Below are 72,089 nucleotides of genomic sequence, written 5' to 3'. Positions count from 1 at the left end.
CTTTGTTACTAGTGACCTTTAGCGGGTAAGTGCCCACTACACCTAGGAACTTTACACCATTCCAGTGTACCTGCACCCCCTGGTGGTTAGCGTTACATTATGCTACACCATTCCAGAGCACCTGCGCCCCCTGGTGGTGAGATTTACACCCTTCTCCCATCGGCTGCCCCTTGATGTGATCATGGGAAGCCGATAGGATGTTATGACAATGAGGGGTCATGTATTACAAAATCATCTTCATACATGTCAATGTAACATCTCATGCTACAAAGAATATCTCCGAATTATTGGCAGCTATGGCATTAAAGGAGAGAAACTCATTGTGTGGCTTACCCTTCAAGTAAAAGATCTGAAGGTAGAAGGCAGTTCACATAAAAACAGTGGCTTTGGTAGGTTATTCTGGCATTGTGAAAAGAAATTCAAGAAGACACTATCCCAAAACACAAGTTTTTGATTTGATTTCAGTAAATGTGACCTCATAATGCTATAAAATCAACTAATGTCCATTTTCTGTCATAAATATGTTATTATCCTGATGTGATATTTGGAGGATCGGGTATCAGAAGGTCGCAGCATATGGCTGATCGCAGATCCACTTTAGTGCCCACTCGTCATTTACAATGAATTAGGGTGTATCTAATTCCATCTGGTACTGAAGGGGTTAAGGCTCATATCTATCCTGCAGGGATCTAACAGGTAGTTGTAACCTCAGCTGCAGCCACTTCCTTCTGTTATAAATATTCGCTCCTCCCTCCTCCCTATGTTAGCTACAGCTCATATCTATGCTGTCTACTTTAAAGGTGCCAGTCTCTGGCGGATCTGAGGTGTTGCTTGGGTTACAGCTCAGAAGTTCTTGCTGGAGAAGCTGTGGAGTGTTATTTGTTGTGTCTTTCCCCACCTTCCTAGTGTGTCTTATTGCAGTGGTGAGACTAGCGTCTCGCTGCACTTCACTAGTTAGGGTGAGTTCAGGGCCTGCAAGGGCCTACACATGTAATGGCGCATGGGGGAAGGACCCGTCTGGGGACATAAAGGCGTGCAGGGATTAGCCTCAGGTGAGTGGTAGCGTCAGGGCCTTCTATTGTATTGCTACCATATGTTCCCTTTGTGTTGCGCCAGTCGCAGGGAGGCCTCTTGTATCTGTTGTGACACCTGCAGTTGTATCGTGACATTTTCATGTCTTTACAACTCTGTTGTGCATAATAATTTGGAACAGCGCAATCTAAGCTTTTTCAGTTTTGAAAAATATATATATATTATTATCATTGGGAGGTTTTTCCAGTGAATTTGATTTCTAATCTAAGGGTTGATGACATGAACATGATACTGATTCACCTGCATCAACCATTTAGGAAAATCAAAGAAAATAGCATTTGCATTATAATTTGCATTTACATAATAATTTGTAATGCAGCATAGCTGAATTTGGCAATCATAGGCATTGTAACAATACTGCTGGCTCATTGCCACAAATTTCACAAACTTCAAGTTGGGAATCATACAGGAAGAGGGGCAAGGAGCGCTGGACATTTCACACAAAAATACCTGGCAGCTGAATCATGGATGACGATGTAGTTAATGATGATGATGATTCTGTGAAGTCTCAGCTACCCATTATATTACACCAATAGCAGAATCTAACAGGTCATCGGATGACCTTAGAGTACCATGGCAACGATCAGCACCTGCAATTACAATCGTGGGAGGCCAATCTTGTCAAAGGGGGTCTTTTAACACCCTTTTAATTACTTAGATACTGCTGTCTCGATTGACAGCAGTATTTAAGGGGTTAATCAGTCCCAACTGATTTGGGATCACCTTGTCGCAGTGGGATGGCTTTACCCTTTTTTGATCAAAAATAGTGTTTACTAAGTACCCTATGTTCATTTATATGCCATATGCTGTTATTGAGTTACAGCAGAGTACTGTATATGTTCATATTATTTTCTTCTTTGGTTTTTCGGTTCCAAATGTTGTTGGCGCTGCTGCTCGTTGGTTGTAGCTGTCATGCACAGTTGTCACCCGTGGTGGGCGCTATATGTTGCGGGCGGGGAGGTACGCCACTAGCGCTCTCGCTAACACTCGGGTCCGGCACCGCTGCGGCTGCTGCTGCTCAGTGGCTCGAGCGGTGGGCCGGATCCGGGGACTTGAGCGGCGCTCCTCGCCCGTGAGTGAAAGGGGTGGTTAGTTTGGGGGATTTAGTCCGTGACGTTACCTACGGGTTGTGGTGAAGATAGGCACCACCGCTGCTGGTGATGGGGATCCCGGGAGCGATGGTAGGGAGCAGCTGGGAGGTTGTTTTCCCCCTCCGTGGGTAGGGGTCGGTGGTCCCGGGGCCCGGTGGTGTGACGGGGAGGCAGGGTTGGTGAGCTGCAGGGTTGCAGGGACAGCGCGGCGCGGTGCCGGATGGCACGGGTGTACTCACTCAGTAAGAGATGCACAAAGTCCTTGGTAAACCAAACGGCTGGATGGACAGGTCCCGCAGCCGGCTGAAGTGTCTCTCTCCGGACAGGTGATGGCGGCTGTCTTTCCCTGCACCTTTGTGTACTTGTTTGACTACGATGGATCCCCAACGGTAGTCTGCTCCCCGGTGTATGGATGCCGGAGGAGCCCGTTTGCCCGCAGGCGCTGGCCCTTGGGTCTCTAGCCTTAGGCGGTAGCTGTATACCCTCACAGTGTGGGCGGTTGCCTTCTAACGGGTTTTTGGCTGTTAGGAAACCCCTGGGGTTCCTGTCACACTCGGATTTGACTGTTGACGGTGACTCCAAGCCTAGTCGGGGTCCGATGGCCCTGCCTGTGTGTGCTGGCTTCACTTTGTTCCCCGGTCGGTACCGGCGGGCCAACGCCCGACCCCGGTCCTACGGTTCCGCGTCGATTCCCCACTCCTGCAGACGGCCACCACCATCTGCCAACCTTGTTGTCAGTGCCTGGGCCCCAAACCCAGACACTCTTCACTTTACTCCTCTCACTTCAACCTCCTCAACTGTTCTGTCTCTTTTCCCGCCTCCAGGCCTGTGAACTCCTCGGTGGTTGGAGCCAACCGCTTGGCTCCGCCCCACCTGGTGTGGACATCAAACCCTGGAGGGAGGCAACAAGGATTTTATGTTTGGCTAATGTTACTGTCTAGTGGGGGTGGGGGTGTTTGTGTGTTACCTGTGATGACCTGGCTAGTCCAGGGCGCCACACTATACACTTATTACTTATTACACTTAGACCACTACGTAACCAGCTCTGTCCTCATCTATTGTACCATCACCCAGTCCCTGTAGACTGTGAGCCCTCGTGGGCAGGGTCCTCTCTCCTCCTATACCAGTCTGTTTTGTACTGTTGATGATTGTTGTACGTATACCCTCTTTCACTTGTAAAGCGCCATGGAATAAATGGCGCTATTATAAATAATAATAATAATAATATTCCCAATTGTCAGTTTTAAACAGCGATGAGGGCATAAGGCCTCTTAATGACCACCAATATAATGTGTACTGGTGGTCGCTATAGGGCTAAAGAGAAAATTTTGGGGATGGCTTAGAAACTATTGCTCCTTCATTTAGCAAAGTGCAAAACCCTTTATACCCACCAAAAAAGGGATATTTGTTGCATACAACCATATGAATATGGCACGGCTTCCTCCATTTGCTCTACCTGTCTATAAACAACAGCAATGTCTGTATCTGCCCCCCAAAAGAGATCCTTTTTAGGCCATTTGTACAATTTAGGTGGCCTAAAAAGTCTGATACGCAGTAATTTGTGAAATACGCTGTTGGTTACATATGGTTTCCGTCCCTTTTCCCCTAGCTAGATAGGTAGAAGAAATTTAGACAAAGGCTGTGTTTGCACTAAAGAGCTCAAATCATGTTCATTTGACCTTAAGGGGAACGCACAGTGTTCTACACATATTTCCCAGATAATTAGAGGCTTTTATGGAAGAGATGGAATAAAAGGGTTAATCCATGCGGCCAAAAGAAAATCACTGAAGATCAATGGTGATTAAGACATCTGATTTTATTGTTCGACACGTTTCAGAGCCGTATGAATCCTTCTTCATGAACAATAATCAGTAGTATCATATACATACTTGATTTTGTTCCTGATGAAGGAGTCATACAGCTCCGAAACTTGTCAAACAATAAAATCATAAAATCAGATGTCTTAATCACCATTGATCTTTAGTGATCTTCTTCTGGCAATGCGGATTAACCTTTTATTCGATCTCCTCCAATGCTATCTTCCTGGGTTCTGCAGCAGCCTTCTTTAATACGTGGTTATAGTAGTTAGTGGTTGTGTCTATAACACAACCGCACCAGGTTAGTGCACCTAATTAAATTCTTTCTGGTACCACTGGATAAGACACCATTTGTGCTACCCTTTCTTTGTCATTTCAGTTTCACTACAATTTATGCAATTTGTACAAATTAAATTTAGTAGGAAAATCTGGTTAAGTTGGCTTATTTGAATTTCAAAAGTTTGCTATAATCTAGTGGAGGCCAAAGATGCTAAAATCTTAGAAAAAAAATGTCTTCTTCCATTATTTATAGCTTCTGTACTAAACCTTAGGGTATGATCACATGAGCGTATGAATTGGACGAGTGCAATGTGAGAAAATCTCGCATTGCACGCTGACCAATGTTATTCAATGAGGGAGAGCAGATGGTCAGCTTTTTTTTCACCCTGAGTCTGGATGAGAGAAAAGTATAGCATGCTGCAATTGTCAGTGAGAGCTGTGTCACATACATGTCTATGGATGCGACTGAAACATTGGACTGCACTGAGATGACATCCAAGCGCAGGGCGATAATCGCATCAGCTGACAATGAATCAATGGAGGAGATAGGGAGATTAATCCCTTCATCTCCTCCGCAGCGCCCGCCCTCTCCACCACAGCTGTGATTGGATTACAGGAGGACACATCTCACGCTGGCAGCAGAGAAGGAGCGAGGGTCATTAGCATATCGCATTGGATGCACTTGCATTGGATGCTATACCATCATGTGAATCCAGCCTTAGGGCGGCTTTGCACACTATGACATCGCAGGTGCGATGTCGGTGGGGTCAAATCGAAAGTGACGCACATCCGGCGTCACTTGCGATATCGTAGTGTGTAAATCCTAGATGATATGATGAACGAGCGCAAAAGCGTCGTTATCGTATCATCGGTGCAGGCTCTGACATTTCCATAATGCCGGTGCCGCGATAGGTACGATGTAGTTCCTCGTTCCTGCGGCAGCACACATCGCTGTGTGTGAAGCCGCAGGAACGAGGAACATCTCCTTTCCTGCCGTCAGCGGCTATGTGGAAGTAAGGAGGTGTGCGGGATGTTTACATCCTGCTCATCTCCGCCTCTCCGCCGCCATTGGCCGCCTGCCGTGTGACGTCCCTGTGACGCCGCATGACCCGCCCCCTTAGGAAGGAGGCGGGTCGCCGGCCAGAGCGACGGTCGCAGGGCAGGTGAGTGTATGTGAAGCTGGCGTAGCGATAATTATCGCTACGCCAGCTATCACAAGATATCGTACCTGCGACAGGGGCGGGGACTATCGCGTGTGACATCGCAGCATCGGCTTGCGATTTCGCAACGTGCAAAGCCCGCCTTAGCTCACATATCAGTTAGAAGCCTTTTAATACATTTTCAAACCAAGTTGGCCATGAAATTTTTAGGACCTTATTATTTGTTTATTTTACTTGCTTATATAGCACCATCATATTCACAGCGCTTTGCAGACATAATTGTCACTCTCCCCATTGGAGCTCACAATCTAAATTCCCTATTAACCCCTTCATGACTGGCTGATTTTGCGCTTTCCATTTTTTTCTTTGCCACCCTTCATTTAAGAGATGTAACTTTTTTTTATTTTTCAGTCAATTTTGCCATATCAGGGCTTGTTTTTTGCAGGATGAGTTGTACTTTTAAATTAAATAATGAGTTTTACCATCTAGTGTACTAGGAAATAGCAAAAAATTCCAAATGCGGAAAAATAGCAAAAACAAAGTGCGATTGCACGATTATTTTTGAGATATTTTATTCACTGTGTTCACTATATGGTAAAATTGATGTGTGATTGTAGTGCCTCAGGTCGGTGTGAGTTCATAAACACCAAACATGTATAGGTTTACTTTTATCTAAGGGGTTAAAAAAAATCAGAAATGTTTCCAAAAAAAGTGGAGTAGATTTTGCGCCATTAGCGTTGTCATTTTTCAGGATCTGGGGCTCAATGATGGCTTATTTTTTGTGTCTCGAGCTGATGTTTTTATCGGTACCATGTTTGCGTAGATGCTATGTTTTGATCGCCTGTTATGGCATTTTGCGCAAAATTTGTGGTGACCACAAAAATATAATTTTAGTGTGTGATTTTTTGCTGCTACGCCGTTTACCGATCAGATTAATTGTTTTCATATTTTGATTGATCGGGCATTTCTAAACGCGGCGATACCAAATATGTGTATAGTTTTAATTTTTTTTAACACTTTAATTTTCAATGGGGCGCAAGGGGGGTGATTTGAACTTTTAGGGTTCTTTTTTTTTTTTTTAATATTCCCCCTAGGGGGCAGTAAGGATCAGCTGTCTGATCGCTCATTCCTTTCTCACGATCAGAGCACCATCGCTCAGACCAGGAGAAATGATCATTGTAATAAGCAGTAATCGGCTGCTGGTTACAGGACCTTAGTTATGTGAGCTACATGACCCTGTGTTACCATGACAACTACTGGATCCACGTGATCACGTCATGTGACTTCTGGTGTCGGGCTGTAAGTAACGTTTTAGCGCTATCGCGATTATAATGGCGCTGTCACATATTGACAGCGCTATTTAAGGGGTTAAAAGGAACGGGCGGAACGCGATTCTACTCGTGCCTGGCAGGCACACATGTCAGCCGTACAAATCAGCTGACATGTGTGCTGATCACCGCAGGCTGCTTGTGTTATGACTGCTAGGACGCAATATTACTTGTAATAGCCAAGTTTTGCTTTTCTCTGATCTCCGCTCTCTGACTCTGGTGCAATCGTCGGCTCTGCTGACATTTATATGATCAAACAACTTTTTTTTTTCCTGAGGTTTCCTTTAAACTGAACTTTTGCAGCTTTTTTTAAGCTTAAAAAAACTACCAAATATCAAAGTGTGACTAAAGACAGAAACCTAAAAAAACATTATTAGCGTTAAAAGCGTCCTGTGTTATCCGGATATTCCAGATGATTTTTTGTGAACGTAAACACAGTCCAGACAAAATAACAGAGCATTATACTACTCAGCACATCTAATATCATCAATGTACAGCCATCAATCATTAGGCTTGAAAAGTCTAGTAATTAATTTGCGCTTGATTTTTAGGCTTTAGCATTGCGGGCTGTCTATCTTCCATGGGAAGCTGTAGATAACATGCACATGCTACTTACAAATACTTCTTGGCACACTGAGTGGTTTCAGCCTTATCTGAACATGATAACCTTTAAAATCATTGGACTTACACTATTTTTTTTTTGCATTGAGATTGCAAGTAATGGCTGTACAATATCTCATTGTAATTGTTTGGCTCAAGGTTGTTACATTTTATCAATATTTTTTATTTATTATTTGTTTATAACAAACATTGATGATATTGTTAATTTCTAAAGTCCTAATTTGTGTACTGTAACAATTTGGGATTGTATTAAACACAGACTCCTCGTATTGTTATGGCTTGAGGCTTTTATGTATTTTTTTTTTAAAGCAGTTTTTCAGGAATACGGAGAGTAAATAAAGAAATATGTCATTATGAATATGTAGAGGTGGTCCGGCTGACATGTTTCCCCTGAAGACATGGATCACATGACTGTAGTGTGGTGTTGTCATGTGCCTGCTATGTGGCCTGTAGTGCTAACCGCCAGCCACAAGAGGCCACTGTTTTCCTTTTCATAAGTTGTATAATGTTGTGCACTCTGCAGTGAGGAAGCTGAGATCTGTCCAGTAAGACTGTGCCGTCACCAGAAACCGCTAAGATTGTGCCTCTGTATCATACAGATTAGACTGGGAAGTGTGCTGCCTGCTGCTCTTTGTACTTAATTGTTATGCAGAATATAGAATGACTCGTTTTTATGAACATGGCTGTCATCCTTCACCGGAAGTCTCATGGCCCTGGTGAGCAGAGGAATGGGACCAGCCTGAACGTGATGGTACTCATAGGTACACCGCCAGCATACACACAAATCCAAAACTTTCATTTTTCTGTAGCATGCCATGGTGCTGAATACAAAATAACTCACCGATGGCTACTGATCCATGCTGCATTACAAATAGATACCTAAATAATCAATTTTGTTTGCTTTGTCTATGGAGGTAATCACTACAGAACCCTGAAATTGTCACCGTCATTTTACACTTTATACTGCTCCAACCACTGCCATCCCCAATTGAAGTCTATCCTTTCCTGTATGTTATTTCTTTTGGTATGTGATACTGCTCCAACCTTTTGTTAGGACCAGGAGGACGGGTAGGCGCAGGAGGTGGATCCACTGGGCTGAACACCTCATCGAGGGCAAGGTGCCCGGTAGCCGGAGCACTACGGGTAGCAGGACAGTCCGTTCAGAGGAGTGGAGTGAAGAAGTCCCTGGGACCACGGAATCTCTGAAGGTAGTCCGGGTGACGGAGCTCAGGTTCGGAGGCCGAGATGATGTCAGGCAGAATCCGGAACCAACGGAGCGAGGAGGTGGGTCACCACACTGATCCAGGGATTGGAGATGGTAGGGACTGACGAGATGGCGGACCGTCACCGTTCGGGGTTCGGGAATCGTCAGGACCGGTTGGCGAGACAGGAGCGACTCTACAAGAGAGATAGGTAAGTATGGAACAAGGCACAGGGAGACCTGACTCCTAGCTTAGCAAACACGAAGAACAGGCCCCGCCCACCTGGAAAGGATCCCCCTATATCCCCTGTACCTGATTCTTCAATATCCTGTTGGAGGACGCTGGCCCTTTAAGATAAGGTCAATGACCGCGCGCGCGCCCTAATGTGCATGCGCGAGGCCCGGGTGCCAGAACCCAGAGCAGGGAGCGGTGCACAGGAGGCAGGAGTGCCGGGCTGGCTCAGCAGTGCCGACGGGCGCCGGGAGCGGGGGCCGGGTTGCCTGGAGGACGTAGGTGAGGAAGCATGGAGGCTGTGGAGCGGGGGACCAGGAAGCATGGCACAGGAACGGCGGAGCATGACATGAGAGTGGGGAAGCATGGCAGGGGAGCCGGGGAGCATGGCAGGGGAGCCGGGGAGCGTGACACCACTGCCATCCCCAATTGAAGTCTATCCTTTCCTGTATGTTATTTCTTCCGGTATGTGATACTGCTCCAACCACTGCCATCCCCATCTGAATTTCATATTCTTCTAACTCTTTGTTCTTTGTTCACACCTGCCTATTTCTTCTGCATCTTAAGTACAGTTAGGTCCAGAAATATTTGGACAGTGACACAATTTTCGCGAGTTGGGCTCTGCATGCCACCACATTGGATTTGAAATGAAACCTCTACAACAGAATTCAAGTGCAGATTGTAACGTTTAATTTGAAGGTTTGAACAAAATATCTGATAGAAATTGTAGGAATTGTACACATTTCTTTACAAACACTCCACATTTTAGGAGGTCAAAAGTAATTGGACAAATAAACCAAACCCAAACAAAATATTTTTATTTTCAATAGTTTGTTGCGAATCCTTTCGAGGCAATCACTGCCTTAAGTCTGGAACCCATGGACATCACCAAATGCTGGGTTTCCTCCTTCTTAATGCTTTGCCAGGCCTTTACAGCCGCAGCCTTCAGGTCTTGCTTGTCTGTGGGTCTTTCCGTCTTAAGTCTGGATTTGAGCAAGTGAAATGCATGCTCAATTGGGTTAAGATCTGGTGATTGACTTGGCCATTGCAGAATGTTCCACTTTTTAGCACTCATGAACTCCTGGGTAGCTTTGGCTGTATGCTTGGGGTCATTGTCCATCTGTACTATGAAGTGCCGTCCGATCAACTTTGCGCCATTTGGCTGAATCTGGGCTGAAAGTATATCCCGGTACACTTCAGAATTCATCCGGCTACTCTTGTCTGCTATGTCATCAATAAACACAAGTGACCCAGTGCCATTGAAAGCCATGCATGCCCATGCCATCACGTTGCCTCCACCATGTTTTACAGAGGATGTGGTGTGCCTTGGATCATGTGCCGTTCCCTTTCTTCTCCAAACTTTTTTCTTCCCATCATTCTGGTACAGGTTGATCTTTGTCTCATCTGTCCATAGAATACTTTTCCAGAACTGAGCTGGCTTCATGAGGTTTTTTTCACCAAATTTAACTCTGGCCTGTCTATTTTTAGAATTGATGAATGGTTTCCATCTAGATGTGAACCCTTTGTATTTACTTTCATGGAGTCTTCTCTTTACTGTTGACTTAGAGACAGATACACCTACTTCACTGAGAGTGTTCTGGACTTCAGTTGATGTTGTGAACGGGTTCTTCTTCACCAAAGAAAGTATGCGGCGATCATCCACCACTGTTGTCATCCGTGGACGCCCAGGCCTTTTTGAGTTCCCAAGCTCACCAGTAAATTCCTTTTTTCTCAGAATGTACCCGACTGTTGATTTTGCTACTCCAAGCATGTCTGCTATCTCTCTGATGGATTTTTTCTTTTTTTTCAGACTCAGGATGTTCTGCTTCACCTCAATTGAGAGTTCCTTAGACCGCATGTTGTCTGGTCACAGCAACAGCTTCCAAATGTAAAACCACACACCTAAAATCAACCCCAGACCTTTTAACTACTTCATTGATTACAGGTTAACGAGGGAGACGCCTTCAGAGTTAATTGCAGCCCTTAGAGTCCCTTGTCCAATTACTTTTGGTCCCTTGAAAAAGAGGAGGCTATGCATTACAGAGCTATGATTCCTAAACCCTTTCTCCGATTTGGATGTGAAAACTCTCATATTGCAGCTGGGAGTGTGCACTTTCAGCCCATATTATATATATAATTGTATTTCTGAACATGTTTTTGTAAACAGCTAAAAAAACAAAACTTGTGTCACTGTCCAAATATTTCTGGCCCTGACTGTAGTTTGTTTTCTAGCTGTGAAGTAGTCCAAATGTTTCTCTTAGTTTGTACTTACTAATTCACCCCTGGTGTGTTTCTCAGAGCTCTCTTCCTCTATCCCCCTCCCCTCTGCTCACACCTGAGTCATTTTCTAGGCCTCTAGAGTTGTATAAATTTGTTGGCACAGGTCTGTTATGACCATGGTCTGTGTGATTTCATAAGTGGGATTTTCTAAGTGGGCAACCAGAAATATTCCATAAATGTCCCACAAGTGACCAGAAGGTGAACGTTACCTCTATAACTGTGTGTCTGTCGCTTGCATTTTTTCCCCTACACTTTTTCATATTCCCATATGTAAACCTTAAACTCACCATGTTCACCTATGCCCTCACAGTCTTTGCTCCACTTCTCCTCACTCTCCTTCGCTATCCCCAAACCCCTGCACTCTCCAAACAAATATTCATCTCCCCTTCCCTTTTACCTCCCCACCTGTCCTCATCTGCTGATCTGCTCCTAAATCTCAGGTCTCTCTTAATAACACGCAGACCATGCCGTGCACTCTCCTTCTCCCACCTGCTCTCCCTTTCTCTACTTCTCCTCACTGCCGGTGACATATCTCCCAATCCTGGACCTCCCCAGATGGGACACTCCTCTCTACCACCCCCCTATTGCTCAACACTTACTAGTAACTACCGCAACCTCTCCAATATAAAACCCATTTCCCTCTCACCCACTCTGCCGCCCACTCTCTCTTGCGCGCTGTGGAATGCCCGTTCGGTCTGTAACAAACTGCACATCATACACAATCTCTTTACCTCTAGTAACCTATCCTTTCTGGGCATCACTGAAACATGGCTGACACCATCCAACACTGCCTCCCCTGCTGCACTATGCTACGGTGGCCTTCACTTCATCCACACTCCTCGCCCTGGCAATAGCCAAGGTGGAGGAGTGGGCCTCCTTCTTTCCAACAACTGCAGCTTTAATCCAATCCCACCTCTACCCTCCCTTGTTTTGCCTTCCTTTGAAGTGCACTCTGTCCGCATCTATTCTCCTTCCAACCTCCAAGTGGCCATCATATACAGACCCCCAGGTCCTTTATCGACCAGTTCTCTTCCTGGCTTCTACACTTTCTCTCTGCTGACATTCCCACTATCATCATGGGTGACTTCAACATCCACACTGATACCCGCCAGTCAGCAGCCTCCAAACTACTCTCCCTTTCTTCATCTTTTGGTCTATCTCAGTGGTCCACCTCTGCCACCCATAAAGATGGACACACATTAGACCTTATCTTCACCCGTCTCTGCTCTCTATCTAACCTAACTACCTCCCCTCTCCCCTTATCTGACCACCATCTATTGACCTTCTCTGCCCTGTCCTCCTCACCTGCCCCCCCTGTCCAGCACGTATCACACCCTCACAGAAACCTCGCACACGTCAACATACACACCCTTTCTGACTCTATCCTACCACTGTCCTCCATATCTTCAGTTCACGACACAAACAATGCCACCACTTTCTACAACGCCACTCTCACATCAGCTATTGATTCAGTTGCTCCTCTTGTGCATGGCAGAGTGAGACAAATCAATAGACAACCCTGGCACAACAGCCTCACTAAAAAACTGCGGCAAGTGTCTAGGGCTGCAGAGCGGCGCTGGAAGAAAACGCACTCCCAGGAAGACTTTACCACATTCAAAAATGCAATTCACACATTTCGCTTGGCCCTTACCTTGGCTAAACAGGAATACTTCAGAAACCTCATATCCTCTTTAACACACAACCACAAACAGTTATTCAATACTTTCAACTCCCTCCTTCGCCCACCACTGCCCCCTCCAACCTCCCTCATTTCCGCAGAAGAATTTGCCACATATTTCAAAGAAAAGATTGACCAAACCAGACAAGTCTTTTCTGCTCAACCACCACAACCCCTTCATATAACAGACCACTGCTCCTCCCCCATAAACTTCTTCTCCACTATCAACGAAGAAGAGCTTGCACATCTTCTCTCAAAAGCGCACCTCACCACCTGCGCACTTGATCCCATCCCAACCCACCTCCTCCCAAACCTCACCACTATCCTAATTCCAGCCTTAACCCATCTCTTCAACCTATCTTTAACCTCTGGTACCTTCCCTTCTGCCTTTAAACATGCAACAGTCACACCAATCCTAAAGAAACCTTCCCTCGACCCAACCTCTGCTGCCAGCTATCGCCCAATATCGCTACTCCCATTCGCCTCAAAAGTCCTGGAACAGCACGTCCATGCTGAAATTTCATCCCACCTCTCCTCTAACTCTCACTTTGACAACCTACAGTCCGGCTTCCGTCCACATCATTTCACTGAAACTGCCCTGACTAAAATCACAAATGACTTACTTACTGCCAAAGCTAACAACCACTTCTCTATACTCCTACTTCTAGACCTATCCTCAGCCTTTGACACTGTCGACCACTCCCTCCTACTACAGATCCTCTCTTCCCTTGGTGAGAGAGACCTCGCCCTCTCTTGGATCTCTTCATACCTTTCCAACCGCACTTTTAGTGTCTCCCACTCCCACACAACCTCTTCATCCCGTCCTCTTTCTGTTGGTGTCCCTCAAGGCTCTGTTCTGGGACCATTACTTTTTTCTATCTACACATTTGGTCTGGGACAACTCATAAAGTCCCATGGCTTCCAGTACCACCTATATGCCGATGACACTCAGATCTACCTTTCTGGCCCAGATGTCACATCTCTGCTGTCCAGAATCCCAGAGTGCCTATCTGCTATATCTTCCTTCTTCTCCTCTCGCTTCCTAAAGCTCAATGTGGCCAAAACTGAACTGATCATTTTTCCTCCATCTCACCTACACTCTCTACATGATCTATCTATTACAATAAATAACATCACGCTCTCCCCAGCACCCAAAGTTCGGTGCCTCGGAGTAACCTTTGACTCTGCCTTGTCCTTCATACCACACATTCAATCCCTCACCACCTCCTGTCGTCTTCAACTCAAAAATATTTCCAGAATCCGTCCCTTCCTCAATTCTCAATCTACAAAAATGCTAGTGCACGCTCTCATAATCTCCCGCCTCGACTACTGCAACATCCTCCTATGTGGTCTCCCTGCTAACACGCTCGCCCCTCTCCAGTCCATCCTTAATTCTGCTGCCCGACTGATCCACGTCTCGCCTCACTACCACCCAACTTCTCCTCTCTGCATGTCCCTTCACTGGCTCCCAATCTTCCATCGTATCCAATTCAAACTACTAATACTGACTTACAAAGCCATCCACAAATTGTCTCCTCCATATATCTCTGAACTAATCTCTCGCTACACTCCAAAACGTAATCTCCGGTCCTCCCAAGATCTCCTTCTCTCCTCCTCTCTCATTCGCTCCTCATGCAACCGCCTCCAAGACTTCTCCCGAACATCCCCAGTCTTCTGGAACTCGCTGCCTCAACACGTCAGATTATCTACTACACTTGCAAACTTCAAACGGAACCTAAAGACTCATCTGTTCAGAAATGCCTATAACCTTGAATAACCTCACTGCTTCACCACCGTGCGGAGCTGCCGCCCGACCACCGTGCGGAGCTGCCGCCCGACCACCGTGCGGAGCTGCTGCCCGACCACCGTGCGGAGCTGCCGCCCGACCACCGTGCGGAGCTGCCGCCCGACCTACACCCCACCTACTGTCTCCTCCCCAAAATCCTTTAGAATGTAAGCCTGCAAGGGCAGGGCCCTCTTCCCTCTGTACTAGTCTGTCTACTGTAACCTGTATATGTGTTCTGTATGTAACCCCCTTCTCATGTACAGCACCATGGAATCAATGGTGCTCTATAAATAAATAATAATCATAATAAATAAACACTGACAGAAACCTGTCTTGGAATGTTAGTAGGACTGAATCCTGTGTGAAGTAGGACGCACCGCTGCTGTGACCTGAGACTGCCTGATAGAACGTGATATAGCTTATCTCCAGGGCAGTGGAGCTTCCTACTGAACGTGCTGATAGGACAGATTTCTGTCAGAAGAAAAAGATGGTGGCCTTTGTAATGTTCTATAGTGATTACCCTTCTTTCTTTCTTTCTTTCTTTTTCTTTTTCTATCCTTCTCATTCTTCCTTCCTTCTTTCCTTCCTCCCTTAATTCATTCCTTCCTTCAGCCTTCCCTTCCTTACTCCCTCCCTTCCTTTCTTTCTTTTTCTTTCCTTCTTTCTTTCTCTCTCTATTTTTCATTTTTTTTTTCTTTTTCCATGCATCTCACTCTTCTTTTTTTCCTTCTTTTTCCCTTTCCTTCCTTTGTTCCTTCCCCCTCTCTTCCTTCCTTTCTTTCTTTCTCTTTCTTTCTTTTTCTCTATCTTCTTTTCTTACTCTCTCTCTTTCCCTTTCATTTTAAGGGTATGTGCGCACGTTGCTTTTTACCTGCTTTTTACCTGCTTTTTACCAGCTTTTCAAAGAAGCAACATGTCAATTGTTTTTGCCATTTGGGTTTTGCACTGCAAAGCTGAGTTTTTGACCAAAGTTCTGCCACAAAAAGGCAGCATTTTGAACAACATAGTGTGAACAAGAAACCCAAATTCCCTTAGACTTTGCTTGAATAGAAGAACACATCCATTTTGGCATTAAACAGCGCAGAAGAAAAAGCAGCAAAAAAGCAGGTAAAAAGCAGGTAAAAAGCAACGTGCGGACATACCCTAAAGCTGATTGTTGGGAGCTCCAGCTGCTGCATAATCTTCTTTATGGCATCAGTAAGATTTAAGGTTTAGTCCCATGGCTGTATTCTATCATATTTTATGGCTGCAATTCCATTCCAGATCACGGGTCTCCTGTCCAGATCATATATGACACTGTTATCCCGGGTCAGGAATCCTGCTGTAGTAAGACATTTCCTAAAATAAGGTAATGTGAATCCCATTTACTGATAATTTTTGCATCTATACTTAGAAGGCAATTTTTTCCAACTAATGGAAAATAGTTCCACAATTCAGAAATTTATGATGCCCACTCACTTATTTATCGGCTTCAGATTCTTAGATTAGATCTTTCACGTTTTTTAAGTCTTTTGCTTTCTTTTAAAAATTAATTTTTAGAAAAAAGTAAAAAAAAACTTCTGACTGTGCATTGTGCAAACCACATTGTGTAAATTCTTACTGATTGTGGTTAATTTATTTACAAATATTATTCAGTGTAAAGGTAAATAAAACAACATAATAGTAAATTGATTGACAGAAGATAGCGGACTGATAGAAAAAGATTTAGATTGCACTATATTTATATAGACTTTCTAGGTGCATTGTACTCCATAACCCGCTATTTTCCATTATTCTCCATGAGAGACTGTATAGATATGGCCGGGCCACACGAGAGACTACTGCGATCCTCGCATGACACTCGGCTCACGCTGGAAGCACAACAGGAGCTGAGTGTCATGCGAGTGTCACTGCGACTGAGGTCCGATCATGCGATTGGACCACAGCTGCGGGACGTGGGCCAGCTCTGAGTAGGGGAGGGCCGGCGCTGAGGAGGGGAGGGCCGGCACTGAGGAGGGGAGGGCCGGCACTGAGGAGGAGCGGCCGGCGCTGCGGAGGAGAGGGAGGGATTTATCTCTCTCCTCCGTTGCCAGCTATTGCCATTCTCGCCCTGCACTCGCGGTACACCGGTGTACTGCGGGTGCAGTGCAATTTTTCTCTCGCCCCATAGATTTGAATGGTTGCAAGAGAAACAAGGATGGCATTGCACCTGCAGCATGCTGCGATTGTTTTCTCGGTCCGATTAGGGCTGATAAAATAATCACTCATGGGTGCTGGCACATAGGCTAATATTGGTCCGAGTGGAATGTGATGTTTTATCGCATTCCACTCGCTCAGATTTTCATGCCGTGTGTCTTAACACTAGAACTACTGAAGTAGTCATTTTGACTACTTTGCACTATGTATTTCTATATAGGTGTCACGAGTCCAGTAGTTCTAGTGTTAAGGTACTGTCACACATAACGAAATCGCTAGTGAGATCACAGCTGAGTCGCGGTTTACGTGACGCAGTAGCGATCCCGTTAGCGATCTTGTTATGTGTGACACCTACCAGCGATCAGGCCCCTGCTGTGAGATCTCTAGTCGTTGCAGAATGGTCCAGGCCATTTTCTTCAAAGGCGATGTCCTGCTGGGCAGGACACATCACTGTGTTTGACACTGTGTGACAGGGTCACAGTGACTGCTGAGATCGTTATACAGGTCGCTACTGTGACCTGTATTGTTCCTGCATCGCTGGTAAGATCTGACTGTGTGACATCTCACCTGCGACCTCCCAGCGACTTACCTGTGATCCCTATCAGGTCGCATCTTTTTCGGGATCGCTGGTAAGTCGTTGTTTGTGACTGGGTCTTTAGGCCTAAAGACCCAAGAGGTACGAAATCGTCCCACTTTTCTGTTCACAGCCTAAGTAATCATTCAATACTTGTAAAGTAACCGGTCTGTGTTCCCATTTTAAAGGCTTGTTCTTCTTGGACAAAGTACTATTACGGTCCAGATCATTATACAATACACAATTCACCAGTGCGCTAGCAGAAAATCTTTGTTTGGATATAAGAACTTTACTCTTGAGCGTCTTTACGATTGTTGTTTAAAATAAACTGTAAAATCTCTTTTCAATTGCATTTCTTTCATACTGTCCAAGAAAAAACTCCATGTTAACGTCCAAATATAGCAGCCTGGAATTTACTTGTAAGAGACACGGAGTTGATGAATACGATATATGTCCAATCCCGTGTATTACAGAACTAAATAAAATACCTGAGCCTGAAGTATTTATATTTAACTTTAATAAGGGGACCAGGTCAGCTTAGGCGAGGTTACTTAGGAAAGTTGGCTTTATCTGCAGCGTCAAAGGTCCCATATAACAGAAATGAACTGAGCGTATGATAGTGCTTTACGCTCCCTCCTTGTGTTGTAAGGATTGCAGTGTTTATTTTGCTGTAATATTATATTCTATAGGAGGACTAAACCTAAATTCCACAGCTTATAAAAGTAAATCTCAGAATAGGAGCTGCTAATACCATTCACGCATATGTATGTAAATATTTCAGGAAGTTCAATATGTCAGATAGAATTAAGCTCATGGCTGCAGACATTTTTGTGAGGGATGCTACATTCACAGTTTGGAATAGCTGCTACAGTGAATAGAATAAATGTAACTGCACATACAACCTTTCATAGGGTTACATTTTCATTTAGCGGCCCAGCCTGAATCCAAAAAAGTAGACTATTTTTATTATTATTTATCATTCCATGGTGCTTTAAATGTAAATGTAAAAATATATAGTAAAAACAAGTAGAATAATCATGAACAATACAAGTCACCAACTGGTACTTGAGGAGAGAGTACCCACCAACTGGAGGAGAGAGTACTCCCCGCGAGGACTCACAGTCTACATAATTGCATTATTACCCCAATTGGCTTGATTGATTCAGCATTTTCACATCACCATTTTCAGCTGTACTGGTAGCATGCCTTGCTGTAATAGGACCACCCTTAAGGCTGCTTTACACGAGTCGATATATTGTGCGATTCATCGTTGGGGTCACGGATTTTGTGACGCACTTCCGTCATTCGTAACGACATCTCCTCATGTGACATCTCCTTGCGAGTCCAACCGATGCCTAATCGTTTAAAATTCGGCCATCGTGTACTCATCGTTTAATTCCATAAAATCGTTTAGTTTTGTCTTCATGAACGGCACATTGCAAAGTGTGACACCGTGTAATCGGCCATCCTCGTAGTTGTTTGTGACGTCATTAAACGTTCAGGGCGTATTTGTTGTTTTAAATAATCACGCCTAATATATTCGGATTGGTTGTAGCAGATGCGTTTTGATTGGTTATTACTGTTCCAAAATACGGAGTTGTAGTCCTGATGTTTCAACATTCAGGCTTGCCGTCATGCACAGTGTTTAATAGTGCATTTGTCCTAATTTTTCTTAAGTTTGTTTGTTCGCTGGATTTGTCGCCTTTTCTCCTTGTTATCCATTTTTTGTGGTAAGTTGTTATATGCCAATCTTTCCTTTTTTAATCAAAATCGACATTTGGCGTCATTATAATGTTTTTGTTTTATATATTTTAAGGTAACAGGATGTTCAGCAATGTCGAAACTGACATTTTATCTATGGGTCTCCTTATGACCGAGATATTGCAGGAGGAGGAGGAAATGGAGCAAAATACACGTATGAATCCTCGGCCCAAAAGATCATGGTCACGCCAATGGCTGCTTCGAAGGGATGAGATATCCCACGTGCGTCTAGTGCATGATTTACAGGAACGCAATCCGCATGATTACCGCAACTATCTACGTATGTCGGAAGAATCGTTCTCAATAGTCCTGACGCGTATCAGCCCATACATAAAGCGCAGAGATACTGTAATGCGTAAGGCTGTTCCTGCGGAAGAAAGGTTGCTGGTGACTTTGCGCTATCTTGCCACAGGCCGTAGCCTCACTGATTTACAATATTCTGCCGGTATTTCGAGATCCCTATTAAGTTCATTAATTCCGGAGACTTGTCAGGCAATAATACATGCGTTAACAGATTTCATGCCTTTCCCCAAGACAACTTCAGAATGGTCTGATATAGCTCATGATTTTGCGACGAGGTGTCAATTTCCCTGCTGTGGTGGTGCGATTGATGGCAAGCACATTAGAATAATTAAGCCCCCAAATAGTGGTTCTTTTTTTTATAACTATAAAGGTTTCTTTAGTATAATTTTATTTGCAGTTGTTAATGCAAATTACGAATATTTAACAGAGGATGTAGGAATAAATGGCCGTGTTTCCGATGGTGGCGTTTTAGAACAAACTGATTTTGGAAAGCGTTTATTTAGTTCACAATTACCTTTGCCTCCAAATTCAGTTAATGAAAATAATTTAAATATTGTTTTTTTAGGGGCTGAGGCGTTTCCTCTTCAAAGCCATCTCCTGCGTCCTTATCCCTAGACTACTTTGAGTCCCGAACGTCAAAATTTTAATTACCGTCTCTCAAGGGCACGGTTGGTTGTTGAGAATACGTTTGGAATTATGGCAAGTCGGTTTCGTGTATTCTCAACACCAATAAATCTCAAACTAGAATCCATAGATAGTGTTGTTATTGCCAGCTGTGTTCTCCATAATTTTTTACGCAAAAAGGATGCTGCAGCCTACATGCCCCCGGGGTATGTAGACAACATTGGCAGTGATGATTCAGATGTTGTCCCTGGAGCTTGGCGTTTTCGTGATCCCTATTTGCCATCCCTGCCTACACTTCAATCTTTTGATCGTTTCCGGCATGATGCCATAATCAATCGGGATCGTTTTTGTGATTATTTGAATGCGTCATAATGTTTTGGTTTTTTTTTAACAAAGTATATAAAAAGTTAGTTTTTTTTAATTCTAACCAACATTATTAATCATTATAGTGTCTTATGGAAGTATGTGCCCATTAACTAAGATTTTTTTTTTTTAATTTTTTAAACAAACATAATTAAATGTAAACTGTCAGGAAACTAATAATTTAATAACTAAAAACAATTTCAATTAGTTATAAATATATTAATACAAATATATTTTACAAAAACATACATTAAATAATTTCAAAGCATAAAAACTTTATTCTATGTATGAACTTACTTTAAACACTGACATCACTTCCTTTCACTACAAGGAGGCAGAAAATTTCACTTCCGGATTAAAAATCTCATAAAACAAACATGTCTGCAAACTTGCGAGCAACTGTCTGGGGAGATGCAGAAATCCATCTTCTTGTTAGCGAAATGGATAATAGAGATTATGATTGTCTACTTATAACTGAACGTCCAAGGGAGCATAAAAAAAAAGTTCTTCGCAAGATTAAGAGAGCTCTTCGGAAAAATTTTGGCCTTCACCGCTCAAAAACGCAGATCAGGAAGAAAATGGCTGATCTGAAATATCGTGGCAAGGAACGTCTAGCAGAAATTAGAGCACAAAATGCCACTACTCGAGGTATAATTTACCAAAAATTGTGTGCTTTTCTTTGATTTTTTAAATAAAAAAAAATATTAAAGTGCTAAAGCATGTGTATAATATGAATCATAAATTAGCTTAAAAAATATGCCATGTTATTAATGTTTTTTTTTTAAAGATAATTAATATTTTTATAAATTTTTTTGAAAGGATCAGCACATGTAGCGGACCAAGGGAGCGCAATAATCAATAATCCTGGAACTTCATCAGAACCAAATCATGTTTTGTCTCAAAATGTGGTTTCAGAGCAAGGTATTTTTTTAACTTTTTTTTTAAATAAAAATAAAACAAAACTCTATTTAAAAAAAAAACCAATGTCTTAAACAATTATGTCACTCCCTAGATCACATTGAAGATCATCCTCCTATTGCTGCAAGACGTGTTCATGCTGTTGGTTGGACACTCAGTTCTGAATCTGAATCTGAACCTGCGTCTATACAAGTTAGAGCAGGTAATTTTTGTTTATTATCAAATTTTTATGTTAAAAAGATTTTAACTAAAAAATGTATGTTAATGTAATTTTTTTATTTGTTTTAAAAAACAGATGACCGACCAAAGCTTGAAGAAGTGTATCATTCAGCATGCAGATTATCCCAGGCAGCACATGATCATGTTCAATTGTTAAAAACATACATGGATGAAAATGCATAATGTTTTTTTTTTTTTTTTTTTTTAAAAAAAAATAAATTTTGGATTCAAAACATGTAATGATGTTTGTACCATGTTATTTTGGGTTACATAATGCTTCAAAATTGTATCTGAATGGGTAGCTAAATCACTATATAATAAATATAATTTTAAAAAAAACATATTATGTAATTTCTTTGCCTTCTACATTTTTGGATCATTTTTTTTTGGTTTTATGAAAAAAAAACATGGCAATAGTTGTGTTATCAACATAAAATTTAATGTCAAATATAGCACAAAAATCTTATGTGAGACAGAAAAATCAGAAAATTTACATATTGTTGACAAATATTTTCTTTGCCTAATTTTTAATTGTAATTTCGGTTACAATTACCAAAAAACTTAAAAAATTTTAAACTAAAAAAATATTACCGACGCCTTTTGCTTTTAACTTTTCGAGGTGGTGATAATGAAACAGATTCCCCAAGGGTTGCCACATCGGCAACAACAGTTGTATTTTCTTGAAAAACGTCTTCTGTTGAAGATGTAAGGCGATTTTCTTGTGCCGCATGTAGGACTTGGGAGATGATTCTTTCTGCATGTAATTTTTGATTTTTTTCTATTATTTTGCAAACATCATCAACATAATGCGCAAATCCGGATACAGGGGGACGGTCATGTTTCTCAAGTATAGACCGACAAATAGACGCCAACTCGTTTCCACGTGCCAATAACGTTGGTCTTCTCATTCACCTTGGTAATTGCCTTAAAAAAGGTCTTGATGGGGCAGGTGTTTGTTCAGACGCTGTTAAACTTGGATTTTGAGAGCTATTTGGAGTTTGTTGCTCTTGAGAAGTGCTTTCAATAGCATAATTCTAAATTTGGAAAAATAACAAAAAAAAAAAAAAAATTAGAATGATGTGTGTACACATTAGAGAGAAGATACAACATATTTTGTAAGGCAAATAATGTAAAATCAAAATCAGGTAACCCTTTTGTGTTTAAAATTTTTTTTGTTGGTTATTTATTTATTTAAATAAAAATAAAGCTAAAAAAAACACGATCATATCATAAAAAAATAATTAATTAAAAAACAAAAAAAACAAACAAGAGATGAATTTAAAGTTACAAAAAGAGGATCATAGTGTGTCAAGTTAAATTTATGAATAAAGGTAAATATACCAATTGTGACGTTTGTTCGTTGCCAATCGCCACATTTTGAGACTCCTGAATGGGAAGCATACTGTCACGGCCGGGCGGTCGGGCAGACCCAGGAGGTGGATCCACTGGACCGAACTTGAAGATGGTGGTAGGGAGTCCGGCAGCTGAAGCACTGATGGGCAGCAGAACAGTCCGTGCAAGTGAAGGCAGCGGAGGAGTCCCTGGGACCACGGAGTCACAGATGGTAGTCCTGGTGACGTAGCTCAGGTTCGGAAGCCGAGATGATATCAGGCGGGGTCCGGAACCTCAGGAGCGAGATGACGGGTCACCGCAGGGATCCGAGATGGTACGGACTGTCAGATGGCAGACGGACAGTGTGCGGGGTTCAGGATACGGCTGACTGGATGGCGAGGCAGGTACGGCTCTACAAAGAGAGATAGGTGAGTACAGGCACATAAACACCAGGAGACCTGACTCCTAGCTCAGGGAACACGAAGATCAGGCCCCGCCCCCTTGGACAATAACCCCCTTTATACCCAGTACCTGTTCAACCTCATTTCCTGTTAATGGGCGCTGGCCCTTTAAGAAAGGGTCAGTGACCGCGCGCGCGCCCTAACGCGCATGCGCGCCGCCCGGGTGCCAGAAGCCAGGGAAGGAGGCTGAGAGGAGGACGCAGGAGAGCCGGCCAGGTCCTGGGAAGCCGTCGGGCGCCGGGATCGGGGACCAGGGGGCCTGGGACGGACGGAATCCGGGGGCTGAGGAGCGGGCAGCGTGGCAGGTGAGCCGGGGAGCGGGGGTGAGGACCCGGGGAGCGTGACAGTACCCCCCCCCCCCACGCCCCCCACCCCGCAACCGGGACATGAAGGCACGGATAAGAGGAGTGCCCACGTTCTCCCTGGGCTCCCAAGACCTATCCTCAGGACCATACCCTTCCCAGTCCACCAGGAAGAACTGCCGACCTCGAACAGTCTTCATGGCCACGATATCCCTTACCGCATAGATGTCGTCATCGGCAATAGGTGGAGGGGCCGGACTGGCAGCATCGGAGAAGGGACCAAGGATAACCGGCTTGAGCAGGGAGACGTGGAATGAGTTGGGTATCCTCATCGTGGCCGGGAGCTGTAGCTTGTAGGAAACCTCATTGATCTTGCTGAGGACTTTAAACGGCCCAATGTAGCGAGGACCCAGCTTGTATGATGGTATCTTCAGGCGGACGTACTGGGAAGCAAGCCAGACGAGGTCTCCAGGGGAGAAACACGGAGGGTCCAGACGTCTCTTGTCGGCGTGTCTTTTCATCCGCAGGGAAGCACGCCCAAGGGACGATTTGACAGAGTCCCAAATGTTTGCAAAGTCACGGGCTACTGTATCTGCAGCAGGGACATCCGAAGAGGGGGATACAGGCAATGGGATGGAAGGCTGAAGCCCGTAAACAACATGGAAGGGAGAGCTGGAGGACGACTCACTGAAGTGGTGGTTGTGGGAGAATTCAGCCCAAGGTAGAAGGGCGGACCAGTCGTCATGATGGGCATTGACGTAGTGACGTAAGAAAGAGGTCAAGATTTGATTGACCCTCTCTACCTGGCCATTAGACTGAGGATGGTATGCAGATGAAAAGTCCAGAGTCACTCCCAGATGGTTACAGAGAGCCCTCCAGAAGCGGGAAGTGAACTGAGTTCCTCTGTCTGATACGATGTGTAATGGAAAGCCATGCAAGCGGAAGATGTGTTGTATATAGGCGTCCGCGAGTTCCTGAGCAGAGGGCAGTCCAGCCATAGGGACGAAATGGGCCATTTTAGAGAACCGATCCACCACGACCCATATGACTGTGTGTCCGGATGACAATGGCAAGTCCGTAATAAAGTCCATAGCTATGTGTTGCCACGGAACTGAGGGTATCGGTAGAGGCAGAAGACGGCCATAGGGCAGGTGTTTGGGCGTCTTGTTCCTGGCACAAGAGGAACAGGCAGAGACAAAGGCGGCGACGTCAGTGCGAAGGGATGGCCACCAGTAATGGCGTACAATCGCACCCCATGTTCTCTTCTGGCCTGCATGGCCGGCTGTTTTTGAGGCATGACCCCAGTGTAACACTTTTAGCCTGTCGGTCTCCGAGACATAGGTCTTCCCGGGTGGTATTTGGGCCAGAGTGACGGGAGCCACCGGAACAATCTTGCTAGGAGGGATGATAGGTTGGGTAGTCTCTTCCTCCTGCTCCATGGGCATGAGGGACCTAGACAAGGCATCGGCGCGTACATTCTTGTCCGCGGGTCGGAAGTGGAGCTGGAAGTCAAACCTGGCAAAGAATAAGGACCACCTGGCTTGCCGTGGGTTCAGTCGCTGAGCGGACCGCAGGTATTCCAGGTTCTTGTGGTCCGTGTAGATGGTCACGGGGTACACTGCTCCTTCCAGGAGGTAACGCCACTCCTCCAGAGCTAGTTTGACCGCCAACAATTCTCGGTCACCGATGGTGTAATTCCGTTCAGGTGCTGAGAAGCTCTTAGAAAAGAAACCGCAAGTCACCATCTTCCCGGAGGAGGATTTTTGCATGAGCACTGCTCCGGCTCCTGAGGAGGAGGCATCCACCTCCAAGGTGAACTGGCGGTTTAACTCCGGTCGGTGGAGTACAGGAGAGGAGGCGAAAGCTCGCTTCAAAGAGCAAAACGCGGCGTCGGCCGCAGGTGACCAGTCCTTTGGTTTAGCCTCCTTTTTGGTCAAAGCGGAGAGAGGAGCAGTCAGGGCGGAGAAGTGCGGGATAAACTGGCGGTAGTAGTTGGCGAATCCCAGGAACCGTTGGATTGCCTTCAGTCCAGAAGGAGGAGGCCAGTTGAGTATGGAGGAGACCTTCTTTGGATCCATCTGCAACCCAGTACCCGAGATGATGTATCCCAGGAAAGGAAGAGAAGACTGCTCAAAGACGCACTTCTCATATTTGGCGTAGAGACGATTCTCTCTCAGTCTTTGTAGAACCAGCTTTACGTTCTCTCTGTGGGTCTGGAGGTCCGGAGAGAAGACAAGGATGTCATCCAGATAAACTACTACACAGAGGTAGAGGAGGTCCCGGAAAATGTCGTTCACCAGTTCTTGGAATACGGCAGGAGCGTTACACAGACCGAAGGGCATCACGCAGTATTCGTAGTGCCCGTCGCGAGTATTAAATGCGGTCTTCCATTCGTCCCCAGAGCGGATACGAACTAGGTTGTAGGCACCCCGAAGATCCAGTTTGGTGAACACACGGGCTCCTCTGAGCCGGTCGAACAATTCGGGGATGAGCGGTAGGGGGTACTTGTTTTTTACGGTGATCTGATTCAAGCCCCGGTAGTCAATGCATGGGCGAAGGTCACCCTCTTTCTTCTTAACGAAGAAGAAGCCTGCTCCCGCAGGAGAGGAGGATCTCCGGATGAATCCCTTTGCCAGGCTTTCCGTGATGTATGTGGACATGGCCCTGGTTTCAGCTGGAGACAACGGATATATCCGTCCTCGAGGTGGTGTTGTTCCTGGGAGCAGGTCGATGGCGCAATCGTAGGGACGGTGTGGCGGAAGTACCTCAGACTCCTTCTTGTCAAAAACGTCCGCGAAGGACCAATAGGCCGAGGGCAGTTCCGGTAGGTTCTCTGGAGCCGGGGGACGTCGGATTGGTTGTAGGGACTTTAGACATCTCTCATGACAGGCAGAGCCCCAACGAGTGATTTCGCCAGTACCCCAGCTGACTGATGGTTCGTGTGTCCGCAACCAAGGAAGTCCCAGCAGGATTTGATGGGACATGTGTGGAAGGACGTAGAGAGCGATGTTCTCGGTGTGCAGAGCACCTATACGCAATTCCACCGGCTTGGTGATCCAGGAGATGGTATCAGAGAGGGGTCTCCCATCCACCGAGGCAATCACTAGGGGCTTATCGAGTGGAGTAACAGGCAGCTGGTACTTGTCCACCGTGGCCTGCTGGATAAAATTGCCTGCTGCTCCGGAGTCGAGGTATGCCTCAGCCGTGAAGCGCGTCTCTCCTGTTGACACTTGTACCGTCCACATAACTGGGTCTGAGAGAGTCCCAGCACCTAGGGTGGCCTCTCCTACCAACCCTAGGCTTTGGAGTTTCCCGGCCTTTCCGGACAGGAGCGTAAGAGATGAGTGCCCTCTCCGCAGTAAAAGCAGAGGCCTTTGGCGAGCCGCTCTGCTCTACGTTGGTCAGACTGTCGTACTCGGTCAACCTGCATGGGCTCGTGGACAGGAATCCCAGCTGTTGATGAGTGAGGCACAGAGGACTTCTGTGGAGGAGGGGAGTGCCGTACTGCACGTCTCTCACGATACAGCTCTTTGGAGCGTTCCTGGAAACGAATGTCCACTCGAGTGGCTAGGGCAATCAGGGCATCTAGGGTGGAGGGCACGTCACGACCCGCCAACTCATCCTTGATGCGACTCGAGAGTCCTTCCCAGAAGGCGGCTGTCAGGGCCTCATTATTCCACCCGAGTTCAGAAGCCAAAGTACGGAAACGGATGGCATATTGGCCCACCGTCAGTGTTCCTTGACGTAGGCGGAGGAGGGATGAAGCAGACGCAGAGGCGCGTCCCGGCTCGTCGAAGGTGCTGCGAAAGGCCTGCAGGAAGTCTTGAAGGTTCTTGGTCATGGGGTCCTCCTTCTCCCACAAGGGGTTCATCCACGCCAGCGCCTCGCCCTCCAGATGAGACATTATAAAGGCGACCTTGGCTTGGTCAGAGGCGAACAGATGTGGCAGCTGCGTGAAATGAAGGGAACACTGGTTTATGAAGCCCCTGCAGGTCTTGGGATCTCCAGCATAACGAGGTGGTGACGCCAAACGGAGACGGGAAGCATCTGAAGAGGCTGCCACTGGTGCGGGAGCCATGGCTTGCCTAGCTGGGGACCTGGGTGCCGCAGGCGTCATTGATGCTTGTAACGTATACAGGCGGGTGTCCACGGAGGTCATAAATTGCAACATGCGGGTCTGGACTTCATGCTGACGTTGGAGTTCCTCTTGCAAGGCCGCTAGTGCTGCAGCGGGATCCATGGCCTGATCTTACTGTCACGGCCGGGCGGTCGGGCAGACCCAGGAGGTGGATCCACTGGACCGAACTTGAAGATGGTGGTAGGGAGTCCGGCAGCTGAAGCACTGATGGGCAGCAGAACAGTCCGTGCAAGTGAAGGCAGCGGAGGAGTCCCTGGGACCACGGAGTCACAGATGGTAGTCCTGGTGACGTAGCTCAGGTTCGGAAGCCGAGATGATATCAGGCGGGGTCCGGAACCTCAGGAGCGAGATGACGGGTCACCGCAGGGATCCGAGATGGTACGGACTGTCAGATGGCAGACGGACAGTGTGCGGGGTTCAGGATACGGCTGACTGGATGGCGAGGCAGGTACGGCTCTACAAAGAGAGATAGGTGAGTACAGGCACATAAACACCAGGAGACCTGACTCCTAGCTCAGGGAACACGAAGATCAGGCCCCGCCCCCTTGGACAATAACCCCCTTTATACCCAGTACCTGTTCAACCTCATTTCCTGTTAATGGGCGCTGGCCCTTTAAGAAAGGGTCAGTGACCGCGCGCGCGCGCCCTAACGCGCATGCGCGCCGCCCGGGTGCCAGAAGCCAGGGAAGGAGGCTGAGAGGAGGACGCAGGAGAGCCGGCCAGGTCCTGGGAAGCCGTCGGGCGCCGGGATCGGGGACCAGGGGGCCTGGGACGGACGGAATCCGGGGGCTGAGGAGCGGGCAGCGTGGCAGGTGAGCCGGGGAGCGGGGGTGAGGACCCGGGGAGCGTGACACATACTTGTTGATGACCTTGGAATCTCTTGATCTCTTGTGAAGTCAAGTAGATCAAAATACCACAGCCGTGGGACATAAAGATCGGCAGTGGCAGCCCCAGAACGTCGTGACTCCTCGACTTTATTTAGTTCCTTTTTATATACAGTGCGTATGCCTTGTATTTTTTTCTTTATAAGATTTACATCCACAGGCTCATTAGGAAAATTGTTTTTATAGATACTAATCAGTTCCGCATAAGCTGCTTGTTTGATGCGTTTGTTACTATATTCATTTAATTTTCCAAAGACAGGTTAATGTGCGATATTTTTCAATGAAATCACGCAAAAATAATTCGTTTTGATGAGCCATCATCTGTAAAGGAATATATGACAACATTTTATTTTAGACTTTTATATTAAACATGTAATCTATTTTTTTTTTAAACAAAAAAAAAAAATTAAACAAACCAAAACCTTATTATGTTAAAAAAAAACATAATACACGATTAAAAAAAAAAACAAAAAACAAATATACAAATTATAAATAAGAGACACATTGTTAACGGGTAAAAATCACAATAAAAACAACAAGAACCAAAACTAACCCAGCTTTTGAAGATAGATACTCTTAAATCGACATAATCCAGAAAACAAACAATAAACAAGACTGATGCTAATGAAACACGAGGCAACAAAGACGGACGCACGAGAGTCACAATATATATGGGATTTAACCAATCAAACACATTAGCAGAACTGGATTGAGCAGGTCAGAAGAATTCAGGGCGTGCAACACTCCAGACAACGTCACGGAGGGGTGTATAGTTTGCCTAATTACGCCCATACAAAATACAGATTGACCAAAGGAAAACATGTGTGAAGCCTTTTGGACGTCCGCCATGGCCAATCAATATATCGATGAGCGCTTTGGTGTCGTTTAACAACACTCAACGTGTGACACATGGACAACTACCTATCAGCGATACAAACAAAAAAAAACATTGCCAACGAAATCGCACGATGGATTGGCTCGTGTAAAGCAGCCTTTAGTGCACATTTTTGTCCCATTTTTATAAAGCTTGAAAATTGGGTCAGGGGGGTATATTTGAACTTGTTAATTACTCCACCATGGATGGCAGGTGCGACACTTGATTTGTTGTTCAGGGCAGCGTCCACCTTTCCGCAGCCGGTCACCGTTATAGACATGGCAGGACAAAACATCACACAGAGAGTCTCTTTACAACACAAAATGGAACAATTTATTTGTTCTTCAACCTTTCCAACAGGCATGGCCATTCCTATCCCAATCTGTTGCCTCTGTTCCCATGGGTACTTATTCTGGCCTAGCCCGTTGTCTTGAATGACCCTTCCGGCTGATGAGCCTAAGCCTCTACTTAGCCCCTTTCTTATCTCCATGGCTACTCATGTCCAAACGCTGCCTTGGAAGGCTTCAGTCAGCTCGTCCTGGGGTGAGCCGTAGGCTTCGCACACTGAGGATACCTCTGGGTTCCTTGATGGGCCCAAGTTACAAAGCACCGTCCACACACCAAAAACCCCACTGCAGAACTAACTATTCCCAGACCTGTCTCACCAGCCAACCACCTGGCTCTCTGTCATTTATCTCATCCTGGCTCTCCATTCACTTGGCAACCAATGAAGTATCTGCTACACTGTACTTACTAAAACCTTCACTTCCTCTATTCCACATCTGTTAACATGCTTATACTTTACATTACACTGTTAACACATTAATCACACAAAACAGCTTATACTTTACATTACTATAAAATACACATTATAGTAAAATGCAATCTTCCATGAAAACACTTCGGCTGCTAGATGGCGCCGGCACAGGAACCCTTAGACATTTGATTTCTAAAACATAGCTATTATGATGCACACATCAGACAATATATATAAACACTGTAGGAGTGAGGTAATTTGGCCTCCTCCTACATATGGACATGGTGGATTTTTGCAAAAAAAGAGATATTCTTTATGAATAATTCTATGAGTTCTTAAGGGTACCTTCACACTTTAGCGATGCAGCAGCGATCCGACCAGCGATCTGACCTGGTCAGGATCGCTGCTGCATTGCTACATGGTCGCTGGTGAGCTGTCAAACAGGCAGATCTCACCAGCGACCAGTGAATAGCCCCCAGCCAGCAGCGATGTGCAAGCGACGCTGCGCTTGCATGGAGCCGGCGTCTGGAAGCTGCGGACACTGGTAACTAAGGTAAACATCGGGTATGGTTACCCGATGTTTACATTAGTTACAAGCGCACACCGCTTAGCTGTGTGTGCAGGGAGCAGGGAGCCGCGCACACTGAGCGCTGGCTCCTTGCTCTCCTAGCTACAGTACACATCGGGTTAATTAACCCGATGTGTAATGCAGCTACATGTGCAGAGAGCAGGGAGCCGCGCACACTGCTTAGCGCTGGCTCCTTGCTCTCCTAGCTACAGTACACATCGGGTTAATTAACCCGATGTGTAATGCAGCTACATGTGCAGAGAGCAGGGAGCCGCGCACACTGCTTAGCGCTGGCTCCTTGCTCTCCTAGCTACAGTACACATCGGGTTAATTAACCCGATGTGTACAGCAGCTACATGTGCAGAGAGCCGGAGCCGGCAGCACAGGCAGCGTGAGAGCTGCGGAGGCTGGTAACTAAGGTAAATATCGGGTAACCACCTTGGTTACCCGATGTTTATCTTAGTTACCAGCCTCCGCAGCTGCCAGACGCCGGCTCCTGCTACCTGCTCGCTTCATTTGTCGCTCTCTTGCTGTCACACACAGCGATCTGTGTGTCACAGCGGGAGAGCGCCTTTGAAGAAAACGAACCAGGGCTGTGTGTAACGAGCAGCGATCTCGCAGCAGGGGCCAGATCGCTGCTCAGTGTCACACACAGCGAGATCGCTAATGAGGTCACTGCTGCGTCACAAAAAGCGTGACTCAGCAGCGATCTCGGCAGCGAGCTCGCTGTGTGTGAAGCACCCCTAATTCTTTTCCTTTGTTTACTCAGAATGAGTAATATAGCACATTAAAAGAGTTTTTGCAAATCTGTTAATGACATATTGTATGTGAAGATGCAGTAAATCACAGCTTTACCTTTTTCAGATGTAGGATAGACAGGGGCTAACTATCAATTTTGGTCTGGGGGTCAACCAAAAAGCAGTGGGCCATGATTATTGGCCTATTATTTGCCCGATTCATTAAGACTGGTGGGTATCAGATGTCAGATGTGCCTAATTCATTAAGAAGCGAATGCCACTTAATGAATTAGCACCTCCTATAAATGCTGTGTGTCTCTACCAGAAATGTATTCCAATACTTGTATGTACTCCAATGTTCTCCAGTATGCAACCCCCAGCTCCCGGACAATGCTGACAGTGTACGGTGTGTATGTGGTCTGAGGATTACAAATCTGCAGTCACATAAAGTGACTCCAGACTTAAATCACAATCCAGGACAACCGCTTTAAGGATTACAAACCAGTACAGGTGCAGGGAATACTTTTAGATAGAAGACGGTTCATGGGACATTTGTCCAGGGGCCAAGCACTACCGATCTGACTACTGGACCAGTGTCCTGCGACTTAGGTCACTCACTTCAGATATCAGATATACTAGCCACATATTATCCTTTATATATCATCTGATGTCTGTGTACACATTATATCGCATACAGTGTGCAGGATTATATGTGATGGGGTATGTGGTATACTGTGGTTACAGTCATTAGATGTTAAATACAGGATAATATGTGATGGTATATATTACACTATGACCACAGAACATCAGATACTGTATTTCCAGTCACTAGAGCTGGGCAGACTCACAAAAACCAGGACCGGCGGATCCCTGCTCACTTTTAAAAACAACCTGGATCCGCTCCGGATTCTGGCCCCAATTTAAGTCTATGGGGATCAGAATCCGGAGATTAAAAATGGTGGTAGAAAGGATAGAGACATGGGAGAGAAAGCGATGGACTTACCAAGGCTCTGGCATGCCTGTACTCTGCACCCAGGCCTCGCATTCACTTTCTGGGCCGCTAATCACAGTCAGACTCATAGTCAGACACGCCCCCACCCTGAGTGGCAGCATGTTAACTGACTGCATCCAATCACAGGCACCAGGACAGCCAGTAGGCAGGGAAAGCAGTGTAACTGAAGGAGCCCATAAATTCTAGCATCTACCATGCGCTTAGAATGTATGAGCTCATTCCAGGTTAGTGGGCGTGACCGGCTTGGTTGGTGGGCATGGTGGTGTTTCCTCTCGTCCACCATATTCATGCACTCTATCTTTGAGGGTCTCACCCCCAGACCCCTGTTTCTATTATAAACACCTCCATGCCCACATGGACTTGGAACAATAAAGTTTATTCTGGATGGAAACATCAGATGACATTTTGAACATGCCCCTATGATGTGATAGGGGTGTGTTGAAATGATGTCATACCTGGAAGGAGCCCATACACTCTAGCATCTAAACAATTGATGCAGGCTATTCTCATACCCAGCACATATAAGCAGGCGGCAGCCCCATCCCTGCACTTATCTTGGCTGGGTATCAAAAGAAGAGGAACCGCATGCGGATTTTTTTATTTAAATAAATAATTAAAAAAAAACATTTTTGATTCCCAGCTAAGATAAAGTCGGGGGCTTGTATTCTCAGGCTTGAGAGAATATCTGCCTTCCCCCACCCGGAATTGCCGTATTCATTAGATGTGACAATCTCGGAGCTTTACCAGCAATTCTCGATTGCCCTGGAGAGGTGACAATTGGGGTAATAAAGGGTTAATAACAGCGTACAGCTGCTACTAAACCCTAGGTTAGTGATGGAACAGCCATCTATGAGATACCCGCATCACAAACCTGTAAGTGACATTAAATAAATACAAACACAGAAAAAATTCTTTATTTGGAATAAAAGACAAAAACCCACCCTCTTTCACCATTTTATTAATCCCAACACACCCTGCAGCCCCAACGTTATCCACACGAGATCCCATGACGATTCCAGCTCTGCTACATCTGAACATCACAGCGTGCGGCCATAGAGAAGCATGACTGCCCACTATGTGCTCCAGACAATGAATGATCCGTGATAACTGGATACAGGGAAACGCATCACAGAGGCTGGGGGCGCGTCTGACTGCAACCAATCATAGAGGCCAGACCGGCCAGTGGGCGGGGAAAGCCGTGCATCTGAAATGAGGCACACAGGGATGCAGCAGGAGCAGTACAGCAGCGTGGGAGCAGCGTACAGCCGGAGCCTGGTTAAGTATGAAACGCTAGCTTCATTCTTAGTTTCTTTATTTTTCCTTTATTTTTTTTTTATTTTTCAAGATCCGGATCAAACAGGTGGAATCCCGGGCCCGGATTCAGCATCCGGACAAGTGTGAAACCACGTGGATCCACACTTTTACAGTCGTGTCTGCCCAGCCCTACCAGTCACCTTATGTGACTTATATATTACCAGTATATAACATTTGATGTCTGCGTACATAGTATATTATAACCAGTATACAGAAAAAAATTTGACTGGTGTATGATATACTGTGACTACAGACACCAGATGTTATATACAGGATAATATGTGATGATATATATTATACTATGAGTACAGAACATCAGATAGTACACCAGTCACATATTATCTGTATATAACATCAGCTGTCTGTGCACATAGATTATTATATACAGGATAAGACATGATGGTATATGATATACAATGACTACAGACATCAGATGATATACAGTATACACATTGTTGTATGTGTATAAATATATATGACAGTGTGCATACTGTATAACATCTGATGTCTCTATCACTGTATATGATATATTAGCCATTTAGTATTCTTTATAATGGATGAGCACTTAAACAATGTTATATGCACTTGACCGAACAAACCTGCACCAGACTACAGAACCTAATCATATCAGTATTATACATATGGAGTCATATAGTATAATATGTGATGTCATGTTGCTTTGCATGTTGGTCAAATGTATGGACTATTGTAGAGTCCTAGATCCTATAAAGACGTGTTTTCCCCATGTGATAATGATTCAATCTTTGACCCATTCCTATAATAATGTCCCCCATCCTGGTCTCCTTGTAATAATGTTCCCTCATCCTGGATCCCATCCTGATGTAATGGGCACCACCCTGATTTATTTGGCCTCATTCCAGTATAAAGGGTGCCACCCTAGACCCTAGGATAATGAGCCCCATCCCTGTATAATGGACCCCATCCTTGGTCCCACTCGGGCATAATGGGCCAAATCCTGGGCTCCTTCCAGAAATAATATTGTCCATTCTGGTATAAAGCCTTCAATTCCACTCCAAGATATAAAAAAACACATTCTTCTTACCTTACCCTGTTGCTATGATGAGCATCCTTTCCTACAGCCAGCCAATCCAAGGCCAGGAGTTGACTTACAGGGTCCTGTTATGATCTTGTAACTGTGGACAATCACAAATAAAAACTCATTAATCAAGAAAAAACAAAACCACAAGAGTAGTTGGAAACTGAGCTGACCGCAATCCCCTATCTATCAGACAATACTAGATGTAGCAGTGGGATGTTCCTAACACACCTAGACACCTCGTCACTGCCTGAGAAACTTGGTACACCTCAAAGATAGAAATGAGGAATCCTAACTTGCTTTGGAGCAGTCCCCAAAGAAATAGCAAGCCCCCAACATGCAACAATGGTGATGTAAGAAATCACAATACACAGAAAATATAGATTAGCAAAGGTGAGGCCCGACTTACTAGATACGACAGGACAGATAACTGATTACGGCCAGAAAAAACCCTGCAAAAAATACCAAACTCCTGATAATAAAAAATACTGAGACTACACGGTCTCTTCCCCAAAATATCAGGTACTCTTGTGCCAGACACTTTAGATATAACTGCAGATATAATGGGAAGGAACAAAATCACAGAACAAATAATATTCTAAAGTGCAAATAATCCAAATCAGAACAGGGAGAAACTCCCTTTCTTGCTGTTGAAACTGCCCTGCTCACAGAAGCAGAAAGACAGATCCTTACATACAAGAAACCAAACACAGAACCAAATGGAATAAGCAGAAACAACCTTAAGTGTAATTTGAGCAATTAAACACAGAAACTAGCAAACTTATCTGAAGTAGATTCAGGCACAGAAGAAATGGGAGAAACTGAAGGGAAAACTCCCAGACATCTTCAGAAGCAGGCAGGAAGTACTATCACCGGCAGCCACTCTCCTAAATACACTAGGTTAATTTGCAATAGGATTTCCTGGATTCCCAATTAACTCCAACACCTGTCTGGGTCACAGATTCAGACTTCAGCTTCTATACCATTCCTGGCCACCTGAGGGAGCTCCACACCAGCACCCACTCGGATGACATTCACAACAGGATCCCCTTCTACAGTCGGCCAATCCAAAACCTGATGAATATGGTATATGCCATTGAAACTCGAAGTGGATGTTAGAGGGTTTAATATCAATAAAAGGTTTGTTGTTTTACCCTCCTGGTTAAAGATTCCTCTTACTCCTTAGCGCTCCAACTGACTGTAACGTTAATCTCCCATATAATCCAAAACCGGCAGCAGACATGCAATGTTTTTGCCAATGATGGCACATGACATCACTGCCATGCGATGTCAGCTGCCGACATTAGATTGGCCGGCAGTGTATATTGCTCTGCATGGAGCCTGCATTTCAGCTGAATGTGAGTCATTGGACTCACACCCAACTAATATAAGCATGGTGTCAACAGACCCAGCAGACAATACACAATTTAAAGTTAAGTGCAGGCCTAATCGGCTGCTTCAGGACCACCCCGGGTGCATATGTCCCTCTGCCTCCCAGCCAAACATGCCACTATTGATAGAGATGCGAAAATACATTTGGAAAAGACACCTGGAATTCTGGCACATCAAGAGAGGACTGAAGATTCTAGTGCAAGTGGATGATGCACCAAGGACCAGACGGGTGGCAGTGGGTAGCGGAGGGGCTGGAGAGGTGAGTGGAGTATAACGATTTTTTTTTTCATTTGTATATTTATAGTCATTATAATAAGAGACATTAAATTCAAGGAGAATAAATTTATTTCAAAATTAAATTTCCTGGGATAAACCGCTTGAACAGGTGAATTAGAATTTTTCCTACTTCGCTCCTCTCTAATGTTTGAGCCTCATTTAACAATATGCACATCTTTAGTCAGTGTTAAGCTTCATCTTTTATTTTCAGTTGTGTTAACCCATTATTTATCTCAAGTAAACAATTTAGGCCAAAGGTAAAATGTCATGAACAAATACGCTGGTCTCTAGCTTTAATAAGTAATGTATTTGTTATTTCAGCAGTCTCTGAATGTAAAATTTAATGTGCAATTTCCACTGGGTTGGAGCTTCCTCCTCACTTCCTGATACAGGGATTAATTGTTCTATGAAATCTCTTAGGAGAAATCTTGAGGTTTGTGACGTGAGCTCTAAGTATATAATCATGAAACAAGCTACTTACACCACGCTTACATTTTAAGAATTATTAGAGACAATTGATTAGTTAAAGAAGGTACAGTAAGTCATGGAAGAATAATACAGGGTTCATCTCAACTCGGAAGGGCTTACTTTTCTCATATATTATGCCCATCCACAATTACCAAAATTTGACTCCATTCTCTTTGCAAATCATGGACAACTTGAATGAGGTTGTCCATTAGCTTCACTGTTTATGCAAATCAGCTAGTGTGCAGGTATACCTTACAAGATCATTGATAAAGATGGGTCAAAATGAGAAAATGGGTCAACAACTATCCCTCCCGAACCTCCCATAGACATGACTAGTGCATGCATTTAGTGCTCATGTCTTTTCCATAGGGAAAGTGAAGTAATCTGCAGTCAGACACCTCTTGCGGATGTCCATCTCCAAATAGATAAGAAGGTTCAACATGTCATTGTATCCCCAAGATCATCTGTTGGAAGAAATGCAGTAGATCCCCAAACATATTGAACAAGGAATCTGTCAGCAGCTTTTTGCTCTGTAAGGTGAAGCCAGCATGATGCAAGGGTTTACACAGAGAGTCCAGGCATGCCTATTCTGTCACAGTCTGATCTTTTTTTTACTTGCTATGTTTGTTTAAGGAGCAGGACCCTTATCATTACAGGACTAGAAACTGAACTGCAGAGAAATTAGACATGCCCTGAGCCTTGATTAACACTTCATTGTCCATGTACAATCTTTATTGAGAGCCTGCTGTCGGCGGGGACATCTCCCTAGGCTCAGCTACATGACCAAAGCTAAAAAATGCACATTGTGTCAGAACAGCTGCAGCCAGTAATCTAAGTGATACATTGTTGGATTCAGAATCTCTTTGCCTACTTCATACTGATGTCAGATAAGGTAGCAAAAATCTGCTGACAGATTCCCTATAATAGTTGCATTAGCAAATGAAATGTCCTTCAGTTATTCAGCATTAGGGATGAGGGAATGTATTCACCACTATTCGGTATCTGATGGATAATGGGGTATTCTAGGTATTCGCTATCCGACGGCTAATATGGTATTCACTCCAATACTTTCATTTTCCTTTCTGGACTTCATGGCGCCTTTTTACAGCTAATGAACACATCTGATGTTGCTTTCCCTCACATTAACGCCGCAGCCATCTTTGTTGTGGTGTTACTGTGATTGGCTTGGCCACATGGCGTCATGGGAGCTATATAAGCCAGCGGCCATTATGGTCAGTCGGTCTTTCCCTCTCTTTTTCTTACTCACCGATCACCGGCACGGCGCTGCACGGTTGTCACACTGTGGCGGGTTCTTCAGCTTTTGAAAATGCCGGCCGCACATCTCGTATTCCCTGCTTCCCCCGCCCACCAGCGCCTATGATTGGTTGCAATCAGACACGCCTCCACGTTGAGTGACAGCTGTCTTACTGCAACCAATCACAGCCGCCGGTGGGTGGGTCTATATCGTGTAGTAAAATAAATAAATAATTTAAAACAACAACGTGCAGACCCCCCAAATGATACCCAGCCGAGGTAAGCACACAGCAGCGGGTCGGTATTCTCAGGCTGGGGAGGGCGAGGACCATGGTTACGGCCTCCCCCTCCCGCAGCCGAGAATATCAGCCCGCTGCTGCCCAGAGAATGTCGCATTCATAAGATGCGATAGTCCCGGCGTGTCACCGGCCCTTCCTGATTGCCGTGATGCGGTGGCCATAAGGGTAATAAGGTGTTAATGGCAGCGCATCGCTGCCACTAAGTCCAAGATTAGTAGTGGCAGCGTCTATGACACGCCAGCACTAATCTATAGTGAAAGTAAATAAACACAAACCGAAAAATCCTTTATTTGAAATAAAACACCAAAAAGCCCCTCTGTCACCACTTTATTAATCCCCCCCAAATATCCAGGTCCGGCGTAATCCACACTCGGCGACGTCTGTGAGCGAGTGCTCAATGCAGACTCATTCCGTGGACGATGCTGCAAAGGTAACTCCAGATCATTTCTTATGGTCGGTGATGTTAACACATTACCGTTCGCGAGAACTGTAATAAAAGCTGTAATATCATCTATCTATCCCTCTATCTAGCTATCTATCTATCTATCCATTATCTATCTATCCATTATCTAACTATCCATTATCTATCTATCTATCTCTCTATCTATCCATCTATCCATTATCTATCTATCTATCTCTCTATCTATCCATCTATCCATTATCTAACTATCCATTATTTATCTATCTATCTATCCATTATCTATCTATCCATCTATCCATCTATCTATCCATTATCGATCTATCTATCCATCTATCTATCCAACCATCTATCTATCCATCTATTTATCCATTATCTATCTATCCATCTATTTATCCCTCTATCTATTCCTCTATCTATCTATCTATCTATCTATCTATCTATCTATCTATCCGTTGTCTATCTATCTATTCATCTATTTATCCATTATCTATCCATCCATTTATCCCTCTATCTATCCCTCTATCTATCTATCTATCCATTATCTATCTATCCATCTATTTATCAATTATCTATCTATCTATCGGATAGCTGAATAGATAGATAGATAGATAGATAGATAAAGGGATAGATAGATAGATGGATGGATAGATAGAGGCATAGATAGATGGATAGATAGAGGGATAAAGGGATAGATAGAGGGATAGATAGATAGATACATTGATAGAGGGATCGATAGATGGATAGATAATGGATAGCTAGAGGGATAGAGAGATAGATAGATAATGGATAGATAGGTAGATAGATAGAGGGATAGATAATGGATAGTTAGATAGATAAATAGAGGGATAGATAGATAATGGATAGATAGATGGATAAATAGATAGATAATGGATGGATAGATAGATGGATAGATAGATAGATAGTGGATAGATAGCTAGACAGATAGATAAATGGATAGATAGATAGACAGATAGATAGATGGATAGATAGAGGGATAGATAGATAGATAATGAATAGATAGATAGATAATGGATAGATAGAGGGATAGAGAGATAGATAGATAATGGATAGATAGATAATGGATAGATAGATAAAAAAGAATAGATGGATAGATAGACAGGCAGACCGATGTCAAACAGATATATAATGTCCCATCTCCCTGCATATTCTAAGCTGGCACTCTTTAGTGACTTTCATGTGGCACTAAAGGGTGCCTAGCCTTGCATTTAGCCAAAAAAATAAATAATTAAAAAAAAAGTGACGTGGAGTCCCCCCCATTTTTAATAGCCAGCTAGGACAAAACAGATGGCTGCAGCCTGTAGACCACAGATGGCATCTTTAGCTTTGTTGGTGATCTAATTTGGAGGGGCCCCAGGCTCTTTTTTATAATTATTTATAAATAAATTAAAAAAAAATGGGGTTCCCCCAAATTGGTTCACCAGCCAAGGTAAAGCAGACAGCTGTGGTCTGGTATTCTCAGGGTGGGAAGGTCCATAGTTATTGGCCCTTCCCAGCATAAAAATAGTAGCCCGCAGCCGTCCCAAAAGTGGCGCATCCATTAGATGCGCCAATCCTGGCGCTTTGCCCAAACTCATCCCGTTGCCCTGATGCGGTGGCAAACGGGGTAATAAATGGGGTTGATACCAGATGTGTAATGTCACCTGACATCAAGCCTAGCAGTTGGTGATGTAATGGCGTCTATCAAATACCCGACATCACCAACTGTCAGTAATAAAAGTAGAAAAAAAAAGACGTAAAAAAAAAAAAAAAAAAAAAATATTTAAGAAAAACACTCCCCAAAACATCCCCTGTTTCACCAATTTATTGTAAAGAAAAAAAAATCTCCTGTAATCCATTTTGGAAGTCCCATGACGACTCTGGACCTTCTAGAATATGGGGGGCATGCTCAGGGAACGTGTCCCCCATTTTTTAGGAGTGCAGACCGTCCATGTGAGGAGTGTGGGTGCAAAGAATCTGCACCTACGCTCCCTGGGTCACAGCAGCAGAGTCGATGCATTCAGCGCAGCTCCACAGCCGTTCTCACTGGAACACATGAAGCTGAGCTGAATCGGACAGCCACGCTCTGCGCATGCACATAGCATTCATTGTGAAGGCGGAGGGATGCGGCGGATGAGCTCTGCAAAAAGGTAAAAACAGCGGGGGAACACCGGGAGACATCGGAGGGGTTATGGGGGGGGACTTAGCTGGACTCGGGGAGTAGTTTTCTGTCGCATGTGTCATGGCATATGCAACAGAAATCAGAGGAAGAGGGTGAATGTGGGCGGCGCGTTAGTGTGTGTCCTGTCATCTTGGATGAATCGGGAGGGGGCAGAAATGAAGTGAGGCACCTTCTATAGGCTGTGCCCATACTGTTTCTGCCTTTTCCCATCCATTTCAGCCTCTTCCTCAGTCACCACAGCTCACCAACAGGTCCAACATAAAATTATTCTGTTTTCCCATAGACTTGCATTGGGGGCCGAATAATCGTGAATACTCTAATAACTGCGAGGTATTTGTCGAATATTCGGCAGAGCGAATAATAGGGTATTCGATCATCCCTATTCAGCATCTTAAAATAACCACATTTTTTACATATTATGGACTAACACGATTATCGAATCGTTTTCCTAAACAAGATGGACAATTCCACCACAAACGCTTTTAAAAATCCTCCTCCTGTGATTTTTTTTTTTGGTCAATTTTCTAGATGAAAGAACTTTCATAAATACCAGTATATTACCTGTAAATTATTTCTAATGAACAGGCAAAGGTCTCGGGCTTCTGGTATACACACAAGAAAGCAGTCATGCAAACAGAAATGTTTTTGTATTATATGAGACCACAAGAATGCGCCATTGATTTTATGTGACATTAATGGACGTCACATTACCCAAAATAATTTGAAGGATCCAGATTGAGTGCACATGAAAGCATCAGATCAAGTACATCTGTAACTGGATAAAGGACCATGTAACTATGAAGCTAAGATTGCTTTCCTTATTACCTTAAATAGCCAGGAATTATCATGTGCGGATATAACCAGCTCCTCAGCAAAAAGAACAAGAAGCATCTTTGTCAACAGGTTTCCATTGTCATCACTGATCCCTCATAGTGTCAGAGAACCAGAGGACTGAAGTAAGGAGCTCATGGAGGAGCGGTTGAGCTTTTAGAAGCCAACATCAGCAGAAGATGAAAGGGATTTGGCCCTTCTTTTATTACACATATGTATTATTTGTTTCTTAAGCCTTCTCATTTATAAAGACATTTGCCAAGGAATGCATTGAGGGAGATTGATTTAGCCGAAAAGCTATAGATAACATTTCCACTGGAGTTTGGTAAGTTAATAAAATATCACCCCAACCCTGATACTGTGCTCTGACTTCTGCAGTATGTTCATCACACAGTCAGGGGTCTTCTTGCTTCAGGGTGGGCTTTAAACATTGCCAGCGAAAATCAGCTCAGTTAATCTGTATCTAAAAACATCTCTTAGCTAATATCTATCAGGCTGCCAGTGACTGTCAAAATCAAGGATCTATCTGTGTTAGAACATGTAGTTAAAATAAAACGTTTTGCCAGCAACCAATTATTTGTTTTCTGCCCAGAAAAATGACATCTAATATGCAATAAGCTAAATGGAGCATTTATTAAAATCATAAAAAAATTATTACATTTTGCTTAAATCATTTTTATTATGTTTGAAAAAAAATAATGGCACTAGCTAAATTTGCAAAAAAAAAAAATTAAATATTGAATTTTTCACACTGGCCACTCTCAGAGGCTATCACTTTCTGGGTTATTGGGCTCTGTTCAGCTACTTATTAAATAATCCTACTCCCTTTATTAGACCACGTGCACATATTAAGTATTTGGTAAGTTTTTCCCTCAGTATTTGTAGCCAAAACCAGGAGTAGGACCACTTCTGATTTTTTTCCCACTCCTGGTTTTGGCTACAAATACTGGGGTAAAAAACTCACCAAATACTGAACGTGTGAATGTGGCTTTAGAGAGTAAGATTACTAAGAAAGATAATGGATCGATTACAAAAAATAAATAGAGAAAAATAAAACAGGAGCCCACCATTGACAACAAGGGATGGACAGTACTCAGATCTTCCCTGCCCTGTGAATGTTCACAATATGGGCACTGCATGAAAGACAATGAGTTGTGTGCTGAAATCTATAAACAGGTGCCTAATTTAAGGGTTTTCTTAAGCGGCCTTTACACGCTACGATATCTTTAATGAATTATCGTCGGGGTCACGCTGTTTGTGATGCATATCTGGCTTCATTAACGATAACGTGCAACAGTCATATTCGTCCTAAAACGATCGCAAAAGCTGCAAAAATCGTTTGCCGCGGAGAGGTCATCCTAAAACAAAAAATCGTTTTCTTTTAATTAGCAATGTTGTTTGTCGTTCCTGAGGCAGCACACATCGCTATGTGTGACACCGCAGGAACGAGGAACATCTCCTTACCTGCCTCCACCGGCTATGCGGAAGGAAGGAGGGGGGCGGGATGTTTACGTCCCGCTCATCTCCACCCCTCCGCTTCTATTGGATGGCTGCCGTGTGACGTCGCTGTGAAGCCGCACGACCCACCCCCTTAGAAAGGAAGCGGTTCGCCGGCCACAGCGACGTCGCAGAACAGGTAAGTCCGTGTGCCGGGGGTAAGCAAGGTTGTGCGCGACGGGCAGTGATTTGCCCGTGTCGCACAACCGACGGGGGCGGGTACAATCACTTGTGAGATCGCAGCGTGTAAAGCCTGCTTTACTCTGGCCATTTGCTTTTTAATGGTCATTAGAGATGAGCGGAACTCTGTATGTTCAGGTTCACCGGGTTCATCGTGACATTAGTTAACCTCTTCACCCCCAGGCGATTTTCTGTTATTTGTTTTTACGTCAATCTTGCCATATGAGGGTTTGTTTTTTGCAACACGAGTTTTAATTTTAAAAGAAACAATGAGTTTTACCATATAATGTACTGTAAAACAGCAAAAAAAAATCCAAGTATGAAAAAATTGTAAGAAAAATGCAGTTGCCCAATAGTTTTTGGGGTATTTTATTCACCGTGTTCACTATATGGTAAAACTGATATGTCGGTGGGATGCCTCAGGTCGTTATGACTTGAAGATACCAAACGAATAGATTTACTTTTATCTAAGGGGTTAAAAAAAATTCTGAAGTTTGTCCAAAAAAGGCGCACTTTTTGCGCCATATTCCGCAACCCGCAGCATTCTCTTTTTTTGGTATATGTGGCTCGGCTTATTTTTTGTGTTTTGAGCTGATGTTTTTAATGGTACCATTTTTGTGCAGATGCTATGTTTTGATCGCCTGTTATTGCATTTTGCGCAAAATTTGCGACGAACAAAAAATCTAATTTTGGCGTTTGGAATTTTTTTGCTGCTATGCCGCTTACCGATCAGATTAAATGATTTTATATTTTGATAGATCGGGTATTTCTGAATCCGGTGATACCAAATATGTGTATGCTTTTTATTTTTTTAACCTTTAATTTTCAATGGGGCAAATGGGAGGTGATTTGAACTTTAATTTTTTCTAAACTTTTTTTCCTTTTTCATTTTACTAGTTCTCCTAGGGGACTATAAGGATCAGCAGTCTCATCGCTGATTTATTTCTGTTGATCAGAGCTGCACAGCTCTGATCAGCAGAAATGCTTTTTTCCTTTTACAGCTGCTGCTCTGCCAGCTGTAACAGGAACTATGTCATGATAGCGACAGGATCACAGTTATCACATGGCCTGTCGCTACCATGGTAGCCAATGACTCTCCGTGATCGCGTCACAGGGCCGTTGATAGTAGCAGGAAAGGCAATTTTTCTGCTGTGGCTATTTAAAATGCATTGTCACATTTTCAGTGCATGATCTAAGGAGTTAACAGGCATGGCTTGATCGCGGATCCACCCGTGCCTGATAGCCACACATGTCTGCTGCTCCAATCAGCAGATATGTGTAGGAATTGCTGCCGGCTCACCGCACCATCCAGTGGTGGTCACCCCTTCATGATTTAGGACGTACCGGTATATCCTCAGTCGTGAAGGGGTTAAAAGTGGTTTTGGGATCTAGACTTGACCTGAACTTGTTCCCAGACACTGAACTCCATATAAGTTAAAGGGAACCCAAACTATCAGGTTTCAACTTGAATAACGAGTATAATGGAAGGCACCAATTGGGCATTTCAGCTCTCTACCCACATACAGCCAGCCAGAAACATTTCCGAGGGAGGGAGAGTAGAATTTTTTTGGACACACAGCATCCAAAAACATTGTATTTACCCCCAATGAGAGCTATTCAGAGACTGCAAATGGCTCTGAATGGGCCAAACACCTAGCGTACCCGAGCACAACGATGCTAGATCGAGTGGTTTGCATATGAACAGCACCCGAACTGGAACACAGACTTTTTTTTTTTTTTTTTTAAATTGTCTGGCTTCACTCACCTCTAATTAGCCCTTTTAGACAGGCGAACTATACTTCTCATGCATATGCAGGTACATCTCAATAAATTAGAATATCAAAAAAGGGCAATGCAAATATTATATAGTGTCATTACAAACAGAGTGATCTATTTCAAGTGTTTATTTCTGTTAACCCCTTAACGACCGCGGGCCATAAAATTACGTCCTTGCGGTCATAATGTTACTGCCCGCGGTCTGCCGGCAGCATCATGCTGCGATCGGCACACATCTCAGCTGATTTTCACAGCTGAGATGTGTGCCTGCTAGGCACGAGCAGAATTGTTATCTGCTCGTGCCGTTTAACCCCTTATATGGCTCTGTCAATATGTGACAGTGCCATTATAAGCGCGATCGCGGTAAACATTTACTTACCGCCCGATACCGGAAGTCACGTGACACGATCACGTGACTCCCGATAGTTGTCATGGTAGCACAGGGTCATGTGATGACTCCTGTACTACACCTGACTTGCTTTCACTTTCGCTGTGCTAGCGGCACAGCTAAAGAGAAAGAGAGCGTATCTGCTGTTTACAGCTTTGTAGCTGTGATCAGCAGATACTGCAGAGAGATCGGAATGCTGATCGCAATAGCCCCCTAGGGGGACTAGTAACATAAAAAAAAAAAAAGTTTTAAAAAATTAAAAAAAAAACAAAAAAACCTAAAAGTTCAAATCACCCCCCATTCGCCCCATTGAAAATTAAAGGGTTAAAAAAATAAAAAAATATACACACATTTGGTATCGCCGCGTTCAGAAACGCCCGATCTATCAAAATATAAAATCAATTAATCTGATCAGTATACGGCGTAGCGGCAAAAAAATTCCAAACGCCAAAACGATGTTTTTTTGTCGCCACAACTTTTGCGCAAAATGCAACAAGAGGCGATCAAAACGTAGCATCTGCGCAAAAATGGTACCGTTAAAAACATCAGCTCGAGACACAAAAAATAAGCCGTCATTGAGCCATAGATCCCGAAAAATGAGAACGCTACGGGTCACGGAATATGGCGTAAAACGTGCGCCACTTTTTTTGGACAAACTTCCGATTTTTTTTTAAACCCCTTATATAAAAGTAAACCTATACATGTTTGGTGTCTACGAAGTCGCACTGACCTAAGGCATCACACCCATACATCAGTTTTACCATATAGTGAACACAGTGAATAAAATATCTCAAAAACCATAGTGCTATCGCACTTTTTTTGCAATTTTTCTGCATTTGGAATTTTTTGCCGTTTTCTAGTACACTATATGGTAAAACTGATGGTTTCATTTAAAAGTACAGCTCGTTCTGCAAAAAATGAGCCCTCACATGACCATATTGACTGAAAAATAAAAAAAGTTACGTCTCTCAGAAAAAGAATGGCGAAAAAAAAAAACGGAAAGCGGAAAATCGGCCGGTCATGAAGGGGTTAATGTTGATGATTATGGCTTACAGCCAATGAAAACCTAAAAGACGTTATCTCAGAAAATTGGAATAATTACCACAAAACACCTGCAAATGCTTCCTAAGCATTTAAAATGGCCCCTTAGTCTGGTTCAGTAGGCTACACAATCATGGGGAAGACTGCTGACTTGACAGATGTCCAGAAGGCAGTCATTGACACACCCCACAAGGAGGGTAAGCCATCAAAGGTCATTGCTACAAAGCTTTCTGTTCACAGAGTGCTGTATCCAAGCATATTAATGGAGAGTTGAGTGGAGGGAAAAAGTGTGGTAGAAAAAGGCGCACAAGCAACCAGAATAAGTGCAGCCTTGATAGGATTGTTAAGAAAAGGCCATTCAAAAAAATTGGAGGAGCTTCACAAGGAGTGGACTGCGGCTGGAGTTTGTGCTTCAAGAGCCACCACAGACAGACATATCCAGGACATGGGCTACAAGTGTCGGCATTCCTTGTGTCAAGCCACTCATGACCAATAGATGTGAGAAGTGTCTTACCTGAGCCAAGGAGAAAAAGAACTGGACTGTTGCTCAGTGGTCCAAGGTGTTTTCTGAAAGTATGTTTTGCATTTCATTTGGAAATGAAGGTCCCAGAGTCTAGAGGAAAAGTGAAGAGGCCACAATCCAAGCTGCTTGAGGTCTAGTGTGAAGTTTCCACAATCAGTCATGGTTTGGGGAGCCACTTCATCTGCTGATGTGGGTCCACTGTGTTTTATCAAGACCAAAGTAAATGCAGCTGTCTACCAGGAAATTTAGAGCACTTCATGCTTCCCTTGCCAACAAGCTTTTTGGAGATGGAAATTTCTTTTTCTAGCAGGACTTGGCACTTGTCCACACTGCCAAAAATACCAGCACCTAGTTTAATATCCACAGTATCATTGTGCTTGATTGGCCAGCAAACTTGCCTGACCGAAACCCCATGGAGAATCTATGGGGTAACGTCAGGAGGACGATGAGAGATGCCAGACCGAACAATGCAGACGAGCTGAAGGCTGCTATTAAAGCAACCTTGGCTTCCATAACACCTCAACAGTGCCACAGGCTTATCGCCTTCATGCCACGCCACATTGATGCAGTAATTCATGCAAAAGGAGGCCCGACCAGTGTCGGACTGGCTACCAGAGGAATCTCCAGTAATGCCAGGCCTGGATTCAGGTACCTGCATTGCACTCCAGAGCTCTCACCTGAGCTCCAGAGTGCAGCCTAGACTGTACCGTGAGCACCGAGTGATTGATTCCCCGACGATTGCGGTTCAGTTCATGACAGCTACAGACAGGCCGGGCTGATCTCCGGAGTTCAGGTGAGAGCACCAGAGATCACCCCGGCCTGTCTGCAGCTGACAAGAACTGATCCGCAATCGCGGGGGAATCAATCACTCGGCGCTCGCGGTACAGTCTTGGCTGCACACCGGAGCTCAGGTGAGAGCTCCGACGTGCAATGCAGGTACCTGAATCCAGGCCTAGCATTATTGGAGATTCCTCCGGTAGCCAGTCTGACGCTGGCCCCGACCATGTATTGAGTGCATTTACTGTACAGACTTTTAACCCCTTCACGACCGGCCGATTTTTCGCTTTCCGTTTTTTTTTTCGCCATTCTTTTTCTGAGAGACGTCACGTTTTTATTTTTCAGTCAATATGGTCATGTGAGGGCTCACTTTTTGCGGAACGAGCTGTACTTTTAAATGAAACCATCAGTTTTACCATATAGTGTACTGGAAAATAGCAAACAAATTCCAAATGCAGAAAAATTGCAAAAAAGTGCGATAGCACTATTGTTTTTGAGATATTTTATTCACTGTATTCACTGTATGGTAAAATTTATGTGTGGATGTGATGCCTCAGGTAAGTGCGAGTTCGTAGACACCAAACATGTATAGGTTTACTTTTATATAAGGGGTTAAATAAAATTCGGAAGTTTGTCTGAAAAAAGTGGCGCACGTTTTACGCCATATTCCGTGACCCGTAGCGTTCTCATTTTTCGGGATCTATGGCTCAGTGACAGCTTATTTTTTGCATCTCGAGCTGACATTTTTAACGGTTCCATTTTTGCGCAGATGCTATGCTTTGATCGCCTGTTATTGCATTTTGCGCAAAAGTTGTGGCGACAAAAAAACTACACAGCTGTGAACAGCAGATACGTGCACTTCCTGCTTCCCTGGCCTCTGCACAAAGCGAAAGTGAAAGTGGTTCATATCTAGCACAGGAGTCATCACATGACCCTGTGCTACCATGACAACGACCGGAAGTCACGTGATCATGTCACGTGACTTCCGGTATCGGGCGGTAAGTAAAACTTTACCGCAATCGCGTTTATAATGGCACTATCACATATTGACAGCGCCATTTCAGGGGTTAAACGGCACGAGCAGATAACGATTCTGCTCGTGCCTAGCAGGCACACATTTCCGCTGTGAAAATCAGCTGAGATGTGCGCCGATCGCGGCATGCTGCCGCCGGCAGACCGCGGGCAGTAACGTTATGACCGCTAGGACGTAATTTTACTGCCCGCGGTTGTTAAGGGGTAGGCGCCAACATTTCTGATTTAAAAATAATTTTTTCAGTTGGTCTTATATAATATTCTCATTTTCTGAGATAATGACTTTTGGGTTTTCATTGGCTGTAAGCCATAATCATCAACATTAACAGAAATAAACACTTGAAATAGATCACTCTGTTTGTAATGACTCTATATAATATGTTTCCTTTTTGTATTGAATTACTGAAATAAATTAACTTAAGCCTGACATCAGTAGTATGCAAAGTTTTTGAGGGCATTTTAAGGGATGACATGCAAAAATATATTGCAGAAAATAATATGATAACTGACAAACAGCATGGATTCATGAAAGATAAGTCGTGTCTAACCAACCTGTTGGGGTTCTATGAGGGGGTAAGTTCAAACCTGGATATTGGTAATGCAGCTGATGTGATTTATTTGGACTTTGCAAAGGCATTTGATACTTTACCACATAATAGCCTTATACTAAAGCTCCAGAAGCAAGGACTAGGGGACACAATATGCAACTGGGTAAGGAATTGGCTAAAGATAGGAAACAAAGAGTAGTCATAAATGGAACATTCTCTAAATGGGCCATAGTCAGCAGTGGGGTGCCGCAGGGATCTGTGCTAGGACCAATTCTTTTTAATCTCTTTATTAATGAGCTTGTGGATGGGATTGATAGTACAGTGTCAGTCTTTGCCGATGACACCAAACTATGTAGGATATTAAAAACTGACCTGGATAGTACAATATTACAAAAAGATCTGGATAAGATGTCAGAATGGGCAGATACTTGGCAAATGAGATTTAATGTTGCTAAATGTAAAGTAATGCACCTAGGACGGAGTAATCCTATAGCTGCGTATACATTAAATGGAAGTAAACTCGGGACTACAGAACAGGAGAAGGACTTGGGTATTCTCATTACAAATAAGCTGAGCAGCAGCACTCAATGTCAAGCAGCAGCTGCTAAAGCAAACAAGATTTTAGGGTGTATAAAAAGAGAGATTAGATCCCGTGATCCCAACGTATTGTTACCCCTCTATAAATCACTTGTAAGGCCACATCTGGAATACGGGATCCAGTTTTGGGCTCCACATTTTAAAAAGGACATTCAGAAGTTAGAGTCAGTTCAAAGGCGGGCAACTAGACTATTACAAGGAATGGAAGGCCTCCCATATGATGACAGGTTGAAAAAGTTACATATGTTTAGCTTAGAAAAAAGACGTCTCAGAGGAGATCTCATTTATATGTATAAATACATGTGTGGTCAATATAAAGAACTGGCACATGACTTATTTCTTCCAAAGACAGTACTAAGGACCAGGGGGCACTCACTGCGAGTGGAAGAAAAGCGATTCCAACAGCTAAATAGGAAAGGGTTCTTTACAGTTAGAGCAGTCAGACTGTGGAATGCCCTACCACAAGAGGAAGTAATGGCAGATACTATAACAGCTTTTAAAAAAGGGCTGGATGATTTCCTCAGTACACAAAACATTGTTGGTTATAAATGACTTAGTGACTAAATGTAGAACTGGTGGAGGAAGGTTGAACTAGATGGACCTAGGTCTTTTTTCAACCTAAGTAACTATGTAACTATGTAACTTTTTTGATGATATTCCAATTTATTGAGATGCACCTGTAGAAGAATAACTACCATATTTTTCGGACTATAAGACGCTGTTAGAGGAGGAAAATCGGAAAATAAAACTTTAAGCAAAAAATGTGGTCATGACACACTGTTATGGGGCGAGGATCTGCTGCTGACACTGTTATGGAGGTAATGTCCCCAATTTCTCTACTAAGGTACCCCATCCTGGTAATGATCCTCCTGCCTTGTATATACAGTATATGTCCCTCATCCTGGTATAGCCCACATCCTGCTATATACCGTCATCCTGGCATATGGCCGCATCCTGCTATATACTGGCATATGGCCGCATCCTGCTATATACCCCATCCTGGCATATGGCCCCAACCTGCTATATACCCCCATCTTGCTATATACCTCCTTACTGCTATATACCTCCATCCTGCTATATACCTCCATCCTACTATATACCTCCATCCTGCTATATACCCCCATCCTGCTATATACCCCCATCCTGCTCATATACCCCCATCCTGCTCATATACCCCCATCCTGCTCATTACACCCCCATCCTGCTCATATACTCCCATCCTGCTCATATACTCCCATCCTGCTCATAAACTCCCATCCTGCTATATACCCCCATCCTACTCATATACCCCCATCCTGCTCATATACCCCCATCCTGCTCATATACTCCCATCCTGCTCATATACTCCCATTCTGCTATATACCCCCATCCTGCTCATATACCCCCATTCTGCTCATATACCCCCATCCTGCTCATACCCCAATCCTGCTCATATACCCCCATCCTGCTCATATACTCCCATCCTGCTATATACCCCCATCCTTCTCATATACCCCCATCCTACTCTTATACCCCCATCCTGCTCATATACCCCTATTCTGCTCATATACCCCCATCCTGCTCATAATATACCCCAATCCTGCTCATACACCCCCATCCTGCTTATATACTCCCATCCTGCTATATACCCCCATCCTGCTCATATATCCCCATCCTGCTCATATACTCCCATCCTTCTATATACTCCCACCCTGCTATATACCTCCATCCTGCTCATATACCCCCATCCTGCTCATATAACCCCATCCTGCTCATAATATACCCCCATCCTGCTATATACCCCTATCCTGCTATATGGCCCACATCCTGTGGCACATAAAAAAAAATAAACGTTCATACTCACCTTACTTCACTCCCTGCAGCATCGCTCATCCTCCCGTCTGTGTCAGCAGCAGCGCCGCTGACCTGAGTGGAGCCGGCCACGATCCCTGCAGCATCACGATGTCCTCCTGTCTGTGCCAGTAGCGGCTGCGTGTGGACACGTGCGCACAGCGATGACGTCATCGCTGTGTGCACCACTAGTCTCCATACAGCCACCGCTGGCTCAGACAGGAGGACATCACGGTGCTGCAGGGATTGTGGCCGGTCAATGTACTGATTCACTGCACCCCGCGCTGATGATGATGCATAGGGGGCAGTGAATACAGCCACACATGATCACTCCAGGCTGTAGTTGCCAGGGGTGATCACGGCCGGCTGTTAATTATGCGCGCACTGCCCGCCCATCATCCCGCCCACCTGTCAGCGCTGGCTTCAGCGGTGAGAGATGATGGGCGGGATGATGGGCGTGCATATTAAATGAGCGGGTCCACGTGGTCACTGCAAGCTGCTACAGCCTGCTCGTGCCACCGATGATCCGTTCCACCGCAGCACCCTCATTCCCTGCAGCCCTACATTCAGACTATAAGGCTACTATCACACTTGCATTGGACGGCTTCCGTTGCTATCCGCAGCCTTGAGGAATTACGGTAACCGTTGCAGGAAACCATTATATTCCTCATAGACATCTATTAGCTACGGATAGCAACAGATGGTCTTGTGTTGCATCCACTGTACGACGCAGCGTTGTTATTTTGACGCTGCGTCGGGTGCAAGTAACGCTGCATGTAGCATTTTTTGAGCAGCGCAATCCGTAGGATTTTGCTGCGCAAGCTCTCCCTGGCTCCCTGCACATGTAACCAGGGTAAACATCGGGTTACTAAGCAATGCGCTTTGCCTAGTTACCCGATATTTACCCTGGCTATGGATGCAAGGAGCCAGCGCTAAGCGGTGTACGCTGGTAACAAAGGTAAATATCGGGTAACCTAGCAAAGTGCTTTGCCTAGTTACCCGATATTTACCCTGGCTACGTGTGCAGGGAGCCCGACACTTTCCCGCTCGGCTCCGCCCCCTCCCGCACTCCACTCCACATGTACACACGCACGCACACACACACTCACCCTCACCTGTCCCCAGCCTTGCATTCCTCGCTGCACTGATGTCCTCAGCGCCATGGTCCCGCTCGGCTCCACCCACCCCGCACTCCGCCCCCCGCCTCCCCTCACACATTCTTGGCGGCCGAACAATCAGCTGATCACCCGGCGACCGGCTGCTGTGAACGATCAGCCGATCACTCGGCGACCGGCTGCTGTGAGCGATCAGCTGACCGTTCACAATAGTCTGCCGCTAATAAAACGAAAGAAGGAAAAAAAAAAAGATTCCATTGTTTTGTACGATCCGTTGCATCCGTTGTGCCACTAAATGCAACACATCCATTGCATCCGTCACACATCGCAATGCAACGGATACCGTTCAACGCAAGTGTGAAAGTAGCCTAAGATGCACCCCCCACTTTGCCCCAACATTTGGGGGAAAAAAGTACATCTTATAGTCTGAAAATACGGTAATAGATAATTCTGTGGACATAGATTGTCTTTAGTCTCAGCAGCACCCAACCTCTTTACACAGAATGATGTGCTGCTGAGAACAATGATTGTTAAGCTTGGAATGATTATGCATGAAAGTTAGACAGTGTAAATGCACTGAAAATAAAAAAACTGAACTGCTATCCACTACTACTAGAAATAGGCCAAGTAAAAAAATTGCCACAATAATTATATAAAGAAAACAGAATAAAATAATTTAAAGCCAGTAGATAAAAACTAATTTGAAAAAGTGAAATATGTTTCGACAGATTGGTTTAATTGTAAAATATAAACCCTAATGCTGTGATTAATATAGCTCCAAAGTCATTGTATAGTTACCATGTATTCTATAGGAATTAGCCATTAGTAATTATAATTCATTACATCTAGGGAGGCCTCACTCACATACACGGCATTTCTAGTTGTGTTTTGTGTATGTCTTTGTGGCCATATGGGTCTGAAAGTTAATAGTAAATAAATGAATGTAAAAAAGCACAAAAATCAGTCAGAAAAGATGTATGCAAATTATGACTTTTTTCCAAGCAAAGGAAAAAACATTTTTGATAAGGAAAATATAAATTGCAGTCAGAAATGAAAAATTACTGGTCGCTTTATTCTATTTTTTTTGCATTGGATGATTTCTATGAGCTACATTTCAAAAGCAATAATATGCAGACTATGTCTATGGCCCCGCAGGAGGCCACTGAGTGCTTATTTCAGTGCATGTCAGACAGATGCACTGATATTGGTTTCCCTTTCCCAGACATTGGCGTAAATAAATGATAACAAAGCATGGCAGCTGTGGTACTTATAATACACAGAGAAAAGACTCAACAATGCCTTGTTTAAAATCACTTACCAGATGTTTAAACAGTCGAGGTGGTTCCATCCTGGTATTGCGAACATATGAAAGCTGGGTGTGCACAAGACTATCTCTACAATTGTATGCATTGCCCAGAGCTGGTCCCGCTCTCATTGTAGGTTATTCAAGGCACATATTCAGCCCAGATAAATTGGAAACCATTGTTTAAACATATATGTCACATCACGTAATTTATGAGTCTGCATAGTATTGAGAGTATTAACCACGTAAAAAACAAAAATCAGCTCCGAACTTGATAGTCATTGATAGTTATTGATTTTCCATATTCTAAAAATGCATTGTAAATTCTAAATATACTTCCTTCATACACGCCTATGCAGATTTATTTTTTAGGTTTATAGAAAGCTGGAGGATAATCCTGATGTAATTATAAGGCCCTGTGCGCACACTGCGTTTTTACCTGCGGTTTTTTTTGTGTTTTTGCTGCAGAAGTTTCTTCAGAAAATGGTTGTAACCTTTCCGCAGACATTCCCCAGCAAAACCTATGAAAAAAAATAGCCGTGCGCACACTGTGTTTTTTTCTCAAGAAAATTGCAGAATTTCTTGAGAAAAAGAATGAGCATGTCACTTCTCACCAGTGTTAATCAATGAGGTAGTGTCCTCTTACCTTTTATTTCTCGACACGAATTGTGCTCTCAGTGCAATCACAGCATGCTGCATTTTGCAGCGATTCCCAGCTCATGCACGCCCATACAAGTCTATGGGTGCATGTGTAACATCGCACTGCACTCGCATGTTATGTGACTGCAGTGCGATATATGCAGAGACAGATGGGGAGATGGGGAGAAAATGCTCTCTCCCTCTTCTCTGAGGCTGTGATACGATCGCAAGATCGCATCACAATCGCATGACCCTCGGCTGACTCATACAGCAAAGGGTCATTAGCATATCGCTTCTGATGTTCTCGCATTAGAAACGGTACACAAGTGGAAAAGTACCCTAATTTCAAAATATTTCTGCACCTATATATGATCTTGGAGGTACGGCAGCGGCTATTGGGCTGTCAGAGAGTTCCCATAGAGAAGGCACAGATGGTTTAACACAAGGGGCACAATTTATAAAATAAATTAAAAATAAAAAGATAATTAACAAGGAAGAAAAATCAATGAATTAAAAAAATGCCTCTGTTAATTAATTTTGCTATTACTCGCCCCACCCCTATAAAAAAATTAATGTGTCTGATAATATAAACGTAATTGTTACAGAGAGGGGAACACATTTTGAAATGGATTTTAGTGGTCCAGTGAGGTCTTAAAAATTACTTTTCACCAAATGTTTCATGTTAAGATGGACACAAGATGTAATGGTGTCTGTAAAATGTTTTTTTTTTTGTTTTGTTTTGGGTTTTTTTTATTCACCTCTCGTTGCGAAGTTATTAAGAATCAAACTATTGAGCACTTAATGAGTTAACTTTTTTGAAGTCCAAGTGGATGTTATCAGATTGCCACTCATACAGGCAGAAGATATACAGCCGCCTTGGAAAACTATTTAATAACATCCACTTGGACTTAAGAAACATTAACACATTAGGTACTTTGATTGCTAATGGTGAGGTGAAATAAAAAAATAAATACATTTATTTGGCTCTGCAGCCACTATTACATCCTGTCTCCAGCCCAACATGAAACATCTGGTGAAAGGTACAAGAAGAAAAGATCGCTTATGTCCCTTATTTTTCCATCAATATCACGTGATATTAGCATAAAAAAAGAGAGAATATAACAGCGACATAAAAATTAAGTCCCAGTTATCATGAAAAAAGAAAAAAAAATGACTCAAATATCTGAATGAGAATTTTTTTTATAGCTCTTTATACCCCATATACAGTAAAACTGAAAATGTATCTGGTCAAGAAAGGGGGTAAATGGCTCGGTCTTTAACTAGTTAAAAGAAAGCTTTGCACATCAGGGACATTACAAAATTGTTCTTCTATGTAAAAAAGGTGTAAAAAAGGCAAAAGGCAAATCTAGGTTTTTATACACCTGGGGTATAGAAGCAGGAAGAGAAGCTAGTTGGCACATTACTATAAATATGAAAACTGAACAAGTGGTTATGGGCTGACTGCTGGAACTGGTAAGCAGAGTGGATTCCTGACTGTGAATGTATTACATGCTCTTAGGATTTGGCATACCATGGTACTTAATTTATGCTCCTAACATACATACTGATGTAGTAATCCTTAACTTGTTTAATGACACAATACTTAATTAACATGGGCTTATATCATGTTATCTGACAAGTTATGGATTGTTACACGGGTACAGAAAAAAAAAATAACAGAACTTAAATACAGTACCATCACCACCTTCAGTACATGAATAATATTTATACCTCTGTTTTAAATATTGTTAGAATAGATTAAGGAAAATAACAAAGTTCAAGCTAATAATTGCACCTCCAAATTCACCATAACCAATTGTGATTAAAGCTCCACGTTAAAATTTACAGGGATTAAAGGATCGTTTTTTAACATCTTTGAAACAGATACCAGAAGACCCTTTAGGTCTTTGGGTATTGATGCCTAAATGAATCAGCTTTGCTTGGTGTGTATATACATTTAGTGTAAAATGTAATAATTTTTTTTTATCTGCTGATTGTTGCATATTATTTCCTCTTTGCAGATAAATGGTAAGAAATGCTTCTGTTTTGGTATAGTGCAATCTTCACACTCTACTATGAAATTTAGTTCTTCCTTTGCATTTTTATCAACAGACACACAGTACTGCGCAAAAGTCTTAAGCAGGTGTGGGAAAAAAATGCTGCAAAGTAAGAAAGCTTATAAAATTAGAAGTGTTCATAGTTTATCTTTAGAAATTAACAAAATGCAAAGTGAATATACAAAAGAGAAATCTAAACCACCCTTGGCTTTCAAAACAAATCAATTCTTCTACGTACACTTGCACAAAATCATCAAAGTCAGGGATCTTGTAAGATTATTGTCAGGTGTTTAACCCCTACACAACCTTTGGATGGGATTTTCTGCTTTTGCACTTTCATTTTTTCCTCACCTTCTTCCAAGAGCTATAACTTTCTTATTTTGTTGTCAATATATAATATAATATAATGATGGTTTCTTGTGGGAGAGTTGTACTTTTGAATGACACCATTCATTCTGCCCCATATTGTATTGGAAAATGGTGAACAAAATTCCAAGTGTGGTGAAGTTGCAAAAAAGAGTGCAATTCTGCAATTGTTTTTTTATTTACCATATTCAGTACTTAGTAAAATTGACCTGGCAATATGATTCTTCAGGTCAGTAGGAGTATGCACATACCAAACATGTACAGGTTTTTTTTTATTTAGTTGGTGAGAAAAGTTTCTGAAATTTGTCACAAAACAATTGTTGGTTTTGTCACTATTTTCGAAGACTCGCAAAGTTCTCATTTTTCATGATCTGGGGCTGTGTAAGTGCTTTTTTTTTTTGCACCCTGACCAGGCATTTTTACCGATACCATTTTGAGTAGATACAATGTTTTGATCGCCTCTTATTGTATTTTATTGCAATGTTGCAGAGGCCAAAAAACCCCATAATTCTGGTGGTTTGAATTTTTTTGTAAAGCTATTTACCAATCGGATTAATTTATTCTATATTTTGATAAATCAGACTTTTTTTTTAACTCAGTAATACCAAATCTGTGTATTTTTAATTGTTTTACATTTAATGAGGCAAAAAGGGGTTGATTTGAACTTTTGTGTTTTTGTTATTTTAAAAACTTTTTAAAAACTTTTTATTATATTTACTATTCCACTTAGGGGGTCACTTGTGCTATCAGTATCTGCACTACTCTACAGCTGAAATCACAATCTCTTGTGAATGCCGGCTCAGTCGGCATTCAAAGTAAGATCACCATGACAGACACAGAGGTCATCAGCTGTTCTCTGGCTGTCATGGCATCCAATCACTGCCCTGCAATCACATCATGGAACAGCCGATGTGAGTAGGGAATGGCGAGTGTTACATTTTGCTATGAGAGAATGAAAGCGAGATTTAACTAGTTAAAAGCGGAGGGCAGATCTCCCAACAACTCACGTGAAGGGGCTAAGTAACCAATTATCCCAAATAGGTGTTCATAATTATTATTTGCATTTGTAGGTTGAAACAAAGTCATTAACTGAAAACAAAACAGTTGTTTAAGTAGCTTAAACTGGGCGTGAAACAGAAAAAAAAACTCTGCCACAAAGGTTAGGTTGAGGAAGACAGTTCCATGTCACAGGTCATACACCATGGCAAGACTAAGCACAGCAAAAACCCACAAGATAGTTATAATGCATCAGCTAGGTCTTTCCGAAGCATAGATTTCAAAGTAGACTGGGGTTTCTAGTTGTGCTGTTCAAGATTTTTTGAATAAGCATCAAGAAATAGGCAATATTGTAGACCACAGATGCAGTCGTCAACCAAGCAAACTGACAGAAACATCATGATTACTTACCTTCAAAATTGTAACATGTTCAGCAGGGCCATCAGCTCAGAACTGGCAGCATTTAGTGGAACCCAGTAACATCCATGTACAGTTCATAGAACTCTCACCAGAAGTGGTTTACATTGACAAATTTTGGCCATCCTTCAACACGGATATTAGGCCATACAAATCAACTATGCCTGAAAACATAGGACTAAAAAGTCAAAATGGGAAAAATTAAAATGTAATAGGAGGCAGTTTGTTCTCCGAAGAGCTTGAGTGCAGTACAATAAAGAGTTTCTGCAGGCAACAGTAAATCACAGTGGAAGTTCCTGCAAGTTTCAGCTTATGCAAGTGGAGCTGGGGATTAGGCCAGGATTAGTAGTGCCCTCATTGCTGAGAAATACAGGCAGTTTTATTTCCATAATCCAATATCAGGGAGGCATCTGACTCTAAAGGGTACTTTACACACTGCGATATCGCTATCGATATCAGTAGCGAGCGTACCCGCCCCCGTCGGTTATGCGTCACAGGCAAATCACTGCCCGTGGCGCACAACATTGCTTACACCCATCACACAGACTTACCTTCCCTGCGACGTCGCTGTGGCCGGCAAACCACCTCCTTTCTAAGGGGGTGGTATGTGCGGCGTCACAGCGATGTCATACGGCAGCCGTCTAATAGAAGCAGAGGGGCGGAGATGAGCGGAACGAACATTCCACCCACCTCCTTCCTTCCTCATTGCGGGCGGCCACAAGTACAAGGTTGTTCCTCGTTCCTGCAGTGTCACACATAGCGATGTGTGCTGCCGCAGGTACGACAAACAACCTCGCTACTGAATAGGCAACGATTTTTGGTAAGTGAACGACCTCTCACATACCTACGATTTTTGCCTCTTTTGCGATCGTTTAAGATTGCTCATATGTGTTACACGCTGCAACGTCGCTAACAACGCCGGATGTGCGGCACAACCACCGTGACCCCGATGATATATCGTTAGCGATGTCGCAGCGTGTAAATGGCCCTTAAGAGCTGATCTCAATATCATCAAGACTTTCTGGGATCACATGAAGCCTAGCTGCACAGAAGATCTGTGGTTAGTCTTAAGGGCACTTTACACACAGCGACATCACTAGCGATGTGCGTCAGTTGTGCGTCAAGGGCAAATCGCTGCCCGTGGTGTACAACATCGCTAACACCCATCACACATACTTACCTGCCTGATGACGTCGCTGTGGCCGGCAAACTGCCTCCTTTCTAAGGGGTGGTTCGTTCGGAGTCACAGCGACGTCACTAAGCGGCCGCCCAATAGAAGTGGAGGCGCGGAGATGAGCGGGCTGAACATCCCACCCACCCTGCGCACCTCCTTCCTTCCGCATTGTGGGTGGCCGCAGGTACGGTGATGTTCCTCGTTCCTGCGGTGTCACACATAGCGATGTGTGCTGCCGCAGGAACGACGAACAACCTGCGTCCTGCAACAGCAACGATAATCGAGATTAGAACAACGTGTCAACGATCAACGATTAGGTGAGTAATTTTGATCGTTAACGGTCGTTCGTGTGTTTCACACGCAATGACATCGCTAACGAGGCCGGATGTGTGTCACAAATCTCGTGACCCCAACGACATCTCGTTAACGATGTTGTTGCGTGTAAAGCCTGCTTTAGATGTTTGCAACAACCTTCCTGCCAAGTTTCTTCAAAAACTGCATGCAGTTGTACCTAGAAGAATTGATTCTGTCTCGAAGGCAAAGGGTTGTCACACCAAATAGTCATTTTATTTAGATTTCTCTTTTGTTCATTACCTTTGCCTTTTCTTAATAAAAAAAAATATACAGTTACCATTTCTATTTTTTAAGCATTCTTAATTTTCAGCAATTTTTCCATACATGCTTTAAACCTTTACACAGTGCCATACATTATATTAACAGGCTGAATGTAATTCTAAAAAAAAAATGACTATGATCTTTTGGACGGTAGAACATGTCAAACTGCAGCCCAGAATAAACTGTGCTTCACCTTTGCTCCTTTCCCACATTATACTATTTTAGACTCCATTGACGTTACTTTCTGGTATTTATCAAGATAATAATTCATCAGATGCAAATAAATTTTATAACTCATCAAAAGCAACTAAATTGCACTGAAATAAAAGGAACTCCATAGTCTGGGTAATGACTCCCATGGTAGCTTTCCATGAGCAGTCAGCTGTTTCTGAGATGTTGTTGTATGATATCGGGTGACCTTGAATTAATCCCACAAGCAAACTACTGTATATTGTAGTTTTCTCAGTGGACGAACCAAAGCTATTATGATATATACAAGATGAATACATTTATAATTCATGACACATTGGTTTATAGTGAAAATGTTCCTGAGATAATACTATTGTGTGATGAATATTATTCTGAAAAATATCCTAGATGTCTAAACACTTCTAGTCAATGCTAACTGCCCTTATCTGAACTTCTGCTCTGAAAAATATACTATACTCGTGTGTCTGCAAAGACAAGGGAACGGCATGGATAAGAACAACTGTGCACATGTATGAAGCTATTTTACCATATGGATAGTTGCACAGAAACACCAACAATAATAGGTATATCATAAACATGATTTAAATACAATATCATTTTATTTTCTTAAATTAATGATGATAATAATAATAATAATAATAATAATAAAAAAACATTGTTGTTGTTATTATTATTATTATTATTGAAATGCATGTTAGGTACATTAAATATTAAAAGTTCAGGCAGAACATGCAATAAATGAGGCAATAAATGTATGTCTCTTCATTTTAGAAAGATAGTGTGGATGAAGAGCATGAACCGACTCAGCACTTTTTCTTTATATAGCTAGTAGTATTCATAGAGCATAATGGTAGTCAATGGGAAACAAACATTTTTCAGGTGGATCCTAATAGGAGATCTGGGGGCCTGAAAATCACTGAAATAGATAGGAAGACTGCTATAATGGAATGGGAACAGCATGGGGAAGACGCTTGGAGGCATCTCTGACTCCTAGGATGCTGTTGGAAACAATGTTGTCAGAGTATTATGCCACTTTTAAGGACTGCAATACCCTTTGAAGATACGTAGAGAAGGCCTCAGACAACATTTTTGATGACCACTTTTCCTATACTGGAAAAGTGTATGCACTATGTGCAAGGGCCCATAGAAGCCTGATTGGCAGGCGAAACGGCCGTCGTCCTCCCGTAGGGACTCGCATCCAGGTCACCTCCCGCTGATTTTACCTGCACTTATGGAGAAATTTCCTAAATAAATTCTTCCGGCACAGCGGCTGTATGCAGTCATGTTTCCTTCTTTTTTATACAGATTATCGACTATGTGCAAGGGCCACGTAGAATTAGAAGGATTTTTTTTTTTACTGTGGGAAGAGTGACCCCTAGACTGGGAAACCCTATGCACTATATGCAAGGGCTGAAAAACATTTACCCCTGGGGGGTATATATATATATATATATATATATATATATACACACATATATATATATATATATATATATATATATATACAGTGCAGACCAAAAGTTTGGACACACCTTCTCATCTCTAGAACAACTATTAAGAGGAGACTTTGTGCAGCAGGCCTTCATGGTAAAATAGCTGCTAGGAAACCACTGCTAAGGACAGCAACAAGCAGAAGAGACTTGTTTGGGCTAAAGAACACAAGGAATGGACATTAGACCAGTGGAAATCTGTGCTTTGGTCTGATGAGTCCAAATTTGAGATCTTTGGATCCAACCACCGTGTCTTTGTAGAAAAGGTGAACGGATGGACTCTACATGCCTGGTTCCCACCGTGAAACATGGAGGAGGAGGTGTGATGGTGTGGGGGTGCTTTGCTGGTGACACTGTTGGGGATTTATTCAAAATTGAAGGCATACTAAACCAGCATGGCTACCGCAGCATCTTGCAGCGGCATGCTATTCCATCCGGTTTGCGTTTAGTTTGACCATCATTTATTTTTCAACAGGACAATGACCCCCAACACACCTCCAGGCTGTGTAAGGGCTATTTGACTAAGAAGGAGAATGATGGGATGCTACGTACGCCAGATGACCTGGCCTCCACAGTCACCAGACCTGAACCCAATCAAGATGGTTTGGCGTGAGCTGGACCGCAGAGTGAAGGCAAAAGAACCAACAAGTGCTAAGCATCTCTGGGAACTCCTTCAAGACTGTTGGAAAACCATTTCCGGTAACTACCTCTTGAAGCTCATCAAGAGAATGCCAAGAGTGTGCAAAGCAGTAATCAAAGCAAAAGGTGGCTACTTTGAATAACCTAGAATATAAGACATATTTTCAGTTGTTTCAGACTTTAAGTATTTCATTCCACATGTTTTCATTCATAGTTTTGATATCTTCAATGTGAATCTACAATTTCATGAAAATAAAGAAAACTCTTTGAATGAGAAGGTGTGTCCAAACTTTTGGTCTGTACTGTGTATATACATATACATATACATATATATATATATATATATATATATATATATATATATATATATATACACATATATATATACACAGTAGCATACGTTTTTGATACACCACTGATTTTGCAAGTTTTCCCACCTACAAAGAATGGAGAGGTCTGTTATTTTTATCGTAAGTACACTTCAATTGTGAGAGGCAGAATAAAACAATCTAGAAAATCACATTGTATGATTTTTAAATAGTTAATTTGCATTTTACTGCATGAAGTAAGTATTTGATCACCTACCAATTAGAAAGAATTCTGTCCTCACAGACCTGGTATTTTTTTCTTTAAGAAGTCCTAGTCTGCACTCATTATCTTTATTAATTGCACTTGTTTGAACTCATTACCTGTATAATAGACACCTGTCCACACACTCAATCACACGCCAACCTCTCCACCATGGTGGCCAAGACCAAAGAGCTGTCTAAGGACACCAGGGACAACATTGTACACCTGCATAATGCTGGGATGGATTACAGAAAAATAGGCAAGCAGCTTGGTAAGAAGGCAACAACTGTTGCCACAATTGGTGAAAAATGGAAGAAACACAAGATGACTGTCAATCTTACTCGGTCTGGGGCTCCATGCAAGATCTTGCCTTGTGGTTTAAGGATGATACTGAGAAGGTCATGTATCAACCCAGAACTACATAGGAGGACCAGGTCAATGACCTGAAGAGAACTGGGCCCACAGTCTCAAAGATTACCACTAGTAACACACTACACCATCATGGATTAAAATCCTGCAGGGCACGCAAGGTCACCGGCTCATGCCAGCACATGTCAAGGCTGTTTTTTTAAGTATGTCAATGACCATCTGGATGACCCAGAGGAGGCATGGGAGAAAGTCATGTGGTCAGATGAGACCAAAATAAAACTTTTTGGTATCAACCCCACTAGCTGTGTTTGTAGGAATAAGAAGGATGAGTACAACCCCAAGAGCACCATCGAAACAATGAAGCATGGGGGTGGAAACATCATACTTTGGGGGTGCTTCTCTGCAAAGGGGATAGGACAACTGCACCGTATAGAAGGGAGGATGGATGGGGTCATGTATCGCAAGATTTTGGCCCACTTCCTTCCCTCAGTAACAGCATTGAATATTGGTCGTGGCTGGGTCTTCCAGAATGATGACCCAAAACACACAGCGAGGGAAACTAAGAAGAGTTTCCATAGGTATAATTTCAAGGTCCTTGGGTGGGCTAGCCAGTCTCCAAACCTGAACCCATCAGAAAATCTGAGCTGAAACTTAATGTTATCTAGCAACAGCCCAAAAACTTGAAAGAGTTGGAAAAGATCTGTATGGACGAGTGGGCCAAAATCCCTGCTGCAGTGTGTACAAACTTGGTCAAGAACTACAGAAAACATCTGACCTCTGTAATTGTAAACAAAGATTTCTGTACCAAATATTAAAGGAAACCTGTCAGGTAATTTATGTGTTTTAACCTAGTAGCAGCGTGATGTGTGGCAACCCCTTTCCTACCCATCATTGTGTTGTAATATTATGTAATGTGCATGTATAAAAATATTTTTATTACTTATGTGTACCCTAAGTAAATGAGCTGGGGCTCTAGCCCCATGTGTGTCGCATCGCCCTGTGGGAATTTGAATGTTTTCCGTGGTATCACGTCCCTGTGGGTGTGATACCATGGATTTACTTGAGCAACGTCCCGTCTTCAGATGCGCACTTGTGACACCCTGGCCTATCAGGTCGTCACAGGGTATTGTGCAATCTGCCCTTCTGCATGATATCCATCTTCTCCTTGGTTACGGGTCCCTGACCTTTCGTGTTGCTAAGAACAAGCTAATCAAAACCCTAGGAACACTCTGCACCACACCCACAAGACACACCAGTGGACAGTCTGAAGGGAATAGGGCTGGCCACTAGGGGGGTTGGTTAAGGGGAGGTCAGGTGTGTTAGGAGACAGACAGTCAGTGTAGTGTAGGAGGTGAAAGTGTGAGGAAGTCAGGAGCTGGGCTCGTCGTATACTAGGGGGCAGACGTTGGTCTGGGCCTGGTAGGAGCTGGACCCCGGTCGCAGGGGATTGTGACAAGGGGCACGGACTATCGAGGAGGACAGCTGGTGGCCTTATGCCATCACCGGGCAGGGGCCAGGGCACGACGGGGTACGTGGACCCAAGGCCAGGAAGTAGCTTCAGGGGTCCTGGTAATTAACCCGACAAGGATGGAGCCTTCAAGATCCGTTCTCCACCCACTCCGAAATCAGGGTACTAGCGCAACGAGGGTAGATAGGACTTTCCCACTGCCTAGTCCAGAAAATCCCAAGCATGAACCCTGAGAGCAAGCTCACTCCGTTAGCCATACAGGTGAGCGGGACCTGTTCAGTTTCAAGTTGGAAGGGACCAACTACAGAAAGTGTGCCAAGGTTAAGGTCACAGGCTAACAAGCAACACCAATGGGCACGGGATCCAGGCGTGTTCCCTCCCTGCTGCAGTGGAATCAAGAAGTTTGGTTTACTACGGTTGTCAGCGTCAGCGTTATTGGACTGAGTGAGTACGCAATTAACCCTTACCGGCCCGACGGCACCTCCCCAACACCATCACCGAGTCCCGGGGCATCCCCCCTTCCCGTGGAGGGGTTAAACACCTGGCTGCCCAAACCATAACCACTGGGTACTCCCAGCCGCAGCGGTGGTACTTTACCCTTACCAAACACCACCGATGGTGTCACGAACTTTACACACCGTCCCCTGTACATATACCCTCTTGATTTGAGTGGCTGTGTGACCCCCCGGGTCTGAAGACCCCTCAAACTACCGCGGATCCGGATCCGAGCAGCCCTGCTGCTGACGCAGGGGCGGCACACACTGAACATGATCGGATCCGCAGGAGTCTTCTGAGCATGTGCAGTGCGCGTCTGAAGATGAGAAGCAAGCACCCAGATAACAAGGCTGCGGGAATGGTAAGTGCACACTCGTGGGATCACAAGGAGCTGACGACAACGCTGCTCAAGTAAATCCATGGTATCACGCCCACAGTGAATCCTGCCTAAATGCCTTTAATACACAATGCCTTCTCCAAAAGATAACTCTACACTAATTGCACACTCAGAGAGGTATTATTAGAGACTAGAACGTATGTAAATTAGACCTGAAAGGACTTTTTCTTGTAAGTGGCATCCCCAAGGACTGTACCGCGATTAACCCTGCCTTAATGCCTCTAATACACTACGCTTATTCCAGAAACTAACCCTACACTAAATACAGCTAAGAGCAGTATTATTAGAGAAGAATGTGTGTAGTGCCAGGTGGCACTATAGTTGGTTTCATTGTGTAGAACATGGCTACTTTACTTTACCTAGACACCACTTCTATTCCTGTAGCTGCCGCCGTTCTCAAGTTAATGGTGATGGACAGGATATGGGGGGACACACTGTATACAAAGGTCCCGATTTATCAAGGGATGTGGTGAAGTCAAGGGCATCTGATTCATAAAGTGGAGTGCAACTCTATGTTCCTTGAAGCAAATATTACTCCAGTCACAGGCTTGGAATAATATTTCTGGTGTAATGTATCTCACATCTTTTCATGAATTAGATAATTAAGTGTTCCACACATCTATCCCATTATGGAGGCACAAACAAAAACTGTTGTGAAAATTCCAACTATTTAAACAACCTCACAATGCTCAAAATTTTTGTGACTCTTCAATGTTTTTATCCCAGATTAACACATTCATGGAATGGGGTCAAGGTCACCATGGTTGACCTTATTTTTCAAGACTTCTGCAATTCAATTGATATGCTGTATATAAGCTTCTGGGTCTAATCCGGATTGAAGGATTCTGTACTTGGTGTTTATCTCAATTTCAATGTTTTTGTTTGTCCACCCGTTGTGATTGGTTCTCAAAGTGATCTAGGGCGTTTCCTGGCCATGGACTCAAAACTTTCAATGTTTTATTCACTGAGCTACTTAGTGCTTTTGCTGTGAGACATGGTGTGTCATAATGCTGGAAAAGCACCGTTCCTCACCATAATGCTCCTGGATTATTAAAAATGCATTATTTGCCCATAATTTAACAAAAACTACCAGTTTTCTACACGTAAAAAGAATGTCTCGGACCTAATCCTAGTGGAACGTGGCATAATTCGATACTGCACATTATTTGGCATTATTCTCCACCAAAATTGTTCTTGCAAAATTGTTAGTATTTCTTTTAGGAGCATTCACTTAGACGTGTTATGGGTTACTTCTCTACTGAGCTGCAAGGACTCCAACACAGGTGTGAAGATCTTGACGGTACCACCACCATGCTGTGATTCAGTTAGAGGCATAAAAGAGTCAGAAACTGCGGCTATAGATGAAGCCCATATGGCAAGAGGTGGTGGTATTACATTTACACACTAAGAAGGCCAGTTTACCTCCATGCCCTGCCATACAGGATTTGTTTTACACTGCTCTGTGCATGGGGCCTTTTGGAGAAAATAATTATTATTTTATCATTAATGACCAGTCTCTATTAGCAAAGCTTTATTGCTATCCATGAGAAAATTGAATAATAAAAATAAATATTAGGAAATGACTATTAGAAATGTAACAATTCCTGTCCATTTGACTCTTCATGTACATACATAGTAATATGCACGAGATGCAGTCTGCTTCTGCTTTGATAAAACACACATGGTGTCAACGTGGGTAGCTGTGGTGTATAATGAATCCACCTAATTACTAGCAGAAGAAAAAATTCTTGCATGGTGGTAACACAGTAACTGTAAGCATGATTTAATACAAACTGAACATCAGACATTCTACACCTACAATATAAATATTATTACGTGGTCCATGTGCTGGAGCGGGATGTCACTCATCAGCCATGTATCCTCATGTCAAAAATAGCCTTATGCAGAGTGTAACCCAACCACATTTACCAAAATGCCGATAATGAGCCAATCTTTTATCAACTAATTGTAAGGGAAATAGACTTTGGATTACAGTGGTCGAATTCCAACCAAATGTCTTGTTAGTTGGAGGTGTTGTGTCAAGGGTGAAGGACGTATGGATCTTGTAAGAAGCATTACTTCCATCCAATCCTACATTCTCACAGATAATTGTAGTTTTCTACAGAAATAATATACACGTTCTACTAAACCATGATGCTAATGGGTGATTGTGGGCTGATGTACTGAGCCCAACAGTAATCTTGCTCAGATTTAGACATGAAAATAGTCAATTGTTTGCTCACAATGACTTCTAACTATTGTTTCTACAGATGCCTTGCATTAAAACCTTTCGTCTCATCAGTTTCTTAATTTTCATTATAAATAAACATTTCCTCATGTATCAAATATGTGACATATGGTAAAATAGGTAATGGCAGAGGGTTACCTAATGGGTAATGATTGTGAAACATTACATCACGCTGTGATTATGCTGACATCAGTACAACCAGCCCTTCAAGGCCAACAGAGTTGTATTCTAAGGATAATGAAAGGGATAAAATAATCCTGCTGACTCCAAGTATGGAAGAATCACATTAAATCCCTGGATCTATGATACACTTCAAAGTAAGCTAAAACAAGATTATTAAAGACAGGAATATTGCTTAATAAAGCTGTTGAAATATGTTAGAGGGTGACACAGTGCAATGCTTGGTCAGTGTGGCCGGGCTGCTCGGATCCGGATCCGCGGTGGCCTGAGGGGTCTCCGGACCCGGGGGTCGTGCGGCCACTCGAATAAAGGGGGGCTATTTACAGGGGATGGTGTGGAAAGTTTGTGACGCCACCCATGGTGCATGGTAAGGTGGAGTACTACCGCTGCAGTTGGGAGTACCCGGTTTCGATGGTGTGGGCAGCCAGGTGTTTAATCCCCCCACGGGTAGGGGGAATGACCCGGCACTCGGCGATGAGGACAGGGTTGTGCTGTTGGGACGGTAAGGGTCACTTATGTACTCGCTCAGTCCAATAACGCTGACACCGACAACTGTGGTAAACCAAAGTTCTGGACATTGCTGCCGCTGGGACGGAGCACGCCTGGATCCTGTGCCCGTTGGTGTTGCCTGTTAGTCTGTGATCTTTGCCTTGGCACCTTGTCTTTTAGTTGGTCCCTCTAGTGTGAAACTAATCAGGTCTCGCTCCCCAGTATGGCTAACTGGGTGACCTTACTCTCAGGGTTCACGCTTGGGATTTTCAGGACCGTATGTGTGGAAAGTCCTATCCCCCTCGTTGTGCTAGTACCACGATTTTGGAGCAGGTGGAGAACGGATCTTGAAGGCTCTGTCCTCCTTGGGTAAATTGTCAGGATGCCTGAAGCTACTCCCTGACCTAGGGTCCACGTACCCCGTCGTGCCCTGGCCCCTGCCCAGTGATGGCACAAGGCCGCCGGCTGTCCTCCTCGACAGTCCGTGCCCCTTGTCACGATCCCTTGCGACCGGGGTCCAGCTCCTACCAGGCCCAGACCAACGTCTGCCACCTAGTAGTTCCAAGGAGCCCAGCTCCTGACCTCCTCTCACTTTCACCTCCAACACTACTCTGTCCTCCTCCTGACACTCTGACTCCCCCTAAACCAACCCCCCAAGTGGGCGACCCTATTCCACTCAGGTCGTCTACTGGTGCATCTGGTGGGTGTGGTGCAGAGTTTTCCTAGGATTTTGATTAGCTTGTTCTTGGCAACACCAAAGGTTAGGGACCCTTAACCAAGGAGGAGATGGATACTGTACAGAAGGACAGATTGCACAATACCCTGTAACGACCTCATAGGCCAGGGCGTCACAACTCAGCTGTTTTTTTCCAGTTAGGGGGAACCAATTGTCAAAATTGCAGTTGGTTTCCTGAGCTGGCAAAAAGCAACACCCAGGTCAGGCTCTGGGGACCTGCTGGCTTCAATTGAATGTGCTTGTTCAGCTGCATATTTAGTTGAAATGTATTGCAGTGCAGGGAACCTTTCCTGTACAGAAATAGTTAACATAACTACCAGCCTATTAGAGGCTGGCAGCTGGCATAGGCGTGCATATCGCTGGCATATGACGTCACTGCCATGCACCAGCCTTTCCACACCACATATGCAGCAGGAAGAGGACGCTGATGATCCACAGAAGGTAAGATGAATTCTTAATTTTTTTTTAGTACAAAATGTGGACCAGGATAGAGTACATATAAGGACTAGGATGTAGGACATATGGGGACCAGGATGAAGAGCATATGTGGACCACAATGACTTGTGGTTTATCTTGATGAAGAAGATAAACCCCAGCTCCACATTCCTGCCTTTCCTGTTCACCATTGGACCATTGGCAGCACAATTTTGAACCTACTTTTCACCAACTTTATACTGACTTCACAACGTGGATCTACAGCAGCCCTTCCATTAAGCTAACACAAGGGTTGTGCCTTTTCACAACCACATTAGGTGAGCAAAACTATCATTTGTCTCCCTGTTTTTCTCAGTTAAGACCCTATTTGCGCAAATTGTCCTTTTCCAGTTTCCTCTGTTTGCCTTACAATGCAATGGTCTTCATCCTCTGGGTGAGCAGTGGTGCCCAAAGACTTTTTACTCTGCCTTCTGCAATAGAAACAGTTGAAACCAGAAATTTACATACACGATCTTAAAATACACATCTGCATGTTTTTCTCGCTATCTGACATGAAATCAGAATAAAATTTTTCCTTTTTATGTCAATTAGGAAGCAAAATTATTTATATTTGCCAAATGCCAGTATTAAATTGTCCACATGGATATTATTAACTAGTGATTGAGCAATACTATGAGTCAAATGTTTGGGATATCCTTCCACAAGCTTCTCACAATAGTTGGTAGGAATTTGGGTCCATTCTTCCTGACAGAAATGGTGTAACTGAGCCATGTTTGTAGGTCGCCTTGCTTGCACCAGCATTTTCAGCTTTGCCCATAAATTTTCAATAGGATTGAGATCAGGGCTTTGTGATGGCCACTCCAAAACATTAACTTTGTTATCCTTAAGTCACTTTGTAACCAGTTTGGCAGTATGCTTTAGGTCATTGTTCATTTGGAAGACTCATTTCCGCCCAAGCTTTAAGTTCCTGGCTCATGTCTTGAGATGTGGCTTTAGTTTTGCTACATAATCTTCTTTTCTCATGATGCCATCTATTTTGTGAAGTGCACCAGTCCCTCCTGCAGCAAAACAACCCAACAACATGATGCTGCCACCCCTGTGTTTTACAGTTGGGATGGTGTTCTAAGGCCTCAAAGCTTCTCCCTTTTTCCTCCAAACATAACGATGGTCATTATGCCCAAACAGTTCAATTCTAGTTTTGTCAGACCCCTGGACATGTCTCCAAAAATTAAGGTCTTTGTTCCTGAATGCGTTTGCAAACAATAATCTGGCTTTTTTATGTTTCTCTTGGAGTAATGGCTTCTTCCTGGCAGAGTGGCGTTTCAACCCATGCTGATACAGTACTCATTTCACTGTGGATAATGACACAATCTTACCAGTTTCTGCCATCTTCACAAGGTCTTTTGGTTTTGTTCTTGGGGTGTTATGCAAATG

Source organism: Anomaloglossus baeobatrachus, chromosome 1 (assembly GCF_048569485.1).
Source record: "Anomaloglossus baeobatrachus isolate aAnoBae1 chromosome 1, aAnoBae1.hap1, whole genome shotgun sequence".
Taxonomy (NCBI): domain Eukaryota; kingdom Metazoa; phylum Chordata; class Amphibia; order Anura; family Aromobatidae; genus Anomaloglossus; species Anomaloglossus baeobatrachus.
Note: the sequence above shows the minus strand (reverse complement) of the source record.